The sequence below is a fragment of the Leptodactylus fuscus genome, chromosome 2, assembly GCF_031893055.1.
Source record: "Leptodactylus fuscus isolate aLepFus1 chromosome 2, aLepFus1.hap2, whole genome shotgun sequence".
Lineage (NCBI taxonomy): Eukaryota > Metazoa > Chordata > Amphibia > Anura > Leptodactylidae > Leptodactylus > Leptodactylus fuscus.
Window position 1 is genome coordinate 127,418,985 of NC_134266.1, and position 72,089 is coordinate 127,491,073.

General features: G+C 42.1%; 2 protein-coding genes and 1 long non-coding RNA gene across 3 annotated transcripts in view; all 3 read left to right on the forward strand.

The window, feature by feature from the left end:
* Positions 1-10,794: 10,794 nt before the first annotated feature.
* On the forward strand, positions 10,795-38,379 carry SF3A3 (splicing factor 3a subunit 3). The gene is made up of 17 exons (XM_075264550.1): positions 10,795-10,921; positions 11,843-11,890; positions 12,344-12,396; positions 15,325-15,430; positions 18,323-18,395; positions 19,961-20,052; positions 20,729-20,811; positions 21,764-21,902; positions 23,028-23,096; positions 24,616-24,683; positions 25,243-25,350; positions 32,110-32,179; positions 33,984-34,148; positions 34,686-34,796; positions 35,116-35,206; positions 35,726-35,781; positions 38,156-38,379. Exons 1-17 carry the CDS (start codon positions 10,826-10,828, stop codon positions 38,231-38,233), a joined length of 1,506 nt encoding a protein of 501 aa, XP_075120651.1. The 5' UTR covers positions 10,795-10,825; the 3' UTR covers positions 38,234-38,379.
* Positions 38,380-43,132: 4,753 nt separating this feature from the next.
* Positions 43,133-65,630, forward strand: LOC142195079 (uncharacterized). Its single transcript, XR_012715063.1, has 3 exons — positions 43,133-43,175; positions 58,080-58,128; positions 65,541-65,630. It is a non-coding gene; the product is annotated as an uncharacterized LOC142195079 (long non-coding RNA).
* A 2,735-nt stretch (positions 65,631-68,365) lies between these two features.
* Positions 68,366-72,089, forward strand: part of LOC142195067 (uncharacterized) — a 13,560-nt gene continuing 9,836 nt past the window's right edge. Inside the window, exons 1-2 of the mRNA XM_075264581.1 lie at positions 68,366-68,470; positions 70,122-70,269. Coding sequence (XP_075120682.1) covers positions 68,396-68,470; positions 70,122-70,269 — 223 coding nt within the window. The 5' untranslated portion in view covers positions 68,366-68,395. The remainder of the gene's footprint in view (positions 68,471-70,121; positions 70,270-72,089) is intronic.

The following is a 72,089-nucleotide window of genomic DNA, read 5'->3' on the forward strand; positions in this document are numbered from 1 at the left end:
AGTGCCACACGCCGGGGGATTGGATACATGCATCTGCACACAGTACCACATGCCAAAAGATTGGATACACGCATCTGCACACAGTTCCACACACCAGAGCATAAGATATGCACATCTGCACACAGTACCACATGCCGTAGGATTAGATACGTGCATCTACACACAGTTCCACATGCCGTAGGATTAGATACGCGCCTCTTCACACAATACCACACAAGGGAGGATTAGATACATGTGTCTGCACACAGTACCACACTTTGGAGGATTAGATACATGCCTCTGCACACCGTACCACAAGCCAGAGAATTACATACACGTCTCAGCACACAGTACCACACGGGGGAGGATTAGATACGCGCATCTGCACACAGTACCACATGCCAGAGGATTAGATACGCACATCTGCACACAGTACCACACGCCAGAGGATTAGATACGCGCATCTGCACACAGTTCCACATGCCGTAGGATTAGATACATGCCTCTTCACACAATACTACACAGGGGAGGATTAGATACATGTGTCTGCATACAGTACCACACTTTGGAGGATTAGATACATACCTCTGCACACAGTACCACAAGCCAGAGAATTAGATATGCGTCTCAGCACACAGTACCACACAGGGAGGATTAGATATGCGCGTCTGCACACAGTACCACACGCCGCAGGATTAGATACACCTATCTGCACACAGTACCACATGCCGTAGGATTAGATACGCGCATCTACACACAGTTCCACACACCGTAGGATTAGATACGCACCTCTTCACACAGTACCACACAGGGGAGGATTAGATACGTGTGTCTGCATACAGTACCACACTTTGGAGGATTAGATACATGCCTCTGCACACAGTACCACAAGCCAGATAATTAGATACGCGTCTCAGCACACAGTACCACACGGGGGAGGATTAGATACACGCATCTGCACACACTACCACATGCCAAAGGATTAGATACGCGCATCTACACACAGTTCCACACGCCGTAGGATTAGATACGTGCCTCATCAAACAATACCACACAGGAGAGGATTAGATACGCGCATCTGCACACAGTACCACATGCCGTAGGATTAGATATGCGCGTCTACACACAGTTCTACTCGCCGTAGGATTAGATACGTGCCTCATCACACAATACCACACAGGGGAGGATTAGATACGCGCGTCTGCACACAGTACCACACGCCGCAGGATTAGATACACCTGTCTGCACACAGTACCACATGCCGTAGGATTAGATACGCGCGTCTACACACAGTTCCACACACCGTAGGATTAGATACGCACCTCTTCACACAGTACCACACAGGGGAGGATTAGATACGTGTGTCTGCATACAGTACCACACTTTGGAGGATTAGATACATGCCTCTGCACACAGTACCACACGGGGGAGGATTAGATACACGCATCTGCACACAGTTCCACACGCCGTAGGATTAGATACGTGCCTCATCAAACAATACCACACAGGGGAGGATTAGATACGCGCATCTGCACACAGTACCACATGCCGTAGGATTAGATTTGTGCGTCTGCTTACAGTTCCACATGTCAGGCGATTAGATATGCACATCTTCACACAGTTGTACACGCCATAGGATTAAATACATGCGTCTGCATACAGTACCACATGCTGTAGGATTAGATACGCGCGTCTACACACAGTTCCACACGCCGTAGGATTAGATACGCACCTCTTCACACAATACCACACAGGGGAGGATTAGATACGTGCGTCTGAACACAGTACCACACTTTGGAGGATTAGATACATGCCTCTGCACACAGTACCACATGCCAGAGAATTAGATACACGTCTCAGCAGACAGTACCACACAGGGGAGGATTAGATATGTGCATCTGCACACAGTACCTCACGCCAGAGGATTAGATACACCTGTCTGCACACAGTACCGCACGCCAGAGGATTAGATACGCGCATCTGCAAATAGTACCACATGCCGTAAGATTAGATATGCATGTCTGCACACAGTTTCACTTACCGGAGGATTAGATACGTGCCTCTTCACACAATGCCACACGGGGGAGGATTAGATACACACATCTGCACACAGTACCACACGCCGGAGGATTAGATATGTGCATCTGCACACAGTACCACACCAACAAGGATTAGATACTTGCGTCTAAACACAGTACTACACGGGGAAGGATTAGATACAGCTTTACTCCAGGTATCCATAACAACTGATCACAGGTTTTTCACTGATATCCAAAATGAGATACACATAATCACATGACGCTTATGGACATACACACAAACCACATACAAAATACACCAGTGCAAAATTGGACATTTCTTGTGGGGCCACTACACAAACATAAAATGTAATATACCCGTGCGAAGACGGGTCCTCCCTCTAGTATATATATATATATATATATATATATATATATATATATATATATATATATATATATATATATATATATATATCTAGGGGAGTAACTAGCAATAATAAAGTGGTATGAACTATTCAGAATTCACAATCCCCCGCTGAGTCTTTAGGCTGAAGTCTCTCTCTGCTTTTGGACTCCAGAGCAGGTCCTGCAATGTCATTGCGCCCCGACTTTAATGTCATCTATATCAGAAGAGGGACTTTAAAACTCCGTGCTCTATAGATGCGCACAGTAATTTCACACCAATACATGTGCATACCTTCCAACCGTCCTGGATTCTGCAGGACATTCCCGGATTCAGGGTCGTGTCCCGTAGTCCCTTTCGGCGGGAGGTTTGTCCCGGATTCAACTCATCTGCGTCTAGAGAGGACGCAGATGAGTTGAATACTACAGTGGTGAAGCAGGAGCAGAGCCCCCAGCCTCACCACTGTGTCCCTGCCTGCTTGGCCGTGTCTAGTTGAAGCTGCTCGGGTAGGTGTGATGTCACGGGAAGGGGCGGGGTCTCCTCGAGGAGGGCGGGGTCTCTTCTATTACAACACTGTGCTGTATAGCTGTGGAGGCAGCTTGAGGGGGACATTAAACTGTGGGGGCATTAGGAGAGAGACTTTATACTGTGAGGTCAATTTGAGGAGAACATTATAATGTGGGGGGTATATAATATTAGGGTTATTGTGTGGGGAGCATAAAGAGAAATGGATTGAAATGGGAGGAATCAATTTAGAAGTAGGCAGAGCTAAATTTGCTGTGGCGCACTATGCGTGCCGCATATTTTGTCCCTCTTTCTGTCCTTTGAAAGTTGGGAGGTATGCACAAGTTACTAAGGATCCCCTGATCCGGGTCTGATTTTTTTATCGAAGGTCTCCGTCTGTGCCAATCAAAAACACCAAGTGCACGAAAAAAGTGTGGGTGTCACACTAAAAAAAAACATACCCAGGATGCTTGCCAAAAAACGCACCCTTCCCCTAAAGGGGAGGGAGGTTCCTGACTAACTCTTCCCCACAAGGACCAAAAGGTGACCGAGTGGGGTCGAGTACCAATGGACCAACTGCCGAAGCAGGAGGTCCCCAATGTCCGTTTTCCCCTTGGGCTGCCACCACCGAGGGTACTCAGGACTACCAGTCGTCTAGTTTCTCTCCGGGCTGCCACCACCAGAGATACTCCTTGACTCAGGCAAAGAGGTCTGAGCCTGCCCCGGTTCCCCAGGACAGGTCGACTGACAGAGGAGAGCGGCCCATTACAGGCCTCGTCTCCAGACAACCATCAGGAAGCGTCCCAAAAGGGTACAGCATCCCTTCGTTGACACACAAAAAAGGTGACGAGTGAACAAAAAGAGGTGAAAAACACTTATATAAGTGGTAAAGTGCCCATACGAGCCTGGTTTACCGCCAGATCTATAAAAATTCTCCTATGCTGGAAAACCAGGCATAAAGGAGTGTGTGCTCAGCAAGGTGTGATTCTAGTGCCACGCAATGTGCCTAAATCAGTGGGTTTCCCACACCCAGTGATTTAAGGCACCCCGGGGGCCACTCAAACCCCCAGGGCACGACACCAGAGACCTTCAAGCGCTCCCCGACCTCCAGCCAAGATCCATGACACCGAAGTGCCAAGTGGTCGTGTTGCCAGCGTCAGCAGTCTTCATCGGTCCCCTACAGTGGCCATCCACACACCACTGGCGGAACCGATTACTAGCTGCGTCCCCCAGCAACATGCCCAAAGTGGTTCTCACGTTCCCATCTCCACAGATTTCAATCTACTCCCACCGGTGGGCCCTAGTCCAGCACCTCCGGCGGTTTCACTTACTTTCTGCTTCTGATAAGAACAGATTTATTTATTTTTTTTTTCTTTTTTCCATATCCCTCAGATATGGATTGGACTGTACTTATACTGCGATCAGACCAACCCATTCATCATTCAGATTGGATCTTCCAAATTTAATGATAACAAACTTTACAGAAGAGAAAACAAAACATATACTTAACAAACTTTTCCATTTTGAAAACTTCCAAACACCCTCCGCGTCTAGGTTTTTGCTTAGATCAACCTGGTAATGAAAGTACAATTTCTCCAATATCATGTTACGGCTATCTGTTACGCTCAAAGCTTCTTTCTTAAACACATAAATGTTTCTACTATTCCACAAGATTTCCTTCACACAAGATAAAAAAATCCACAAAACCCGTGCTTTAACGCACCTCAATTTGACCAAACCATACATAACAAATTCACACGACAGACATTCCAACCCAGTCATTTCTTTACATACCTCATTCACACTCTTCCACACTTGCCTCGCATACTGACATCCCCAATAAAGGTGAGGGACGTCCTCCTCCCCAGCACATACGGATCTTGGACAATTTGCAGAAGCTGCCAGGCCCCGCCTATATTGGACGCTCCTAACCGGCAGTACATTCTGCACAGATAACCATATTAGATCTTTCTGAGTGTTGGAAATATCATATTTGTCCACCTTTTCCCATACCTCTTTCACAACCAAGAACTGGGCACTGTACCTGATTGGTACACAACCTTTTAAGACTCTTTTTATCTGTCGCAAATTTTGACATAGGAATATGCTCCAGTTGATATTTTTAAGGAACTCTGCTGCATACAGATACTGCTTAGGGCAATTAAAGGCATACGGACGGCCTTTATACTCAATTGGCCAGTTTAGATGCCTTACGATAGTACCAGCCATGTACCTTACCATACATCCTGCTTTGGTGTTTTTTTGCAAGGATAGTACAAAAAATTTGACATAATTAAGCCCTATATACACAGAGAGGTCTGGGAAGTCTTGTCCCCCCAGCTTCCTGGATTTGCATAACACCTCCCTTTTTGCCTTCTCCACTGCGCTGCCCCAAAAGAAGATAAACAGCAACCTACAGGTCTTTTTTAACCACGTCATTTGGTGGAAATACTGTAGCAACAAACAAAATCATGGGTAATATTATGCTCTTAATAACCAACAGTTTGCCGGTAAATGTCAACTCCCTTAACCGCTAGAAGCTGAATTTATTTTGTATTCTGGTCTGGAGTTCCTCCTAGTTTTTTAAACCTTTCAAGTCTTCACCATATTTTATTCCAAGAATCCTGATGTCACCTGACACCTTTTGCATGTCCGGGTCTGGAATATCAGAGCTGAAAAAGAATGGCTTATATTCGCTCTTTTGCCAATTGATCTTAAACCCTGTGGCCACACAAAACATACTTACGCACAATTTGACTCTCTGCATATCACACAAATTCTCACACAACACACACACATCATCCATGTACGCCAAAACCTTAATTGCACTCCCCCTTGAGCCCGGAATAAATACGCCTTTTATCACTTTATGGGTGCATGCACACTACGTAACGCCGGGCGTGTATGAGAGCCGTACACGCCGGCGTTACAGCAGGGCTGCCGAACACTTCCCATTCACTTCAATGGGAGCGCTCTTAAACGCCGCTGTTACGAGCGCTCCCATTGAAGTGAATGGGAAGTGTTCGGCAGTCTGCTGTAATGCCGGCGTGTACGGCTCTCATACACGCCCGGCGTTACGTAGTGTGCATGCACCCTATCTCTGCGTATCATTGACAATAATGGCTCCATAGCACAAACGAACAGCATAGGGGACAGGGGACAACCCTGCCTTACCCCAGACAAAACTTCAAACTCACCACTCACCATTCCGTTCACCAACACACAACTCCTAGCGCCCTCATACAAACCGTACAACAACCGCACAAACCTCTCTGGCAAACCCATCCGCTCTAATAATTTAAACAAATACTCATGCCCCACTCTATCAAAAGCCTTTTCAAAGTCCAATGCACACACTATCATCCCTTTCCCTCTCTCCTTACAGTCCACCAACACATCTCTCATACATACAATGTTCTCATGCATACTACGTCCAGGTATAGCGCAAGTTTGTTCCTCCTGAATCATATAGTGAATTACTTGTCGCAATCTATTACCCAAAATCTTGGCGAAAATTTTGTAGTCTGCGTTTAGCAGCGAGATGGGATGCCAATTCGCCACGTCCTTCTTATCACCTTTTTTAAATAGGAGTTTCACTGTACCTTTTTTCATAACCTCAGGCATACTCTGTCACTCAAACAACCTCACCATCACATTCACTACTTCCACACCAATCACATCCCAGTACCATATATAAAATTCATTTATCAAACCATCACACCCAGGCGCTTTATTTTTACTCAATTTCTTCACCACGTCCCCAATCTCACTTTCAGTCACCTCCTCTATCAAAACCCCACTCTCCCCCTCAGGCACCTTATTCACCACCACATCCAAAAAGTAATCATCCACCCCCAAATCACACACCTTCCTTTCAAACAACTTTGCATAAAAATCTCGCACCACATCCAGCATCCCTTCTCCATTCACTTCTACCCCATTCACACCATACAGACCTTCCATGACATCCTTTCCACTACACATTTTCTTAAAGAAAAAGGACGTACATTTTTCATTGTACTCCCTGTGTTTTACCCTGGACCTGAATTGTATCTCTTTGCCTTTGTTTATAAACCATTTATTAACCAGTTGTTTTTCACTGTTCAAGGCCGCTTGGACATTATAGCCCAGCTCCTTAATTTTTTGCAAATAGAGCAGCCTCTTACACTGCCAATAGTATTTTAAACGCCGCTGTTTGGCGCACTTACGTCCCTCCCTCCTGAAAAAGAAAGATTTTCCTCTTGACCCACAACCACCATTCAACAATATTGGGAAAGGAACTAATTTTTTGTTTCCAGTAGTTATAACTTGATGTGAACCTTTTTTTGACTGCAGGGTTACGCAATAGCCGGGCGTTTAACCGCCATAACTCTTGCCCATATTGAATTTGGCCCACCTGGAAAGTGGCGACCATACATACGTGGTCTGAGTAGCACACCCGATCTTGTATTAGGCCAGTACACTCTATGGATTTACCGGATATGAAAAAATAGTCAATGCGAGACGCGGTTGTCCCGCTATCAGCGAAGTAAGTGTCGCCCGCACCTTTTTCACCATCTACATCTTTTAAGCTGAATTCACACAGTATAGACTTTAGTTTGTTACCTGTGACGTCCATACCGTGTTGCATAGCACAGCCTCTGCTCACTTTCTCAATTGTGCAGTTGAGATCACCACACATAATAGTTGGGGTTGTACCCTGCAAATAAAAACTTAATTTTTCCAACAGCGACAACCTGTTATTTTTACAGGTAGGAGCATACATGTTTATAAGCCGGAATTCCCAGCCTAGGTACGATAATCCCAGCATTATACACCTGCCGGGTTCAATAACTACAAAATTCTTAACCAAAATATCAGGGTTATGCAACAACACTCCCACCCCATCATTTTTATTACTGCTAGTATATGACCACTTTGCAATACCATCCCATTCATTCCTCCGCGGCATGCGGTTTAAGCCGCACTCCTGAACGCATATGATATCACATTGCTTGGTGGCCAAGTAGTCCAGGATGGCAGTTCTCCTCCCAGCAGCTGTAAAAACTCTCACATTTTGTGAGCAGATCTTTAGTGAGACAGGCATAATGAAAAAGTGTTAGTAGGCATCAGCAGTGTTCACATTATCAGGTACCTGACCGGTATTGCGTAATACGCTTCAAATCAGCGATTTCCCCCTCCTCCAGATAACCAGTCCCCACAGAAGACGCCGGGGACAGAGGGGACGCCGGGGAGGCAGGAGAAGCAGGGGACATAGCCAGAAATACAGGTTTCTCAGGTGGCCTAGGTATTCCAGAAGCAGACCTCCCAGCATGCACTGGGTCAACTTTCTGCTTCTTTGCGACAGATCCATCTGGCAGCTTTGTTTTTAACACTTTCGCTGCTGCAGCTGGCTTTGCAGCCTGGCTAGGTGGAATTACTGCAGACAACTCCATGAATTCCTCAATGTTTTGAGAGGGGGCTACCCCACTGACACTGGGGGACACCACATCCTCTACCATCCCCTCCAAGGCAGAGTCCAGCACATCCATAGGGTCACATTCAGAGGCAGTCATAGGGGTCTCAGGCACTACTGTCTGGCCGGGCGGGGTCACAAGCACCGCTTCAGCTACAGATACAGCAGTAGCTGAACTGCAAGCCTCAGCGGCACCCATTAACCCCTCCAGCACTGCAGCCTGCACCTCTCCCATGATGTCGGTCTCGGCATAATCCGGCAGGTCTGCTGACGCCGCAGCGGCGCCCCCAACCGCGGGAGTGCTCACTACATTGGCGTAGCTTCGCCGCACGAAATTTCTGCCCATTTGACCTTCCATTTCCAGCCTGAATAGTGCATCCTCCGAGGCCTCGGGACACCTCCTGCAAGTATGCCCCTTTGCCCCACAAATGTCACATTTCCGTACCTCCGTACACTTATCAGCTCTGTGTCCACCAGCCCCACAGTTTCTGCATGCTTCACCAAACTCACAGGTTTCTTTAGTATGGCCAAAACAGTGACAGACTCTACAGTACTGGGGTTGGCCAGGATAGCTGAGGAATCCCCTTTCTCCTGCCAGCGTGAAGTTAGCTGGAGGGTGCATGACACCCCCGATTCCACTGGGATCTGGCTTAAATTTTACCCAGTATTTTGAAAAACCGGTGTATACACCTCTGTAGTTCTTTAGGTCCACTGCCCCTCTTACAGAGGAGCAGTAGTGTCCCAGGAAAGCTTTTACCAGCTTCCTTTCCAGATAAGGGTTATACATCTGGACTGTCACTACTTTTTCAAACTGGGAAAATAAAGGAATGACTGTATAATCCTTCAGGTAAGTATGGTTGGAAAATTTCTTGGTATTTTCAAAAGCATTAAGGCAGTGTCCACCCTCATAAAAAGAAACATCAAAAGTTTTGATATGGTTGAATTGCTGTATGCAATATACCTGCTTTATGTCCACTTGTAGTAGCTCCTCCAGAATTTTCTCAATGAGATGCTTCAGTCCAGGTTCCCCAGTGATGCTTTTGCTGCAGACAAACCGTATTGTGTGGCGTTCAGACGTCATGGTTCCTTTTGGAAGATAATGCCCAAGGCACAAGATATGGCTCCGTTCCTCTCCTGGATGGCAAGGGCGGACCCCCGATCACCTCAGCTCCTATACCCAGACCCAGCTATGACACCTGGTCTGAGCCATAAGGCCAAGAAGCGATCTGATGTTGCAGATCCCAGGGCCACTTTGAAGATGGGCCCCAACGCCGGCTCTGGCTGTAACATACTCTCTTCAATTAGCGATAAAACATTGGGGGGAATGAGGCATATGTTTGGTGCAAGGCCCTCACTTTCACTGTTCTGGCTTGAGTTACAGGTTCTGTCACAGGTTCTGGGGATAATATCACTCCTTGAGAGCGCCTTTGCAGCTGTGACGAGACTTACAAAGCCATTTTCGCTCCACTGGGGGATTATGGGAAATATGCAAATCTGTTTTTCAGGATGTCATTAGGAAAACAATGCCTCTGCTTGCTGCCCTCTAGGGACAGCCCCCGTAACCATCATGCATGACTTTTTCAACAAGCCTAATGCTATGATGCAAGGTATAGCCAAACTAGGAAATCTATTCCAAAAGGAACAGAATCCCAGCTGTGGAGTGTGCCATTTCAATCTGGTTGGATCTCATCAGCCCTAGAGGGCAGCAAGCAGAGGCATTGTTTTCCTAATTACATCCTGAAAAACAGATTTGCATATTTCCCATTCTATCAGAGGGACGCTGGACAAATTTATGAAGAGACTATAGCCAGTATTAATAAATTTACCCCTATAAGTCACTGGGACGTTCAGGGCCCTACATAGATCTTCTTCATGGAGTAACATCAGGACTGGGGTGCCTAGGGCCCATCGCTACAATTCATTCTAGGGGGGCCACTTGCTCAATGCAAATATTACCTGCCCCTCATTTATTTCAGTATTAGCCTGCTGAACTCCCAAAGCATTAGACCAATGCCTCCTTTGCTTTGTGATGGGGGCCCCATAGTGACAATAAAGAGATGGGGCCCAGGAGGGAGGAGAGTGCCTCTATCTCTAGATGTAATCTCAGCCACCCAATAAAATCTGTAACTAGTAACTTATTTAGCTTATTATTATATGGACGTAGTACTGTGGGTTATACCACTCTGGGAGGGTTTGGGGTCCTAGGGGCACACTAACCCCAGTGTGTCAGGGGCACATCGAGGAATCACCTGTATCTCTGTGCGCCAGGCAGAGTAACATAAGTACTAATTAGTTTTTGTACATGGCAATGCAGGGCAAGCACCACTAGGGGGAGCAGTTATGTGAGCGTTTACTAGTGCTACACTGCATCGCACAGCGAGACGGAACTTTGATTCCTGTCTGCTGAGGTAAGGGGACTAGTGTAGCAGGGCACTCGTTACTTCCGGTCGGGGCCTTCCGAAGATGGAGACCATATTGGAGCAACAGCGGCGCTACCATGAGGAAAAAGAAAGGCTTATGGACGTAATGACCAAGGAGATGATGGCGAAGAAAGCAACGGTGAGGAAACAAGTGACATGTTCGAGCGACTTTGCTCTGTGTCGTCTATTGAGGCAGCGCCAACAGGGCGCCATCCTGCGGAGTGCGGGCCACCCCCCCCCCCCCCCTTATGTGCCAGTGCAATTACACATGTGTCCCTGGAAAGACTTTGCTTAATCGGATCAGTTGCAATAAGTTCTCTACATTGTGCGACCAGGCTACGTTGTGTATTCTGTGCACTGTATGCGGGCTGTCTGATCGTTGGGTCCCTACTGCTCACAATAATGTGCATACATGGCCATTGCACCATTCAGTTCCTTGGGCACAGCTTTGGATTTTGATCTCTGTCAGGCCCATAGAAGTAAATAGAGCAGTGATCACACAATCATAGAGTAGTACACGGGTGTACTTTCCTCATCTTCAGTGGGGGTCCCTGCTGACCCCAGTGATCATATATATACATTGCCTATGCTGTCTTAGATGAACACTGGCAGAAAGACTAAATATTATTGACTTGTCTTTAGGATAGGAATAGTATCTAGCACAATACAGCAGACTCATGGTTACAAGTCCACTGTAGTTATTACAGAAACATGAAACAGTCTTTCTAGAATCCAGACTCCTGATTAAAAGGGCCATTCTGAGAATATTATACAAAGGTGGAACCTATTGTAGCTCAGCTGTAATAGCACAGCCAGGCCACTATATAGTGTATGGAGCAGATTGCCTGTGTACACTATGCTCATAACAATGGATGGTGTGGTGCCAATCTCATATTAATCTAAGCAGCACAATATGTGTATAATACATAATGCTAGTTTTTAGAAGAACCTGTCACACGGAGAATGCAATGCAATCTGTAGGCAGTATGATATAGTGCGGGACGAGCTGAGTTCTGTTTTATAATAATTTATCATTCTGTTTCTTTCTCTCACCCTACAGTTACGTGAACAGATAAATTCAGATCACAGAGCCAGAACAATGCTTGATGTAAGTACTGGTTAGAAGATGTTAAAGGGGTGCTCCAGTGTTCTGTTTTGGTTTTTTTGAGAAATTTTTGACCATGCCCTCAATAGTAAGGTTGACTTCACACAGAGTTTTTGGTCAGGAATCAGCCTCCAAAAAAAACCTTCCAGTAGAGTTCTATTGAGAGGCTTTTTTGGAGGCTGATTTTGAGGCAGATTCCAGACCAAATTCCTGACCAAAAAACTCCATGTGAACTCAGCCTAATAGTTTTCTACTCACAGTGTGACTGGGTTTTTTTTTCCTTGCCTGCAGATACTATTGAGAAGCTATATCCTATATACTATTGTACACTCAGTAAAGTTCCATGCCCGCTATTCTTCCCTACCTCAGCTGTCAGAATGTGTCCCTGCTCTTCAAATTTTGGGTTCTCTATAGCCTCCCCTTATTTACATTTACAATGTTTTGTGCTATTTACAGAGATACATGGAAGTGAGTGGCAATGTCAGAGATCAATATGAAGATAAAGATGGGTAAGAATGGATTTTTAATTGTGTATATATGTATGCTAATGTTTAGCTTCAATTTGCAACAAAAATTGTGTTTTATGGCCAGAATCGCATATTTGCCTTAAAAATCTGCAACAAAGTTCAGCATATGTGATTAATGTTTTTAACATTCAATTTTTATGTAGATTTACCCACTTCACTTTGAGGGTTTTTTCAAATTTGATTATGCTCAATGGGGTTATCCATCCCCAAATCAAACGTTCATACTGCTGAGCTATCCACTGGTTAGGTCTTCATCATCATCAGTAAGTCATCTGTTGGGGTATGACATTCAGACCCCGCACAAATTGTCTGTTCTAGCCGCACCGCTGCTATTCAAGCAATATGCAGTGGATGGTGCTGCTTAGAAACTGTATGAGAATATCACAGGGAATTAACAGCAGTTTATTTTTCTTTATAGCCAACCTCTTCAGAGCTCAACCACACTCTAATTCAGAAAGTCAATGAACAATTTGCAGGCTTCTAAGAATTGGTTTCCCAACATTTTGGGGCACATTATGGATTTCAGGAGTAACATGCCACCTCAGCCCTGTATGGAACAATTCTTTATTTATTTCCAGCTTCACATTAACCATTTCAAAATCAAAATATTGTTCAGGTGAATAGTCCCCTTTTGATACCACCTAGAAAAATTGTTCTGATATCATAAGAAACCTGAGATTCCAGGATTTAAAGGAGTTCTCCAGATAAAAATTTTATTTTAAAATTAGGCCTGGGGAGCTGAAAAAAAATAAAACACACTCTCCTCTCCCTGGTTCCTTCCAGCAGGGTCTGGTCCTACTACTGTGATGTTTTCTTCCAGTGGACATTCCAGCCTCGCGTGACTGCTATGGCCAATCTGCAGCCTCAGCAAAGGACACGTGACTTCACTACCTATGAGGTCCCCAGGTCCTTTCCTGAGGCTGCTGATTGTCCTCTGTAGTGACGTAACAAGGGAACTGTCACAGGCTGTGAGGACTTCCACTTCAAGAAGACATCAAAGCAGTAGGATCAGACTGCCCTAAGGCCTGGTTAACATCTGCGTTTGGTATTCCGTTCGGGAAGTCCGCTTGAGGGCTCCCCAAACGGAATACCGAACGCATTAAAAAGCGGTGAGTAATGAAATCTCACAGATCCCATAGACTTTAATGGGGTCCGTGTGCTTACCGTGAGGTGTCTGCACGAGTCATGTGGAGAGAAAAGTGCTTCAAGAACTACTTTCCTCTCCACATGATTTGTGCGGAAAACACACGGCCCCCATTATAGTCTATGGGGTCCGTGTGCTTTCATTGCTCATTGCTTTTTAATGCGTTCAGTATTCCTTTCAGGGGTCCCAAGCGGACTCCCTGAATGGAATACCGAACGCAGATGTGAACCAGGCCTATGAGGGGAGTATTTTTTTTTTTTTTTTTTTTTACTTCCTCTGGCCTAATTTAAAAAAATATATATCCTTAACAACCTCTTTAATATTTAAGAACTAGCTATAGCACAATATAAGCCATCAATCAGTTTCTTTATGCTGCATATAAAATCACATCCCCGACTGAGCATTTAACTAATGGTATCTCAGATTATATTATAGCTAGTTCTTAAATATTATCATTATATGAAAGCTGAAAATCATATTTCTTATTACACCAGAACCATTTTTCTAGGTAGTATTAAACCAAAGATTCAGCCATTTTAGGGCACCATCCCCTTTGGTAAATACTTTAGCTCTATGTAATACATTGAGTACATATGTATGGACAGAGACTCTGGCATTGCTTAGTTAGATACCGTATTTTTCGGAAAATAAGATGCACTGGACTATAAGACGCACCTAGGTTTTAGAGGAGGAAAATAGGGAAAAAAAATTTTGAAGCAAAAACTGGTAAAATATTTAATATATGGGAGTTGTAGTTTTGCAACAGCTGCAAGGCCACATTGACAGGTGACCCTGCAGCTGTACGGGGACGCATAGAGTGTTTTTTTTTTTGCGGGGCCAGAAGTACTTTTTAGTTTACCATTTTGGGGAATGTCTATTGCTTAGATCACCTTTTATTGAAAAAAAACCGGTGGTTTATGACATATGATCTTCTACTTTTATTTATATATATATATATATATATATATATATATATATATATATATATCTAGGGACAGGAGGTGATTTAGAACTTTTATTTATTTCATATTTTTATTATATATTTTTAAAGCTTTTTTTTTTTTTTTTTTTACTATTGTATTGCCGTCTATGGGACATTCTGCCTATTAGTATTACGGCTGGTCATAGAGACCAGCCGCAATACTAATACAGCAGTGACAGGCCTGGGAGCCTCATTAGGCTCCCGGCTGTCACCCGAACAGGTCGGCTCCTGCGATATCGCCGCGCAGGAGCCGGCCTGCATCTTTACAGGTACGGGGGAGGCACAGGTTCGGGGGAGAAGGGGCCGCTGATACTGACCCGGCATCCGCTGTACTAGAGAGGCGGATGCCGGTGAGGGATAGACGCCGGGGCCTGAGACATCGCTGCCCTGCCCTGCATGAAGCCAGCTCCCGCTGCTGGCTTCATGTAGGGCAGAGGAGCGCAGCGATGTCTCAGGCCCCGGCACCTGTAATGGCGTCTATCACTTGCCGGCTTCCGCCTCTCTATTACAGCGGATGCCAGGCGCCACATTCGGCCTATAAGACGCACCCTTCTTTTCCCCCCAAATTTGGGGGAAAAAAAGTGTGTCTTATAGTCCGAAAAATACGGTAATTGCAAATAGGCACTTTACAGCCTGTTTTCTATTCAAAGGAAGTTTGTTAGATTAATAAAGCATATTACAAAAATGTTCACCACACCCCTAACACAATAGCGGGAAAAAAGTCAATGAAATGGGAGTTACACTTTAAAATTTTTTCTTAAATAACATGGTTTGTATCTTTTAGATTAAGAAAAGAAGAACTGAATGCAATTTCTGGGCCAAACGAATTTGGTGAATTTTATAACCGGCTCAAATTAATAAAAGAATTTCATCGGAAGCATCCAAATGAGGTGTGTTGTGTGTACAGTTCAGAATTTTCTTGGTTAAAAGGCCTTTGAGTGGTGTTGGCTTGACAGTACATTATGACCTACTACTAAAAAGTTCAAGTAATTGGGTATTTTTCATCAGTTACAATTAATGATTTTTTTGGCCATTCCCCTTTTAAAGGCCATACCACGCTGGGGTAGATTATAATAAGGGCGAAATGGGTTGCCCCCTTATAATCTGACCTTGCAATCAACTGTATCAGCATCCACTGATACAAGTGATTGCTGTTTTGGAGCATGGGTGAGTATGTGTTGGGTGATCTTCTATATAATACCCATTATTGCATTAATCATATGGGGAAAAATATTTTTATAAGTTTGTAGACTGGGTATTTTTGGACACAAGGATATTTAATATGTATGTATTTCTTTTTTTTTTTTTTTTTTTTTCTTTTTTTTTTTACTTTTACAAGTGTTCTAGGGAAAGGGGTTAGGGTGATTAGAATTATTAATTAAAGGGGTTGGCCAATATCAGACCAATATTGACAAACAAATGTACAATAGAAAGATATACAATTTTCTAATATACTTTCTGTATCAATTCCTCACAGTTTTCTAGTTTTCAGCTTGTTGTCATTCATTCTGTTACTTCTAGAGGATAAAACTCTGACCATGGTCATGTGATTTACCGTCCATGGTCATGTGATTTACGGTCCATGGTCATGTGACTAGCACACAGGTGCACAGCTGATTACCAGGCAGATGTCTGATTATTGTACAGTGACTATAACGAGCGGCACCTGTGTGCTCATCACATGACCATGGACTGTAAATCACATGACCATGGTCAGAGTTTTATCCTCTAGAAGTAACAGAATGAATGACAGCAAGCAGAGAATTAGAAGGAATTGATACAGAAAGTATATTGGGAAATTGTATAACTTTTTATTGTACGTTTGTTTGTCAATATTGGTCTGAAAGTGGCCAACCCCTTTAATTTATTTTTTTATAGATGTACCATATATACTCGAGTATAAGCCGAATTTTTCAGCACAAAAATATGCTTGAAAAAAATAAAAAAAATAAAAGTTCTAAATCCTTTCCCTAGAATACATACAAAAGTAGAAAATGACTGTGAAACACATACACATTAGGTATCCATGGGTCTGAAAGTGCCCTGTCTATTGAATATAGGGTATCTGTAGTGCTCCTGTTCCGTTGGGAAGGGGTTAATAGGAGCACTGCAGATACCCTATATTCAGCCAGGCTGAATTCCAAGTGGGGGGGGGGGGGGAATCCCAGTTCACAAGCTCAGGGAAGGGGCAGATAGACAACCAAAACACCCCCTCCCCTTTCCCAGCAACTACTGCACCCAAAACCTCCGAGTTTAAGTTTTCCCAGTTTTTTGTGGTAAAATTAGGGGCCTCGGCTTATATTCGGGTCGGCTTATACTCGAGTATATACGGTAATATGTATGTTAAAAAAAAAATCCTTTTTTAATCTTTATCACATTTTTCTTATCATTAATGTAATACTGTGGCACTTATTTTACAGGCTGTATAGAGCAGCCTGTAATAGAAGTATTTTCCAAATAAAAGTGTTGTTTTTCAGCACATGTCCCTGCCTCACATGAGCGCTGAGGTCCCTCACTGGCTTCAGTGAAATGCACATGACGTCTCTATCTGTGACATCCAGGATTCTCTTCCTGAGGCTGCTGATAATAATAATAATAATAATACATTTTATTTATATAGCGCCAACATATTCCGCAGCGCTGTACAATTTGTAGGGTTCAAATACAGACAGATACATTACAAAGAGAATCATTTCACACAATGGAACTTAGGGCCCTGCTCGCAAGAGCTTACAATCTATGAGGTAGAGGGGGTGACACAAGAGGTAGCAGGGGCGGCATTACTTATACAGAGGTTAGACACTTTTGTAATAGAGGTGACTGTCATTACACAAACATAAGACTTTATGAGCCGTCACCAGCCGTGTCCTGTAACATGTGGATGGAGCTTGGACCTATAAAGTTAGCATGAGATGACATATCATGTGGGGTAATGTGGGAGCGGGGACAGAGGAGGGTTAAGGGTTTACGTTAGACATTGTGATAGGCTTGTCTGAAAAGATGCGTCTTTAGTTTGCGTTTGAAACTGTAGAAATTGGGAGTTAATCTGATTGTCCGGGGATTGGTCTCAGCAATCGTGACTGCTGAGGCCAATCAGCAGCTTCAGCAGGAGGGATTCGGGACGTCACAGCAAGCGAGCAGTTTCCCTTTGAGAAGACGTCGGATAAGCTGGACTGGCCCGTTCTGGGAGGACACTGGGGACAGATGTTTGTATTTAATTTATGTATTTAGTTTATTATTTATATCCCCCTCCCCCACCTCCCTGGCCTATTTTAGAAATAATTGGTTTTCCTGGACAACCTTTTTATGGCCTTGAAACCTTCAATAGGCAGCTGTCTGTTATGGCAATAGATTGGCCCAGGATCTCTGTTTCAGGGCTGGTGATCCATACCATTATAGCAGCACCTATTCTCTGCAAGGAAAATTATGCCTCAGTCAGCTTTGACTGAGGAGTTAGGGACCCACTATCGGTGTGAGCGCTGATTGCAGCCTTTGCTGTGAAATCCCCACTACATGATGCAGCGGAGACTTGGCGACTATGGTGGCTGCTCAGTTCCTGAGCAGGTGCCATATTGAAATACCCAATATCTGCCATACTATTATGGCGGATGTTTGGAAGTGGTTAAAAGTCAGAAGTATGTCTTCCTTGGGTAAAGTGGGCCTAATTGTATTATGTAAAGTAAAAAAAATACATATGTTTATAATATATGTTGTATGATACCTTTTTTTTAAAAAGAAAATAATTGTAGTAACTATTTATTTTTTTTTTGTTAATTTGACAGATCTGTGTTCCTATGTCAGTTGAGTTTGATGAGTTGCTGAAATCTAGGGAGAACCCAAGTGAAGAAGCTCAGAGTAAGTATTTGAGCCATATCTCTAATATGAGATTAACTTGACTTGTCTTTTAAAGAAAACATTCACAGCCAGAAACACATCAGTGGTACCCCAAGTGTAGCATGAACTGTATAATTCTAGATTGATGTATTGATGGACTGAATATTAGCAGAACGTGACCTAATATCCAGCCGTTTTCCCTTGATACCTATCAAAATGTTGTAGATATGACAGGGTTAGGTTTTGTTCATGTGTTTGAACTTCATTGCGTTGTGACTGCATCCCAGGTATGTGAATGGGGTTTTCTCAACTCTGTTCACATGCATAGGCAAATAATCAAACATTTTTTCTGCTGTTTAATTCCATACACAATAAAACACAAATATCAGTGTCCATGAGACTCCACATAACCCACCACCACCAATATGCATAGGTGTCAAAAATACAGTAGGGGGGCAACGTGGTAGCAACAATTCCGCAAGGGACACCAACAGATATAATAGCCCTCATACTGTGACCACACCACAATTCCTAGAAAAGGGACCAAATATAGTTCACATGCAGAAAAAGGATCCCAACATGTTTCCCTAATAAAGTTGGTTCATCGGGAACTATAAGGCCATAAACAATAACATTTCCAAATAAAGTCTCAAGATCTCTCAAAATGCCCTGGCTCTAATCATGATAACACTTGTGGTCAATGTAATGTATTGGTCCATATTTCAAAATCCGATACCGCTCACAGTTCAGGAGCACAACAGATGGGCAAAGTAGAGGAGGTAAATTTGAAATCACTGGTCACTTCAATGTAGGGAGATGAATCTGTGAATAGGGAACATATCCTGCTCATGGCGACATGTTGTCTTCCTTGGGAGGTGTGGAGCTTTGAACTAGGTTCTCTTTACCCCTGTGCTCTAAGCACACCCATATTATCAGCCTGGACCTTCATCACAACCTGCTTCTTGATTGAAGTTCACACCACCTCTTCCTCCTCTTGTTTGCTTTCTTCTTACTTGAGCTCCTGCTTGTGGAAGAAGAAATCCAAGATGGCTCATGGGCAAAAGGTATGCCTACAGCAGCCTTTCTAAAGGCTACATGAAGATAGGGATAGTTAAAATTCATAAATCTCAATGATAGACTACCTTTAAATAGCACATCAGGCATCAAAGCTACTTGCACTTGTTGCTCAGGAATAGTGGAGGCTAAAGAGAAAATTGAGACTGTGTTGGACTCAGTCGAGTGGCGGCTATTAATAGGTGCTAAGATCTTGAATTGGTGGAGTTGGTGAAAGGTCCTCATTAAGAGGTACTTGAATCAGTGATATTTATTTATTATATCTCATGGAAGTAAGTGACACGTCACTTTATTTCAGTCACAAAACGCCAGGATTAGCCCTATTGAATGATAATGGGGCAAATTGCAAATCTACAGCAATGCATGGTAAACATTTGATAATATTGAGGTTTATGCTGTGTGGTATCTTTTAAATGTAGTTATACTAGGAAACAAGTTAATGCAATTACACTAGTTATAATCGTCAACTTTATTTTTTTTCCTTTTAATAACCTATCCAATGCATTCTACAGATCTAGTTGAATTTACAGATGAAGAAGGTTATGGTCGCTATTTGGATCTTCATGACTGTTACTTAAAATACATAAACCTAAAATCATCAGAGGTAAGATAACATTCAAGTAGTATTTAAGCTAAAGTACGTTTACTAGAAAGAATTGTGGAATGTAACTAGGTACATGAATGGAAGAGAGAATAAAAGGGCACCAGTTGTATGGAAAATACAGGCTAATCTGCTGGTAGTATGCTGTCAAGCAGGAACATCTCAGCAGATTGACGTATAGTTTTGTGGGGGAATGTTTAGAGAACTTATTTAGTGATTTATATATTTGCCCTTTTTATTTTTAGGACCACCTGCAATCTATCAGTGATTGACAGGCTCCCCTCTATGACTGCATACAGAAATAACTGTCCTCAATCACTGTTTCTTTGCATAGAAAAAGTAGATATTAATGACAAGTTCTACTAAATATTTTCCCACAAAACTTAAATGTGCTTAGGTTTTTACATTCTGGCTGAAGATTGGACTTCATTTTCAATGTAAACTGGTTCCCTTTAACTGTCAAGCCATCCCTACACACATGTATTGTGTATCATAGAAACTATCACTGTACAAACAGGGACTTTGTGACTCATACTATTGACTAAACATCTATTTTAATGTGCTCCTGTACTGCAAGGGTGTAAAATCTGCCATTTACAAGGGCTTTATGATAATGTCAAAGCATACTTAAATACATGCTTAAGTAACATGAATATTTGAGTGTTTCTGCTATTTTTAGAAACTGGATTACATTACATATTTAGCAACGTTTGACCAACTCTTCGACATTCCCAAAGAGCGGAAAAATGCTGAATATAAAAGGTGAGTATAGTGTATTTTAGGGTACTTGTTTAGAATTGTCGTTCCCTTTTGTAGTGAGTTGTCATTGTCCCTTTTTTGGTAATAGATAAGCTGTTTTTAGTCACTTGTGATGCTAAAAGAATATATTCTCAGTAGTTATTTAAAGGGGTTGTCTGTAATCTAAAAAACCTTTCTACTTTCTAAATACATAATAAAAAAAAGTGTAGTTACCCATATCCCTGGGGTGGTCATGTGACCACTCCAGGAACATTTTCAGTTTATCTGGTGATCATCCGTTTCCCCATTCCGGAAACGGATCGTCACTACTACCCCCTTCCCCATCCACCCCACGATACTTACCTTCCAGGCTTCTTCCTGCTGGACAGCTCCTCCTTCTTTTCTGACTGCCGGAGTTTGGCCCAGTGCTGCTCTGTGCACTGCTGCCAATAATCCACCTCGACTGTACAGCTTTCACTTGCGCAGTAGAGGTGGAACATCGCTGCAGAGAATAGAGCAGCGATGAAGAAGAGCGCACACCGTTTCATGGGAAGATAAGTATACTGTATAATGGGGTTGGATTGAGTAGCTATGGAATAGCAAGATGGTTAGACAGGAAGGGGTGTATGGGAGGGGGAGTGAGGAAGGAGAGGGGAGTGGGGTGAGAGGTAACTAACGTCGAAGTTACATAGCAGTAAGCTGAAATACAGTATATAAGCAAATGCAGGAGATACCAGGAGTTCCCAGAGACACCCAGAAATCACTCAAAACACAGCTAAAGGTATATGGGTGCATTTATTAACCCATTATTAGCTCTAACAGACATTAAAAAAAACAACAAAAAAACACATTTTTTGCCCAGAAAACCCCTTTTAACTTTCTGCATGTTGTTCATATACTTATTTGTGCTTTTAGATCTGTTCTGTGAAGTTTATTATATAATCTATTCTATGTAACTTTCTTTGTCTTCTCACAGATATTTGGAAGTGCTTTTAGAATACCTCCAAGACTACACAGATAGGGTAAAGCCTTTGTTGGATCAGAATGAACTATTTGGAAAGATTCAGAATGATTTTGAAAAGAAATGGGAGTCTGGGAGCTTTCCAGGATGGCCGGTATGTAAAGAACATCTCTGTCATTGCAGAAAGTTCTTAAAGAAAACGTTTCACTACCTCCACCAACTCCAATACTTTTCATCCTTCAGTAGGCGCAGCTGCACTCATTCCATTGCAATCCTTGCATGTCAACCAACAGGATCTGACTTGTGAATGACACTGCTATGTGGTGTCTTATGGTCTAGGGACAGTGACTATAGTAACTGCCATTTATTACACACAAATTCCTGTTAGAAAATGACTTCCTGTACATGGAAATATAAAAAAAATTACGTGTGTCAGAATATGTTGACTCTATTTTTCTTTTTTTTTTTTGTAAAGATTTGGTTTTGTTTTAAGTGGCTATTACTTAAATAAAACTATATATATTTGGTATCCCCGGAATTGTACCAACTTATGGAAAACCGGTAACATGTCAATCTTGCTGCACAGTGAGTGCTGTAAAAATAAAGTCCATAAGAAAGTAACAAACAGAAATTTTTCCCGCTAACATTAAGCCCTTGTATGGCTCTTTGATTGGAAAAATAACAATGTAATATGGTTTGAAAGACAGAGAGTCATAAACAGAAATTGAAAATCAAAAACCGCCTACAGTGTGAAGGGAATAATACTGTCCATAAAATATGTATGTTTTATGGCTATGTGAATTCAGTTTAAACAAATCTTTGATAGTTGAAAGGATTTACTTTTGAAAGTAGTGATGGCGAACCTACAGGTGTCACACCAAGACATTTTGGGTGACACACACCAGCAGCTACTTTTGTTATTGCAATAAATAGCTGACGATAATTTTTATTTACCTGACCACTCTGGAGGCAGCAAGTCATACTTGCTCAGCCACAGTGCCATTTTTTTTTTTCCTGCCCGACAAATCCAAAACTAAATTTTCTATGGTTACTTGACTATACACGTGAAGAGCCTGAAGCTGGACTATTGAAAGAGTCTCACATTTCCAGTTTTGATTTGTCACCTGCACAGTAATCATTGGAATAAATCACCCTGTAATTCATTATCTCTGCATATGTGTCACTAGTTATGACAAAACATGCACATTGTTTATTTTTTTGACTGTTTGTACAACTCTGGTTTTGGAAGTTATACTAATGAAAAACTTTTTTCTTGCAGAAAGAAACCAGCAGTGCACTCACACATGCAGGAGCTCACCTGGACCTTTCAGCCTTTTCTTCTTGGGAGGTATGATGATTTGAGGTGCAATACTGTTCGAGGCATTAATTATATAACATGTTGTGTTTATTTAAAAAAAAAAAAAAAAGAAAAAAAAAAGACTTGTCCATCAACCAGGAGATAGAGAAGGGCATAGCTGAAAGGAAGGAATGTGGGAAATCTTAGCTAAGCATAATTAATTTACAGAGGACCTTTCATCAGATTGGGCACAGGCAGTTCTATATACTGCTGGAAAGCTAGCGGTACTGACTGTAAAGCGCTACGGTTCCGGGACTGATAGCACTTTACTCGGGGCACAGATCGGGAAAGACGATAGTGTACTGAATTCAGCGCCCTGTCGGCTTTCCAGCAGTATATGGAACTGCCTGTGCCCAATCTGATGAAAGGTCCTCTTTATAGTGAAAATCTAGAGCGAGTATATGGAGATATAAGCATCTGCAAGTGACCATAATTTTAGGGGGAGTTTTATTGAATTCCATTAAAAAACAATATGCAGTTAGCTCCTCAGCTTTCTGTGACTATATTCATAGTTTCAGATTATTTAGGAGAATATGAAGAGTTAAGGAAAATGAGGGGTACAGGGATGAAATAAGTGTTTTTCATAGTGTTCCTCTGATTTCGTTAAATGGATATTGTGATGGATATCTGTGATATTCACTATACATTGAGAAACTCCACAAGCCATGGCTAACATGTTTGCATGTGATATTCACTATTTTCACAGGTATTCACCTCTTGTAAGCAACGCTTATTTAAGCATCAACCATGCTTTTGAAAGGCTATAGCTGCTGTATTACACGGCGGAGACCTGGCGATAATGCCCCACAGTCATTCTGCTTTAATATGAGCAAATCATCTTATCACCAGCAGCGCAAGGATTCCACCATGCTATCTTCAACTGCTGCCCCCTGGAGCAAAATCCAGGGGTTTCAGTCCATTACCATGATGGCCTAGAGCCTACTAAAGACTTTCAGGCCTGTGATTAGTATACTACTATTACATCCTGCTGTAGGCAGGAAAAAAAAGTTAATTTCAATTTGATGCCCTTTCCTTAGACATCCGACAGACAGACATCCTGCTGGAATCCAAAAAATATAAAAAATGACTGAATTGCCTTTTATTTGCCATTTTTACCTCTTCCATCCCCAAATTAAAGTGCTCAAAACATCTGGCAATCTCCTAATAGTATCAATAAAAAGTACACCACAAAGAAAACGCTTTACAAAGCTGCATACAATGTATATGACAGATATACAGGCCAATAGCATAAATCTATTTAAAAAAAGGAACAACCAAACAGAATATAACTAAATAATTCCACACATATAATTAAAAAAAAAAAATTATTTATTGAAAAACATAAAACAAATAATGACAATCACATAATCAGGGGACACAAAAATATATGGATATATCTTTCTAATATATTAGATGCTGAACATTACATATATTTTCATCCATATGTGTAAATTTGTCATCCCTGATATTTATGCTATTCAGTACCTTAACATTCTTATTATCTTGTTAGGAATTGGCTTCTCTTGGATTGGACAGATTGAAGTCTGCACTGCTTGCTTTGGGTTTAAAGTGTGGAGGGTAAGTGATTTTACCGTAGTTTTTGTCTTTAGGTCTGTTGAATTTATTGTAAGTGCCATGAAAGTTGCAGAAAATCCACATTGGAATGATCTCACAGCAGTAAAATTACAAAGTACAATACAGATGTAAACCTGTAGCATGCTGTAAAAAATATAGGGAAGGTTACTTAAGAAAAATGCATGAGTGCTTTATTCCAGAAAGTAGTGTACATGGCGTGCATTTTTTTTCAGTGCGTTATAGGCGTTTTGCTCTAATCTCTGTTAATTATTTATGATTGTTATTGGAATTAAAGGGATTTTGAAGGTATTTTCTTGCCCAGTCCAACATCAAGCATGCAGACAGGCTACTATATACCGGGCAGTTTATGGGTACTGAAGCGCGTTTTAATTAAAATTATAATTTTTGGTCCTATGCTTTGTTGGCTGACAAAATTTACATTGGAGGCTCCTAAAGGGTTTCAACATTGAAAATGTCATTTGTATGTAATTCCATGTTAAAGCACTTGTTTTTTTGTATAGAATATGATTAAAACTTTTTTCTTTTTTTTTCTTTTGTTTAGAACATTAGAAGAAAGAGCACAGAGACTTTTTGGTACAAAAGGAAAATCTCTGGAATCACTTGATTCTTCATTGTTTGCCAAAAATCCAAAGGCAAAAGGTGTCAGAAGGTAAATTTAGATTTTGTGCTGCAAGTGTATGCATGTTTGTTAATGGTTTTTTAGTGAAACTTGTCTGATTCATTTTGCCTAAGGAGAACCTTTTATGTCCTCACGCCTAAGCGGTTTTATATACCGATAGAAAGCCAACAGTGCACTGAATGCCTTTCCCGTTATGTGCCCGGGGCTTGAGATATCAGTGCCTTTAATTTTGGCACCGATCTCTCCCTACTGTCAGAAGGGCATTCCTGACAGTCTAGCGCAGACCTGGGCAAAGTCCGGCCCGCGGGCCATATCCGGCCCTCTGACTGATTCAGTCCGGCCCGCACAGCTTTGACTAGGGAGGCGTGTCTAGGGGGGCGTGTCTAGGGGGCGTGTCTTAGTGCCAGCCGAAGATGGAGATGTGGAGCATGTCATAAAATACTGAGAGATGTAAGGTGAGCTGCAGGGTGGAGAGAGAGAGAGAGTGTGTGTGTGTGTGTGTGTGTCTATATGTGTCTGTATGTGTGCCTGTCTATATGTGTGTCTGTCTATATGTGTCTATATGTGTGCCTGTCTGTATGTGTGTGTGTCTATATGTGTGCCTGTCTATATGTGTGCCTGTATGTGTCTGTATGTGTGTGTGTCTATATGTGTGCCTGTCTATATGTGTCTGTATGTGTGTGTCTATATGTGTGCCTGTCTATATGTGTCTGTATGTGTGCCTGTCTATATGTGTGCCTGTCTATATGTGTCTGTATGTGTGCCTGTCTATATGTGTCTGTATGTGTGTGTGTGTCTATATGTGTGCCTGTCTATATGTGTGCCTGTCTATATGTGTCTGTATGTGTGCCTGTCTATATGTGTCTGTATGTGTGCCTGTCTATATGTGTGCCTGTCTATATGTGTGCCTGTCTATATGTGTCTGTATGTGTGTGTCTATATGTGTGCCTGTCTATATGTGTCTGTATGTGTGCCTGTCTATATGTGTCTATATGTGTGCCTGTCTATATGTGTGCCTGTCTATATGTGTGCCTGTCTATATGTGTGCCTGTCTATATGTGTCTGTATGTGTGTGTGTCTATATGTGTGCCTGTCTATATGTGTGCCTGCCTATATGTGTGCCTGCCTATATGTGTGCCTGCCTATATGTGTGCCTGTCTATATGTGTCTATATGTGTGCCTGTCTATATGTGTCTGTATGTGTGTGTGTGTCTATATGTGTGCCTGTCTATATGTGTGCCTGTCTATATGTGTCTGTATGTGTGTGTGTCTATATGTGTGCCTGGCTATATGTTTTTGACTGTCTATATGTGTGCCTGTATGTGTCTGTATGTGTGCCTGTCTATATGTGTGCCTGTCTATATGTGTCTGTATGTGTGCCTGTCTATATGTGTCTGTATGTGTGTGTGTGTCTATATGTGTGCCTGTCTATATGTGTGCCTGTCTATATGTGTCTGTATGTGTGTGTGCCTGTCTATATGTGTGCCTGTCTATATGTGTGCCTGTCTATATGTGTCTGTATGTGTGCCTGTCTATATGTGTCTGTATGTGTGCCTGTCTATATGTGTGCCTGTCTATATGTGTGCCTGTCTATATGTGTGCCTGTCTATATGTGTCTGTATGTGTGTGTCTATATGTGTGCCTGTCTATATGTGTCTGTATGTGTGCCTGTCTATATGTGTCTATATGTGTGCCTGTCTATATGTGTGCCTGTCTATATGTGTGCCTGTCTATATGTGTGCCTGTATGTGTGTGCCTGTCTATATGTGTGCCTGTCTATATGTGTGCCTGCCTATATGTGTGCCTGTCTATATGTGTGCCTGTCTATATGTGTGCCTGTCTATATGTGTGCCTGCCTATATGTGTGCCTGTCTATATGTGTGCCTGTCTATATGTGTCTATATGTGTGCCTGTCTATATGTGTGCCTGTCTATATGTGTGCCTGTCTATATGTGTCTATATGTGTGCCTGTCTATATGTGTGCCTGTCTATATGTGTGCCTGTCTATATGTGTGTCTGTATGTGTGTGTGTGTCTATATGTGTGCCTGTCTATATGTGTGCCTGCCTATATGTGTGCCTGCCTATATGTGTGCCTGTCTATATGTGTGCCTGTCTATATGTGTCTGTATGTGTGTGTGTGTCTATATGTGTGCCTGTCTATATGTGTGCCTGCCTATATGTGTGCCTGTCTATATGTGTGCCTGTCTATATGTGTCTGTATGTGTGTGCCTGTCTATATGTGTGCCTGTCTATATGTGTGCCTGTCTATATGTGTGCCTGTCTATATGTGTGCCTGTCTATATGTGTGCCTGTCTATATGTGTGCCTGTCTATATGTGTGCCTGTCTATATGTGTCTATATGTGTGCCTGTCTATATGTGTGCCTGTCTATATGTGTGCCTGTCTATATGTGTGCCTGTATGTGTGTGTGTGTCTGTATGTGTGCCTGTCTATATGTGTGCCTGCCTATATGTGTGCCTGTCTATATGTGTGCCTGTCTATATGTGTGCCTGTCTATATGTGTGCCTGTCTATATGTGTGCCTGTCTATATGTGTGCCTGTCTATATGTGTCTATATGTGTGCCTGTCTATATGTGTGCCTGTCTATATGTGTGCCTGTCTATATGTGTGCCTGTATGTGTGTGTGTGTCTATATGTGTGCCTGTCTATATGTGTGCCTGCCTATATGTGTGCCTGTCTATATGTGTGCCTGTCTATATGTGTCTATATGTGTGCCTGTCTATATGTGTGCCTGTCTATATGTGTCTGTATGTGTGTGTGTGTCTATATGTGTGCCTGTCTATATGTGTGCCTGCCTATATGTGTGCCTGTCTATATGTGTGCCTGTCTATATGTGTCTGTATGTGTGTGTGTGTCTATATGTGTGCCTGTCTATATGTGTGCCTGCCTATATGTGTGCCTGTCTATATGTGTGCCTGTCTATATGTGTCTGTATGTGTGTGCCTGTCTATATGTGTGCCTGTCTATATGTGTGCCTGTCTATATGTGTGCCTGTCTATATGTGTGCCTGTCTATATGTGTCTGTATTTGTGTGTCTATATGTGTGCCTGTCTATATGTGTCTGTATGTGTGCCTGTCTATATGTGTCTGTATGTGTGTGTGTCTATATGTGTGCCTGTCTATATGTGTGCCTGTCTATATGTGTGCCTGTCTATATGTGTGCCTGTCTATGTGTGCCTGTATGTGTGTGTGTCTATATGTGTGCCTGTCTATATGTGTGCCTGTCTATATGTGTCTATATGTGTGCCTGTCTATATGTGTGCCTGTCTATATGTGTGCCTGTCTATATGTGTGCCTGTCTATATGTGTCTGTATGTGTGTGTGTGTCTATATGTGTGCCTGTCTATATGTGTGCCTGCCTATATGTGTGCCTGTCTATATGTGTGCCTGTCTATATGTGTCTGTATGTGTGTGTGTGTCTATATGTGTGCCTGTCTATATGTGTGCCTGTCTATATGTGTGCCTGTCTATATGTGTGCCTGTCTATATGTGTCTGTATGTGTGTGTCTATATGTGTGCCTGTCTATATGTGTCTGTATGTGTGCCTGTCTATATGTGTCTGTATGTGTGCGTGTCTATATGTGTGCCTGTCTATATGTGTGCCTGTCTATATGTGTGCCTGTCTATATGTGTGCCTGTCTATATGTGTGCCTGTATGTGTCTATATGTGTGCCTGTCTATATGTGTGCCTGTCTATATGTGTCTGTATGTGTGTCTGTCTATATGTGTGCCTGTCTATATGTGTCTGTATGTGTGTCTGTCTATATGTGTGCCTGTCTATATGTGTGCCTGTCTATATGTGTGCCTGTCTATATGTGTGCCTGTATGTGTGTGTGTGTCTATATGTGTGCCTGTCTATATGTGTGCCTGTCTATATGTGTCTATATGTGTGCCTGTCTATATGTGTGCCTGTCTATATGTGTCTGTATGTGTGTGTGTGTCTATATGTGTGCCTGTCTATATGTGTGCCTGTCTATATGTGTGCCTGTCTATATGTGTGCCTGTCTATATGTGTGCCTGTCTATATGTGTCTGTATGTGTGCCTGTCTATATGTGTGCCTGTCTATATGTGTGCCTGTCTATATGTGTGCCTGTCTATATGTGTCTGTATGTGTGCCTGTCTATATGTGTGCCTGTCTATATGTGTGCCTGTCTATATGTGTGCCTGTCTATATGTGTGCCTGTCTATATGTGTGCCTGTCTATATGTGTCTGTATGTGTGCCTGTCTATATGTGTCTGTATGTGTGCCTGTCTATATGTGTCTGTATGTGTGCGTGTCTGTATGTGTGCCTGTCTGTATGTGTGCCTGTCTATATGTGTGCCTGTCTATATGTGTGCCTGTCTATATGTGTGCCTGTATGTGTCTATATGTGTGCCTGTCTATATGTGTGCCTGTCTATATGTGTGCCTGTCTATATGTGTCTGTATGTGTGTCTGTCTATATGTGTGCCTGTCTATATGTGTGCCTGTCTATATGTGTGCCTGTCTATATGTGTGCCTGTCTATATGTGTGCCTGTCTATATGTGTGCCTGTCTATATGTGTGCCTGTCTATATGTGTGCCTGTCTATATGTGTGCCTGTCTATATGTGTGCCTGTCTATATGTGTCTATATGTGTGCCTGTCTATATGTGTCTATATGTGTGCCTGTCTATATGTGTCTGTATATGTGTCTGTATGTGTGTGTGTCTGTATGTGTGTGTGTCTGTATGTGTGCCTGTCTATATGTGTGCCTGTCTATATGTGTGCCTGTCTATATGTGTGCCTGTCTATATGTGTGCCTGTCTATATGTGTGCCTGTCTATATGTGTGCCTGTCTATATGTGTGCCTGTCTATATGTGTGCCTGTATGTGTCTATATGTGTGCCTGTCTATATGTGTGCCTGTCTATATGTGTCTGTATGTGTGTGTGTCTATATGTGTGCCTGTCTATATGTGTGCCTGTCTATATGTGTGCCTGTCTATATGTGTGCCTGCCTATATGTGTGCCTGTCTATATGTGTGCCTGTCTATATGTGTCTATATGTGTGCCTGTCTATATGTGTGCCTGTCTATATGTGTGCCTGTCTATATGTGTCTGTATGTGTGCCTGTCTATATGTGTGCCTGTCTATATGTGTGCCTGTCTATATGTGTCTGTATGTGTGCCTGTCTATATGTGTGCCTGTCTATATGTGTGCCTGTCTATATGTGTGCCTGTCTATATGTGTGCCTGTCTATATGTGTGCCTGTCTATATGTGTGCCTGCCTATATGTGTGCCTGTCTATATGTGTGCCTGTCTATATGTGTCTATATGTGTGCCTGTCTATATGTGTGCCTGTCTATATGTGTGCCTGTCTATATGTGTCTGTATGTGTGTCTGTCTATATGTGTGCCTGTCTATATGTGTGCCTGTCTATATGTGTGCCTGTCTATATGTGTCTGTATGTGTGCCTGTCTATATGTGTGCCTGTCTATATGTGTGCCTGTCTATATGTGTGCCTGTCTATATGTGTCTGTATGTGTGCCTGTCTATATGTGTGCCTGTCTATATGTGTCTATATGTGTGCCTGTCTATATGTGTCTGTATGTGTGTGTGTCTGTATGTGTGTGTGTCTATATGTGTGCCTGTCTATATGTGTGCCTGTCTATATGTGTCTGTATGTGTGTGTGTATGTGTGTGTGTCTATATGTGTGCCTGTCTATATGTGTGCCTGTCTATATGTGTGCCTGTCTATATGTGTGCCTGTCTATATGTGTGCCTGTCTATATGTGTGCCTGTCTATATGTGTGCCTGTCTATATGTGTGCCTGTCTATATGTGTGCCTGTCTATATGTGTGCCTGTCTATATGTGTCTGTCTATGTCTGTCTGTCTATACATGTGTGTGTGTGTGTCTCAGTAACCTAGGGGCAGAGATGGAAGGGGAATGTTATACTAGGGCAGAGATGGCGGAGGGGGGGACATGAATCTGGGGGAGAGATGGAGGGGGGGACATGAAATGGGGAAAATAAAGGGGGATATGAAACTGAGGGAGAAATGGAGGGGGGGGGACATGAAACTGGGGGTAGATGAAGAGGGCACAGACTGGGGGGACATTAAACCGTGGAGGAAGCTGTAGGGGGACCTGTCCCCCTCTAGTTGCCCCCAGTTTCATGTCCCGCTCCAGCTGTCAATTTATTGCCGCCCTCCAACTACCCCCACTGTTTAATGTCCCCCTCCAGCTGCTCCAGTTTCATGTCCCCTCTAGTTTCCACCAGTGTAAACTGGGGCAGCAGTAGAGGGGCTTAATACTGTGGGGCAGTTGAAAGGGAACATTACAATGTGGGGGCATATAATGTACGGGTGACTGTAGGAGGATTATACTGTGTGGGGGCACATGGAAAGATGATTGGGAATGGGCGGAGTCAACGTAGAAGTGGGTGGAGCTAAATTTGTCGTGGCACGGCCCTCTAGCATAGTTTCAATTTCTTATACGGCCCCATGGGAAAATTAATTGCCCACCCCTGGTCTAGCGTCATGGCTGGGCTGTGAGGAACGTCCTCTTCCCTGCTGTTGTAGGGGCAGCGGAGGGACCGTATGCAAATGACCAGTTTTTTGCACCCATAATGTGGCCTTGCATATTTGGAAACCGTTTTTTGCCTCCAGGAGGAAAATCTGACTTTCTGTTTAGTGGGTGGTGGCTACAGAAGAAACCAGGTCCTTTGGCAGTTGTGGTCAAAGCCCAGGTGCATTAAACTCCCCTTTAATAACTTTGTCATAAGATCTAATTTTATGTTTTTGTTCACAGGGACACGGAAAAGAATAAGGACATTGCTTTTTTAGAGGCACAAATTTATGAATATGTTGAAATCCTCGGGGTAAGTTGTGTTTTTATTTTATTAAAAAATAACTATACTTTTATAAATAAGTTAGGAAGTGTGTCAAATTTTCAAATCAAATTTTATATAATAAAAAAGTCTTCTTTTAATAAACATTAACCCTTTCTCACTCTGCACCATACTGTTCCGTCACGGCTGAGCATATAGTTAACGTTCACAACGCTGTAAAGCCATGGGCACAGAAGCTGTGTAGCATGTCATCCAGGGGCTAAGCGGCAAGATCGCAATACCTTCCAAAGGGAATGTGAGTTCACAGCTTCATGTACCCTTTTAGGACATGTGGGGGAAAAAAAAATACAGAATTAGAAACAGAAATAAACTAATAACAAAGTGTTATAAAAACACCTTTTATATTCAAAAAAATATATAATGTAAACTAACAACATACATGTTAGGTAAAAAAATGCCATTATTTACCCTGTACAGTGAATGCCAGAAAAAAAAATATACTGCACTCCAGACATTAACATATTTTGGTCACGTTGCTTTCCCCAGAAAAGTGATCAAAAAGTCATACATACCAAACATTGGTACCAATGGAAAGTACAACTTGTCCTGCAAATAAAAAGCCCTAACATATCTCAGTCAACCGTACAGTAAAAAAAAAGTTATAGGAGTCAGAATAGGGTGACCCCATGAAAAGCGTTAATTTTTAAAAAGTGAAATTTTATTTGTAAAAGTAGTAAAATATAATAAAAGCTGCCATGTAATTTTTATTACAGAGTGAGTGCGGTAGAAGAAAATGCTAAAAAATTATGATAAAATTGTGTTATTTCACACGGACCCCAAAAAATGTAAATAAAGGCTCATCAAAATATATGCAGCTCAAAATGGTGGCACACGATAGTACATCTTGTCACACAAAGAATAGGCCCTCACATATATATGTCGACAAAAATAAAAAAAATTATGATTTTTGGAAGATGGGGAGGGAAAATATGAAAAAAGTTGCCAAGTATTAACGTACAAACTACCCTGCGTACTTAAAGGGTTGAGCTGTAGGCAATAGCAGTCTAGGTAGAAGGGAGTTAGTAAGAGGTTGAACAGCACTATGTGTATAGACTTGGCCACTAAGAGGTGGACACAAATGTCATCTCCGCCTCTGGGCTATACCATTTCTACAGACACTGCTAGCCAGTTTTATCCTAGTGCCCGTAGGAGGCAGAAACGACCTGACTCAGGTCTTAGTGTCTTTTTTTTTTTTTTTTTTGCTGGGCCATCGTTTTAGATAAGAAGTCCCCCTTTTCATGTGCGCTTTCAGCCTTTCCTTGCGGCTCCTACCAAGTGGCTACTGTCGGGCCTAAGGTGAAGACTTACCTGCAAGGAGTGCCCATCCTCCACCGTCCTCCCTTGGAACTGTGGGACCTTAATTTCATTCTTGAGGTGCTTCAGGCTCCCCCTTTTGAGTCTTTGCATGAGATCTCTCTTTGCTTTCTGCCCCAAAAGTTTGCCTTTCTGGTGGTCATTACTTGTATCTGCAGGGTCTCCGATCTGGCTGTCCTGTCCCAGAAGCCTCCTTTTCTTGTTCTCCACAAGGACAAGGTTGTCATTTGTCTGCCACCTTCTTTTTGCCTACAGTGGCTTCTTATTTCCATATCAATTAGGACATTTAGGGGGGAGCAGGGATTTAGACTGGAGCATAAAATAGCAACCATATAGAGGTTTTCCAGGATTAGAAAACAAGTCTGCTTTTTTTTTTTCTGAAAAGAAAGGGCTCCATTTCCATGAGTCCTGATTGCACTAAATACAATGTGGCTAGAATTAATATTTCTTTCAATTGTAGGAACAGAGACATCTTACACATGAAAATGTACAGCGCAAGCAGGCCCGGACTGGTGAAGAACGTGAAGAGGAGGAAGAAGAACAGATCAGTGAGAGTGAGAGTGATGATGAAGAAAATGAAATTATTTATAACCCCAAAAACCTTCCTCTTGGGTGGGACGGCAAGGTAAATCTTCTATCAGCTGGTATTAAAGGGAATGTGTTACATTGAACATTATGTTATAGAGAACAAGCAGACGGATATATAGTAAATGGTATGTTTAGGAAAACACTCAGTGTAAACTGTTCTGCTTCTTGGTCTGCATAGAAATCAAATGGGTGACCATCACTGTATGCACATGTTTTTCACGGCTAGCACACTGACCTTACTGTTGCACGTTAATTTCTGTGGCTCCATACAAATGGCTGTGTATTTTCATGGGCCCATGCATGGTGCTGCGAGCCTGAGGCAAAGCTCAGCGTCGATCTTATTCTTGTCTGTTTTCTGGACAGGGCTCACTAAGATCAGCAAATGCAATAGGCTTAGATATATATTTTATGTATAAAGTTGTTTGGATCTAAACATAGATATTTTGGCTTTAGTCAAGCTTATGTAACAGTTGCAGTACCAGTAGTAAATGGCTTTTGCTGCACTTGCACACCCAAGTCGTGTGACTTTGTTTGTACGGGTTCTTTATTTCATTCCTCAACTTCTCTTTTACAGCCCATACCTTATTGGCTATATAAACTGCATGGACTGAACATAAACTACAACTGTGAGATATGTGGAAATTACACCTACCGAGGGCCTAAGGCTTTTCAGCGCCACTTTGCGGTGAGACTCTCTTAATTCTGAAGGTTTTTCATTTTGTAGCCCATCAGCACAGTAAATGTGAAATTGTTATGTTAATAATATGACCTCATATTTTATTGCACTTGTTTGAGTTATGGTGGATTATCTATGGTTAAAAAACATGTCTACTTTTTTACTAAAACAAACCACCTTTGTCCACAGATTGTGATATTATTTATCAGTTGTGTTTATGTTAATAAGCTGAGCTGACACTACACCATCCATAATCTGGTTATGCTTGGCCGGCTTGATACGGAAGTGCTTTTTGTTTGGCTTATTCCATCTTTTCAATCATTTTCAGGAATGGAGACATGCACATGGCATGAGGTGTCTAGGAATTCCCAATACGGCACATTTTGCCAATGTCACACAGATTGAGGATGCAGTTTCATGTAAGTTGTCTTGTTTTTGTTGTTTTTTTGGGGGGGGAGTTGTTTTTTTACATTTTCCAATATATCCATTTTACTAAGACTATTTGAGGTTTTACATATCGATGAAATTTCTATTACAAAGCAAGGGTACAGCTCACATAAATATATCAAGGTAGAGATGTTGAATATGACCTTATGGTGAGACAGTTATTTTCTTTGTAGCTAAACTAACAGGTCAATAAAGTGAGGGAATGATAGCGAGAGTGATAAGGAAATATATGTACACACGCTTTTTTTTTTTTTTTTTAATTGAAGTAAAGCACTTTATATCTAGATCCGTTTCTAGTAAGTTCCAATTCTTATCAGATCATTCCTGTAGGGGGCTATATTGCCAGTACTTCACTTATAAGGCCCTTTTTAATCATTCCATAGGAAATCTGTCATTCATCACAGTTATGATTGTTTCCTCAAGAATATAAATTGTGGTAAAAATTGCATAATGTATATAATTTCTCTTTTTTTTTTTTTTTTTTTTTAAAGTGTGGTCAAAACTCAAGCTCCAGAAGGCGTCAGAGAGGTGGCAGCCTGACACTGAGGTAAGCAGCTAACGAGACAGAGATAAACAACCATTGTAACCTTACATGTAATGACAGGACACAAGTTATTCTTGTATCCAGCTACTTTCACTTCAGTAGTTTAATCATCATTTGTAGGAAATCAATTCTGCTGGGACTTGGCAGAAGCCTCCTAGGTGCATAGTCTGCTGGTCTCTGACTCAGGTCCTGATGTGCACATGTGCTTGTTCTCTCAGCTCTGACTTAGTAACCCAACAACTGATGTCAAAACAGTGCATTGCCGGGGAACAAAATACATGTACACAACAAGTAAATGAGAAAGGTAAATGGATGCACATTTTGGGGCAGATTTATGGCAACTGTTAGAAAACAAATATCTAAGTTACCCATAGGAACCAGTCACAGCGCAGCTTTCTTTTTGTATTCTGCACCTGAAACATGAAAGCTGGGTTATGATTTGCCGCTATTGATAGTTAAGACCAGTTTTTCTTTTAGACAGTTTAATAAATCTGTCCCTTGTGTCTAATGAATCAGATGTATATACAACAGCTACAGATAGCTTTTATGGGGAAATTAGGAAGAAAATTGTGCTGTGAAATGTTACAAAAAAGGATTAAAATAGAATCCGGATTGTAAAGCTACTAGTGCGTGTCTATATGACCAACTCTGCATGGTGTCTACTGTATTAAATGGCCAAACAGTATTAGGCAAAAACATAAATGATTTAGAGTTGTGGTGTTAATGGTTCTAAAATGCTTCCACTGCTACCCTATAAAATGGCTCTGAGGCTACTTTTGTTTTTTTGTACCCATTGACTGCTTGTTGGCTGCTAGACAGCAGTTACTTGAGATCACAAACACAGTGATCAGGCTCCGGATGGGCCAGGATAGACCACCCATAGAGAGAATTGTTTGACCTGCCAACAAGCACAGGTATCTCCGAGTTTCCTTGACCAATGTACAGACGCAGGAAGCACCTTCATTATAAACCCTGTCTCTGCCTGGACCATTTCCAGACACTTAGCAGTAGGATACTTGGTATCGCTACATCCACTACATGTCTTTGGCAGGACAGCCAGCTTTCATCCGCTTGGTTTGTAGTGCTACAAGAAAACCTGGACTGCTACAGAGTGGAACTTTATTGTCGGTAGCAATGAATCCAGGTTCTGTTTGGGATCAGACAACTATCTATTTCAAGTATGAAAGCCTTGTGGTGAGCACTTTAATCCTGCTTTTGCTGTGGAGTGACATACTACCTTATAAGGGTTTTCTACACAAAAACAGTTTTTTCTTTGGGGGGGGGGGGGTGTTGTTTTTTTGTTTTGTTTTTTTTAAAAGGCCTGTTAGTGCTATTAATGGGTTAATAAATACGCCCATATACCTTTAGCAGGTGTTTTGAGTGATTTATGGGTGTCCCTGGGAGCTCTTGGTATCTTATGTATTAGTTTACCTCGTTCAGCTTCATGCTATGGAACTTCCACACTACCTCCCTTTCACTTCACCCTCCCCCCCTTTTCTCTCACTCACTTCTCTTTCCTTCCATATACCCCCTCCCTGTCTCTCTAGCTCTATCCCGCCCACTACTAGCCCTTCCCTACCTACTCAGCCCGACCCTATTATATACTTAACTCTCTTTCCTCCAGTCTTCCTCTTTCGTGAAGACCCCAACTTCTTTTCTGATTCTGCCATCGCATGCTATTGTCCCAGTACTGCTCTGCAGGGAATGATCCACCTCTACTGCACAGACGTAAGAGCTGCGCAGTAGAGATCGATTATTGGCTACAGAACAGCGCTGGATCTATAGCGCGCATTGGCAGGCAGGAATCAGGGAGGAGCCATCCCACAGGAAGTAGTTTGGAAGGAAGAGAGGTAAGTATGATGGGTGGGGGGGAGTAGTAGTGACGTTCCGTTTCCAGAAATGAATACTCACTGGATAACTAGCAAATGTCCCTGGAGCGGTCACATGACCGCTCCAGGCATATGGGTAAATATACATATTTGATAAATTGTTATTTATAAAGTAGGCGGGGGGGAGAGTGTTTAGATTAGTTTAGGGAATTAATTTTATCCCGGACAACCCCTTTAACTGCTGGTGTAATGAGGTGGGGAGACACAGCATCAGTCACCCCTAATAGTGCTACAAGAGACATTAATAGCTTAGCATTATGTGTATACTTGCTTTGCCACATGTTGCATGTTATGGCAGACCAACTGCACCCACACACAAGGTTTCTCAGGTAAGTCTCTCCCCAAATGTAGCACTTCCTTGGCCTGACTGTTCACCAGACTTATTACCAATCACAAATTTACTTTTGTATTGTTTATGCTTAGGCCGCATATTTTACATGAATGTTTTGAGTGAGTTGTAACTAATCTCCTTTCATCTTCACTTACAGGAGGAGTATGAAGATTCAAGCGGGAATGTTGTCAATAAGAAAACCTATGAAGATTTGAAACGCCAAGGACTTCTTTAATACAAATGACTTTTCCAGACATTTCTTTATTTTTCGTAACAATCTTTTGTTCCATTGCCTGCTAGTTTGGTAGAAGCCACTATCTATGTGGTTTGTACTTGTAAAATTGTCTTTTTTAATTAAAATTTAAGCAACATTTTCATTAAGTCCTACTTTTTAGACTTGTTCATGTTCACACATAACTTATCATTTAAGAATGCAGTCTTACTATTCACATATTTGAAAACATACATTCCTTTCTAGAAGATTTTAAGGTTCGTTTAATCTTTTCACTTATGTCTTTTACCAAATTAGTTCAGACTAAAGCACAGATAAAGCATGTATCTTGGTATGAACTTTGGAGTTTTGCTGTTTGAATATTCTAAGGCAGCATGGTGGCTCAGTGGTTAACACTGCAGTCAGCGTTGGAGTCTTGGGTTCGAATCCTGCCAAGGACAATATCTGCAAGGAGTTTGTATGTTCTCCCCGTGTTGGCGTGGGTTACAATTCTAAAACCATATGAGGCAGAGTTCTTTTCGTTTGATCCACAGTTAAGCTAGGAAATGACATTTTGCTGAGCTTAGGAGTGTGGGGAAAGTGTCAGTATTCAGGTTTTTTTTTTATTTTTTATTTTTTTTGATACTCCAGCTGTGCAAGAGAGGAGGATAATAAAGATGTCCTATTCAAACAGAGGGACAACCCCATAAAAACCAGGAAACTAGCACAGAGGGATGACATTAAAGGGATCCTATCACTCAGACACAATTTTTTCTAGGTACCATGTCGGAATAGCCTTAAGTCTATTCTTCTCCTACCTTTCGTTGTCTTCTCCGCGCCGCCGTTCGCCTACAATCACTGTTTTTCTTGGTGTGCAAATTAGCTCTCTCGCAGCACTGGGGGCGGGTCCCAGTGCTCAAACAGGACTGGGGACGTCCCCAGTGCTGCAAGAGAACTCTCTCCAGCGCCGCCTCCATATTCTTCAGCAGCGTCCTCTTCAGCCTCTTCTTCTGGCGGTGGCTTGTAAAATTATAGGCCTCGGGCCTTGAGCAGAGCAGACTGCGCATGCCCACAGGCCACGAGAAAATGGCCGCTTGCACAGTATTGTAAGCGGCCATTTTCTTGTGGCCTGTGGGCATGCGCAGTCTGCTGTGCCCGAGGCCTAGAAGTTTTAAAGCCACCGCCGGAAGAAGAGGCTGAAGAGGACGCTGCTAACGAAGTTGGAGGCGGCGCTGGAGAGTTCTCTCGCAGGATTGGGGACATCCCCAGTGCTGCGAGAGAGGCAATTTGCATACCGAGAAAAAACGGGATTGTAGGCGAATGGCGGTGCGGAGAAGACGACAAAAGGTAGGAGACGAATAGCCTTTCTTAAGGCTATTCTGACATGGTACCTAGAAAAAATTGTGTCTGAGTGATAGGATCCCTTTAAGACACACGTTTCGTGCATGGCACTGTCATGTGCAAAATATGCGCAATACGCTTGGGCCAACAGATTTATAATCTCACATCAGTTTTCTGGCGGTGGGACTGCAGACAGATTTGTCTCGGTCCCTGCACCAGTCAAGCCATTGATTAACATTAGTGTTCGATAAGCCTATCTTAATAAAATGCATCAGTGTGTTGTAAGCTGTTTACAGAGGTGACAGTCTCTTTATAGGAAAAGTATTATTTTCTTACTATAGTCTATACAGATGAGCATGCCCTTTAAATGTAGCCACACAAAGCATACAGTGACAAAATTGAAGCAATTTTGGATCATTCCCAAAAGTAAACTGCATGAAAGTAACTTTCATAAAACTTCCTTATGTTTGTGTTTTTTGGGGGGGTTTTTTGGTTTGTTTGTTGTTTTTTTTTAGTCCTTTACAATGACTTTTGTCTTTTGAATAAGATTTGCCGAAACATCCTTTTCCTTTTGAACAACAGCAGGTACGTCATTAGAAATGAATTGCTAGACTTGCTGGCTTCAAGTAGGAATTTTAGTGTGGAATCAGAATTGATGGGGACAGAAGTATGTGCAATTGTCATATGTGAAGACATACAAAAAGTCTCAATTGCAGGCATAATACCTAGGCAAGACAGGCTTATACATGGAAATAAAGTACTGTCTTATAACATGTTGTTATTCTTACATAAAAGTATCTACTATGTTGCTTACGTTGAGTGCATAATGCAATTCTATATATTGTGGTTTGCTGTACTGAGGAAATGAAAATCTTAGTTCTGCTGATCACTTAGCAAAGCTATATTCTGACTATTGTACCATAAAGCATACATGAACGCAGGTCCCCTGGGCTCCCCTTACAGAGGCGTACTTGCCTCATTATATGTGTGACAATTACCTGATAATCACCTCCTTGTCACTGGTGATTTACGTGTCTATATAGTCATTCTATCTTTCAGTAATGGAAATGAACTCTCTGTGGACTGATTGCCTGAGCATATATTCTGTACAGCAGCCAATCTAGATGGGTGAAGCTGCAGGGTAAAGTATGAGGTAGGAAGACAAAAGGAGTCAGCTTTAGGTGCAACAAATTCATTATATATTTTCAAAAGGATATTGCACCAAAACTCCTCAACAAATTAGATTCAGATTTTTTTAAGTGTTGAATGCTGTTTGTTAATCTCACGCACCTTTAGACTGCCTGGTCTTACTTTGCACCACTTATTAGTTGGCCTAGTTTGTGACTAGATTTTGGTGCAATAGTCAAAATGTTGGTGTACTTCCTGGTTCACAGTTTAGCATATTTAATCACACCCATATAGAGGTGCACAAACTGTTAGAAAGTGTATAAAACACATAGAAAAAGAGAGGTAAAGCAAGTACACCAGTTTTTTTGGCAAAAATTGTAAGCAGAATTCTTATGTATATTATTTCTAAACTGTGGCAAAATTCGGTCATAAACTAAGCCAACTAATAAGTAGTATAAAGTTAGACCTCATTGTCTAAGAATGCACCAGATTATCAAACCGCATCAGATACTTTGGAAAATCTGGAGAAAATTTAATTTAAGACTGTTGTATAACTTTGTACTGTCTAAAAGTTTGACAGTTCTAGTTCATCTGCCCACAATATTTAGTTTTATAGTTTAGTATATGTGACTTGTAGTATATACAGAATCACAAATTACAGCAGAATTCTTTTTTTTCTTTTTTTTTGTAAATAATTTTTGATTGAATTAAAATGACAACAATGAACATATCGTTAATAAAAACATATACATATGTTACATATATATCATTAATAAAAAGTGTGGCATTACAGACACAGATAAACCATTCAAAAGTGTTTGTAGATAACTGCAGATTGAGCAATGAAAGACACAACAGGAAATGGAATGTAATTATTACAGAATTCTGATGCGTAATTATTAGTTTATCTGCCACAGTATAACTATCACAGTTTTTACTATATACTGCTAGAATGTAATTGATATCCTTCCCTAGTAGATGGATCCTAAGGTAAATTGACTTGTTGCTGGCAAATTCGCATACTGGACACCACCTGGGCATGAGATGGCTAACTGCAATGATGACTTGGACCAATGTTTTTTCTAAACTGTGATGGGTACCATTAGATATGAAGCTGATCATGGATAATCCACTGGTCTCAGTGGAAAATCTAACATGGATGTTGTCAGCCTAAGAATATGATAATGGATGCTCTAATAATGTAGAAATAAGGGATGCCATCAGAGCGGTATTCTTTTTATATAGTCTTTAAAGGGGTATTCCCATGACGCCTGTTCACTGACCTGCAGGCTGTTGTGCTCTCTTCACTTCCTGGTTCTCTCGGCACATAGGTGGGCGGGGTTTCACTTGCACTGGATTGGTTGTAAATGAATTACCACAGTGTAAAGCTGATGTAGCAGAGCTGGATTTGAGTCACACAGAGGTAATGGACTCCCTATCTCAGCCCTTATCAGCCAAATTCAATTAAACCTACTGATAAGAGCTCAGAAATAAAGGAGCTCTCACCACCCCTATCTGTGTTATTTAAGTAGCGGAGCTTCTCAAACAGCTCAGAGCTGCTCCCAGCCCCTCCCTCCCCCTCTGAGAGAAGGCAGTTACATCACTTGACAAATGAGAAGATAATCCCAAGGGCCATAGAAACGGAGTGTAAACAATGAAGTGAATAAATTAAGATAGCGGCCAAACAAAGCAGTTTTGATAAAGCAATGCATTTTAGGAAAAATCTTAAATCCACATAAACTGGCGGTATAGATAGAATCCTTGTGATGGGACAACCCCTTTGATGTCCACCACTGTCCACATCTTGAGGCAGAAACAAAAGTGTGGTAGATTACTCTGGCTACCCTTACTTTTGCATCCATTTGTATATGGTTTTAGTGTATCTATTTACCAGATCCTCTGAGCAGATAATAGAAATGTGATGTGACATTAGCCAAACTAATGTTGGGTGACAAAATGCCTAACTATTTCTTACCCAAAGGGATCAGCAATGCCAGATTCCTCTCTTACTGAAGCGCAGCCAATCTGTTGCTGATATACGCTTATGATCTAGCATGTTACTTGCTAGTTGTGAATAACCTAATGGATATGGCTCATTGTTGACTGTAACACGCAACATTAACACTCATTTACTGAAATATAAAACAGCATTCATACATTGCCCTGATGAAAAAATACACAATTTACAACATATATTTTCAGTATTTTTCATATATTTGACATAATATATGCTTTGAGTCTGTGTATACATACTCTATCCAATAAATAGTTGCAGGACCATACAAACTGGTCATATGTTAGCCCACGATACAGTCACCTGCATTGTCACAGTCTGCAAGTGGTGGTGGAGACTGTTACTCTGAGTGCAGAGAATCTCTGGAGGGTGGGGCCTTAAGGAAGTCTTTGAAAGGAGAGGATGGATATGATCAGTGATTATTACAGCACATTGTGGCTCCAGACGTGGTGCAGCTGGTTCTCCATACGCAGCGTCTCTTACGTGAGTGTAACTGTTCACATACCTAGTACATTATAGGAACACACATTTATGTATCTATCTATTATAAAAAGTCTAATGTATTGTAAGGTACAATAGATTTCTCACTTAGTAGTAGGGATCTTTTTTCTTTTCATCATTATATTCCTCTGTAGTCGCCTAGATGATTTATAGTCACATCTATACAGTCAGTATTGTGCATCCATATATATGGGTCCAGAACACAGAAGAATCTGTTCCATTAGAGTTTCTTTCTATAGGTTTCACTCCTGATTTTAGCTTATAATTATTGACCTGACTGTGTCAAAAATGTTTTTAAATGAATTTTCTTGCATAGTTTTTAATATGTGGCCAACTAGCATGATTTTCTATAGTAAGAGGGTATTTGGATCATATAGATTATAGGAACATGTTAATGGTCTACAAATAGAAATATGGTGATGTGCGTGTAAAAACCCCATTAAGTCAGTGTGGTGCTTTTCTTAATGTATCACACAGGGTGTGCCTAATTCGTGTTGAGACTACGCCTCAATAAGTCGTATCTTGTTGTAAATTATGTTAAAAGCAGTAAAGGTTCTGATTCGGCTATACCCATGTTCGAAAAGGTTGCAAGTTGCGTTATATAGTTGCAAATCGCCAATTTGTGCCAATTTTATGCCAGAAAGGTTGGGATTTCACCCAATGTTTATTGTTTTACAGTGCAAAAGCACCAAGGACATAGACCTATTTTAGTTTTTCACTTATGTGCTTCCCTTCTTGATGCGGCTTCTGTATAAGGATGCTGATTTATTTAATAAATCAGATATGGTCTGGATAAAACAAACAAAACTTGGTGGTCAGAAACACTTTCGTATGTATAGGTAATGTACATTCTGAGTAAAATGAACATATTAATGCCCATTAGACACCCAATGTCAAGCAGGATGTCTAATGGGTTCAAAGACTTGCATTCTAATGCTATTAACTTATAATGATAAAATAATTCTTATTAATATATAGATCAGGGGTACGCAACTACTTTTAGCAAATGTCCAGCAGTATTTACCATATTTTTCGGACAGTAAGATCTGTCTGTCTAGAAGACGTATCCTGAGTTAAGCAAAATTTAGGAAATAAATATCACATTACTTTAACATTCCCTGGTAGACGGGTTAATGTCACTAACATGTTTCTGTGGGGAGAGCACTAAAGTTGCATTATACTGTGTGGGTGGGCACTAAGGAGAATCATACTATGTGGGGGGTGCTAATATGACATACTGTATGGGGGGGCAGCATTTAGGAGAATTATAGGGTATGGTGACAGTAAAGCACATTATTATTTGTGGTGTTACTGTGTGTGGGGCATTAAGAAGCATTATGCTTTGTTGTGGTACTAATGAGCATTATGCATTGTGGGGGCAATAGCATTGCATTATACTGTGGAGGGATACTAAGGAGCTTTATACTATGGGGGCACTGATATGGCGTTATGCTGTGGGGGGGCACTAAGGAGCTTTATACTGTGTGAGGGCATAAGCATTATACTGTGGGTGTGACTGCACTAATGGGATATTAGTGTCCTCCCCAATGTATAATGCTTCATTAGTGGTTTCTATATGTTATAATGAAACATTGGTGCCTCCTTAGTGGCCACAGGATCAACTGATCTCACACTGAAAAAGTTACTTTGCTTTCCAAGGAACTAATGTCAATTTTGTTGTATGCTTTTGTTGTGACTGTGACTTTTGTGACCTTTGTGACAAACAATTACTGGTGTACCTCAGTAAAACATTGGTGATAAACTACAGATCCATGGAGAGATGGGTGTGCCTCTCAAAGGACTCTCTGCCCTCCAGCTTTTTGGCGTAGATCAACAGCATTGACACAAACCACTAGATTGCATGACAGAGTCACCAGTACAAATGTGAACCTGTCTGTACTCAACTGTATGGTAACTGTGAGCTATTCTCTTTTCGGCCACAAAAACTGAGATTCCAACATATGGGGAGCGGATCATTCAGTCTGATTAAGACCTCAAGGCCTAATATAATAGCTGTTAGGTGTTACAGACAGGCATAGGCTCTAGGAGTAGAGGCTTTGAAAAACTAGGAGTGACTGCAGAGTGGTGGAGTTTTATGACTTAAAACAAGAAAATGACTTTTATGACTTTCTTCAAGAAAATGGCACTGGAGCTTCTTAATGCCATAGCAATGCTATGTTCTAGGTTTTATACAATTTCACTGAAGGGGAACTTCTGATGTACTCCTGTGTGAGGGTCACTGGGTTTGTGGACCAGGATGGAGAGGCTCTCCAGCTGTTCAGCATCAAAACCCTCTTTATTATCACTATTTCAGAGGAACTCAGCATCAACAACTAGAAAGCTGAAGCCAGCAGTGGCGGATCAAGGCTTTGCGGGGCCCTACTTACTGGGTGGTCTGGGGGGTATGGAATACCCCCCAGGGGAACTGGGAGTCCCCCCCCCCCAGGATTTTTTAAAAAAAATTAGCCCTAAAAATGCGTTTTTGAGGCTTTTTTTAAACTAGTTCCTGTGTCTGCACCACACATGTGACCTAGCTTCCTGCTCTCAGATAGAGGAGGGGGAAATGAGTGAGGTCTGTGAAGGCTGGGGAGCTGGTCTCACCATCTATTTATAGAGTTGTATGTCCAATGCCTAGCTGCATTGGGAGCGCGCACGCAAGGCCAGTGGAATAGAAGCGGCTTCATTTGACGCAGCAAAAACCGGGAAGAAAGAAGAGTTTACAGCAGTGAAGACTGGTGAGTAAGGGACATGGGAATACCCCTTTAAGGGCCTTGCGCTTCTAACCGACTGACCCGACCTGCGTTTTGTTAGGTCTGGGCTGCGCCACAGATCTGGAAAAGGAGCCCTGGTAGTTCATGGCATATCCAGTCCTCAGAAGTCACCTTGGAGACTGAACATAACATAGAAGCAGAGGCCCCATGGGCAAAGTTAACCTGGGTCAAGATGTTGCTACCCAATGTGAGCTGCTAGTGGAAAAGCCTATACCAGCAGTCAAGATCCTAGCAGTGCAGTGTGACTTTTTGGCCGAGACTCAAAAGCCTAGAGAGAGCTAATGAAGTAACATGTTCTGTAGGACCCATAGAGTGAGGGACATGGCTCACGGTGGAGTTCAGCCAAGAAATGTGTTCCGAAATGATACAGCCCTTTACAAATGTGCAGCAGTCAACCAGGGTATTGAAAAGAAGAGTAGGCATGCGGCTGGTATCGTGTGAAAGACAAAAAGGGTGAAGAGATGGCACAAGATATCTGAAGAAGGATAAGTAACAGAGGACTAGTAACTCTACCCTAGGAGGACTCCCCCTGTGTCCAGTTGTTCTGTTAGATTGTTTGCTATGGGAAGAATATGCAAATCTGTCTCCCAAGATGTAAACAGGGAGACAGTGCCTCTGTTATGCTGCCCTCTATAGCAAGCACCCTGAACACCATGCCCGACTTCCCAGAAGCCTTTGCTGCATCATGCGAGGTTATAACCAAATCAATTTCTCAGCTACGGACGGCACCATTTCTGTCTCTTTGGACTTCATCAGCGCAGCATAGAGAGAACTGATTTGGTTTAAGTGAGAGGCTGAAAGACCAGATTGTGGGGATAATGTCTTTCCTTAGGGAGAGACCACCTTCTCAGGTGTGTGGAGACTTATACAAGCCATAGTTGCTCCACTGCAAAGGAACATGGTAAGAATATGCAAATCTGTCTCCCAAGATGTAAACAGGGAGACAGTGCCTCTGTTATGCTGCCCTCTATAGCAAGCATCTGTCTCCCTGTTTACATCTTGGGAGACAGATTTGCATATTCTTCCCATGTTCCTTTGCAGTGGAGCAACTATGGCTGTATAAGGCTCCACACACCTGAGAAGGTGGTCTCTCCCTAAGGAAAGACGTTATCCCCACAATCTATTGTTTGCTATGTTATACTTGGCATATTTGTTCTTATAATGTGTTTTATTTACAGGAAGAAGCTGAGTAGATTATTAGTGTCTGGTAAGTCAAGATCGGACAACATAAATGGACAGCTGGATGTTAGGTGAATGTAGTAAGGGACAAATCAGAAATAGCTAGAAGCAGCTGAAGAATGAAGTGCCAGCACCAAGGTAGTGTTGCTCCTTAGGCTTACTGTAGATGGTGTAAGAACTGGTCAACACCTGTAGCTTGGTTTTACCTGGGTTTAGGTAACCATTTTGTTCAGTGTACTGTAGGTGATCATATTGTTGGGTCTAGATAGCCATAGTGTTAGTCGGGTGTAAATCCTAGTCACCCATTTGACTCATTTAATGCTTCTGAGTGGAGTTGTTGCCAGTGGAGTAGGGGTACCAGAATGGTTTAAGTTGGGGGCTATACATTTCTTTAACTTTGATGAGTCATTATCGCTACTGCCACTTTAAGTAATTACACCTTCAATATGGGGTTTTCTGGAAAGAAGGTTATACAGTGATTCTTCTAAAAAGTCATAACCCGGTTGTATCTATTGGTTGTGCAGTAGCAAGTGTCCTTTTCATACCACTTGCAGTACAGTCTTCACATGCTGCAGCTTGACACTGACTCCTGTGAGTACTTGGCAATTGTTGTTTGTTTCCATAGGACCACTGATCTAATGCTGAAAAGGTTACTATTAGAGATGAGTGAGTACTGTTCGGATCAGCCAATCCGAACAGCACGCTCGCATAGAAATGAATGGACGTAGACGGCACGCGGGGGGTTAAGCGCGCCGGCTACGTCCAAGCGGAAGTACCAGGTGCATCCATTCATTTCTATGCGAGCGTGCTGTTCGGATCGGCTGATCCAAACAGTACTCGCTCATCTCTAGTTACTATGCAATTCATAGAATTTACTGTCAAGCCACCTCACCAATTTTTGCCAAACAAATGATACCTCAGTAAAGCACAGAGAGTGGGGATGCAGCTTGTCCATGGGTAGATTGTGTAAGTTGGGTTTTATTGGCCAGATGCATGTGCCCCTTAGGCGTCTCTACCTTACAAAAGCCTCAGGCGACACCACCTACCATAGTCTGGGGGTGATATTATGAATGAACTTGTAAAAGATTTCCTCCATAAACCAGCCCAGGATGTGTCGCTCCAAAAAGAACTGAGTGCAACTTGTCCTGGGGTCGGCTAGAGGTGAATTATATGGGTGCTAGCCAGGGGGCCCATGCATTTACTTTCTGTACTTCCTTAGTTTGCAGTTGTGGGCAGCTCCGCCTCCTAAATAATGCAATTGTTTCCTATATCAAGCCATGACTCTCATCAGCCAGGGGACACAGGTCACTTGAACTAGGTTGCAGCAGGAGCGCAACTTATGTAACCTGACTATCTGTGAACTGGAACCAACCATGCACAGTTAGTGCACCAAGTTTTTTTTTCCCATTAGTTCTTGCAGCCTGGTACCACTTTTTTCCACATGTCTTCACCCTCCTGTCCTGCGCTCCTCCATCCATTGCCATTTTATTTCTAGTCTATCAAAATCAGAGGATATCCCGCCAGTCCTATGGCCTCCCAAGGCTGAGATCATACAACAGAAGTAAGCATGAATTTGTGCAAGTTTGTGAAACCATATAATATATGTGTGATTTAAGAGTATATGTGTGCTGTGAGTGTGTGCACAGGACCCGCCCAGGACAGAGGTCTTGACAACCTTTCATAGGCCTTTTAATGAGGTCCAGCTCCCACCTGTGCTTGAAGGCTCTTTCCTGCTGTAGGACAGGAAATGGTTGACAGAAAGGCCTTCCCACAGCTGAGGTTTTGTTACAGATCTGTGTTGTACCCTCACTTACAATAAGTGAGGAATCTGGGGGAGATATAGTCACCTTCCAGAACTTTACCTGTCACCTTCTCACAATATATACTGCGCAGTCCTCTTGTCCAGTATCCTGGATATAAGTCTTAGTATCTGCCCTTGTCCTGTATTTCTGTATGTGTGTGATAGGTAAGTATATATAATTATATAACATATATATATATATATATATATATATATACACAGATGTCAACCCTAACTGCTGCAGCATGATATATTATTGCAGAAGACTCTTATTCGGGGAGGGGGCAGGGAGTCAAGGACACCTTTTCACTTTTTCGACTCCGACAGCAGAAAGGATAGGTGCAGCCCTGAGATTGAGAATAATTTAACAATGAATGGTATGTGTTTTCTAGTATGTTCAGGCAGAGAAGAAGTTAATTCTTAAATGCTAGGTCATACTCCTGTGCATATCAGGTGTGCTCTGTCCCTATGAACTTAACTAATAACATAGTGATCCCCATGGAACTATTTACCTGAACATCATGAAGGCACATAATGCACGAAGCAACAAAGAAACATAGAAGTCAGGGGATAATAAGATGATACTACAATAAGTTCAGGCTGAAGGCAAGGAAACAAATATAATTTGTAGCTATAGCAGAATTCTACCTTGTATATGCTGGATAATAATCAATAAATAAAAAGATACTTGCAATCCTGGAAAAAGTCAAAGCAATGTTTCTATGTTCAAAGGGGAGCTGTGACCTGGGCCGCCATCAGCATCAGGGCAGTACTGGTATTATTGCTGTCAGGGGCTCAGTCACAGCTCTAATGGAAAGGGGCCTGAGTGTCGGCGCCAGAAAGTGCACAACTCTCTGATGTAAACATGCCAGTACCAGACCCCCCCACATTTCGCCTGCCCTTGACTCACTTCATGTGAGGGGCCAGTGAGGAGCATTATTATATCAGTGGCTAAGAAGGACCATTATAATGTGGGGGCCACCGAGGACCTTTATACTGTATGGAGGCCACGGAGGATTATTATATCGTGTGGAAGCCACTGAAAAGCATTAAACTGTATGGGCATACCTCACAACTTTTGAACAACAAAAAGGACACACATACACAGACAGACACACACACACACTCTCTCTCTCTCTGGCAAATTTAGCTCCACCCACTCTTATGTTGACTCCACCCACTCTCATTCATTTTTCATGTCCCCCCACACAGTATAATCCTCCTACAGTCATCCGTACACTATATGCCCCCATATTGTAATGTTCCCTTCCAACTACCCCACAGTATTAAGTCCCTCTCCTGGTGCCCCAGTTTAAACATGAAACTGGAGCAGCTGGAGGGGGACATTAGCAATGGGGGTAGTTGGAGGGGGCAATAAATAAATCTCTCTCTCTCTCTCATCAAACTGTGTAGGGTCAGTGGGGAGCATTGCACTTTCTAGGGACCCCTGGGGAGCATTATACCGCAGGCCAATGGAAACCACTGCACTGTGTGGTGGCTATTATACTGTATGGGCCACTAAGGACTGGTATACTGAGTGTAAGACATTGGTGACCATTATACTTTGTCAGGGCCCCTGAGGAATATAGTATATAGGAGCCACTGGTGTGCTTTGTACTTTGTGAGCACTACCACTACTGATGGTTCAGACTTCTTTATATCTATTGTGGATGTATTGCATTTTGAGCATTACCTGTGGAGTAATAAAGCAGTGCTATCCCATTTTCTGGATTTTGTGAATATTTCTATATTATAATAGACATGTTTGATTTATGGAGTCAAAATGATCAAAATTGTGAAAAATGATCTGTCATGTGCTGTTTTGTCCAAGTTCCAGTTAAATTTTCAATGATTACTTCTTAAATACATGCAGAATATTTACTATATACGCAATATAAATATTAAATATGACAGACAAGGGTCTCTATTTGAAATTTTACATCATTCCAAATAGCATCAAACTTCACAATATATGGTTGCATATGAGCAAAGTAGATTCCACATCCTTAAAGGGGCTCTATCATTGGGAAAAGTAATTTTTAACTAAGCACATACTTGCATAGTCTTTAGAAAGGCTATTTCGCACATACCTTTTGTATGTAAATCGCCTCAGTAGTTTTTGAATGCATATTGCATATGCTAATTAAGCTCCAGCGAGCACAGGAAGTTTCAGCGAGTACTCCTCTCTCTGCTGTGTGTGAGAGCAGGGAAATGAGTCAGCAGCAGCCTGTACTGTACACACAGCAGAGATTGCACTCGCTGAGACTTCCGGTGCACGCTGGAGGCTAATTAGCATATGAATAAAAATTGTCTCATTCAAAAACTACTGAGGCGATTTACATACAAAAGGTAGGTGTGGAATAGCCTTTCTAAAGGATATGCAAGCATGTGCTTAGCCAAAAATGACTTTTCCCAATGATAGAGCCCCTTTAAGTGTTTGTAGATATAAGTTCCCACCTTGGTAGATTTTATTGTAAAAAAAAAACAAAACAACAATATATATATAATTGATATATAACCTTTTACAGAATTGAGGATTGTTGATTAATTAATTTCAATCTTTTTATGTTTTGGGCAAACATTGACAGTTTTCCTTAGATGAAAAATAGGGTTACCCCACAAAGACTACTCTTGTTCATGAGCCCTATTAGGTCGTATAGAGTTCATAAAAAATCTAGGTATGTCAGCCACTATAGGTGCTAGTGAGATACGTTCATTACTTGAGTGTGCTATTTATATTAGTACAATATAATAAAAGCTTGTCATATCACTTTACACTAAATAACTATACAATAATAATAGGTTTCAGGGAAGAAAAAAACACAAAACATCTGCTGTTCCTTAGTTGTCAACTTATCAATAAGTAATAAGCATGTTAACACTTCTATCCAGACAAAACATCCTGTAATTCACCTCTAGGCTACAATTTAATCTTTGCACAGAGGTAGAGAATACCTGAAGGCATGTTGTATTGCATAATGGGTTGAGCTCTTTGCATTCACATGTGCAGAATGAATCTTGTGAGCAATCTTTATACTGCTGTATGTTCTGGGTGTTACACACTTTACAGAATTTGGATAGTTAAATATTAGCAACAATATGTCTGCTTTATCATCCACTTAACTCATATGTAGTAAATTGTGTGTATCATTTCTTACCAACTATGGGTCAGTGTCCGACAGGTAGTGTCCGCTCCTAGTGTCCATTCAAAATCTTGCACGGACATTAGGAGCGGACACTAGCTGTGTCCGTGACACTTTTCATTCATTTAAATGGCGATCGGGTGCGTTCTTTTGCACTCCGTGCCTGTCCTTCACTGTTCCCTTGTAAAGATGTCCGACTTTTCAAGCGGACAGAAAAACCCGACATGTAGGTTTTTTCTGTCCACTTGAAAAGTCGAACATCTTTACAAGCGGACAGTGAAGGAAGGGTACGGAGTGCAAAAGAACGCACCCGATCGCCATTTAAATGAATGAAAAGTGTCACGGACACAGCTAGTGTCCGCTCCTAATGTCCGTGCAAGATTTTGAATGGACACTAGGAGCGGACACTACCTGTCGGACACTGATGGTAGTGTGAACGCTCCCTATCTCACCATGGAAAATACATGCATGCTTAGCCAAACTAAGTGCATGTGTTTGAGGGAGTTATTAGGAATAGCTATTGTAATTTGTTAAATGCCAAATTCCCATCAAGGGGGGTCACAAAAAGTTCCTTAGCGGCAGAGAGGATCCCATTTACACAACCTTAATTCTTGACATATAGTCATGAGAAAAACACACTTTGTTTTTTTCTTGTGACTGTAAAAATGTAAAGCATATGTCCTAGTAAAAAATGCTTAATAAATTATGTGTTGGGGGGATTTTTACGTAGATTGTGAACCCCATATAGGGATCACAATGCACATTTTTTGCCTATCAGTAATTCTTTGTAGAATGGGAGGAAACCCACACAAACACAGGGAGAACATACAAACTCCTTGCAGATGTTGTTCCTGGTGGGAATTGAACCCAGGACTCCAGCGCTGCAAGGCTACAGTGCTAACCACTGAGTTACTGTGTTGCCCCTAATAAATTATGTTTTTAATGATAATATAATTCAGCTGAAATACATATATGATATATTTTGAAGAACTGATGCCAGGCTCCCTGGGTTGGCAGCATTAGATTTCAATAACTGTACATTAAAAATATAGCAGACCTGGAGGGAAAATCCTCACCCTGTGTCAATGTGATGTGTTTTTAATTTACAAACAAGGTAAGTATGCCTTGCTCCAACTGAGCATCCTTTTCTGTCCCTCAGGTGCCATTATTACTGTGTGCTTTGCCAACCTGCTGTCACCATGGCAGTGTCACTAGGATCATAGGCTGCTTCTGGAAAAACAAGGGATGGCATCTACTGGGAGATATCCCCATAGTAACCGCAAAGATTAGTTTGTGTTTGAGCAACTGGAAATTCTGAAATAGTTATCCCAAACAAACCTGTTTACATGCTGTATTATTATGTATGTGATGTGAATGATCAGTAAAATGTTACTTTCAATAGTAAATATTGATTAAAATAACATCACCAAGATGCCAGCTAGGTATCCCAAATACAAGTTATGTACTCCCCTTTACTTGTTAAAATGGAAACATACGTGAATATTTCAACAAATCCAAAAATATACTACAACACTAGGGTTGAGCCGATCTTGAGATTTCTGGATGGATTTTAAAATCCGATTTCTGATCATTTTACAGCCAATCACGATCGTGAAATTTGCTCGATTGCTGATCAGAATCCGATCTTTTCCGATCCTGATCACGCAACCCTAGTCAATGCTTCTCTATGGGAAAAGTCACTTTTAGGGTTGAGTAGATATTAAAATTTCAAAATCCGATTTCCGATAATTTTACAGCCGATCCCGATCGTGAAATTGGCTCGATCGCTGATCGGAATCCAATCTTTTCCGATCCTAATCGCTCAACCCTATACAACACATCAGAGATACATAGACATCCAGAAACATGCAAGTTACTAGTAACTCTTCTTACTGATTTACTGCAAATCACATATGGTGAACTTGGTTCTTTAGACAGTTCTAATGTAAGAACAGCCACCTGATCATACTGCAGTGTAATGTAAAGCATAGATGATATCAAAGATAGGCCCAATATGTTTCCCCAATAGCACTAGATCATCCGGGGGCTAATAGCTAATACCTTGATATATAGAAATTAACTTGGGGTACACCATACAAAACTACAATCAAAAACCTATGTAACTGGACTGAGTCAAAGGTGTAATAACCACGCAAAACTCTTGGAATATGTCGCTGGTCAAGGCAGCAACAGTGCTAAGATTTTGGTTGTTTGTCAATCCAAAGAGGGGAAATGTGATGACAGACCACATGTCCAGCCAGGCATGATAATGGTATTCATAGGCATACTATCCATGCTGTTCTATGCTGTATATGTATGCTAAAAAAGCCAACTGACAAGTGTAAAGTAAATGACAGCACACCTCAATCTTGATCCAAAATCAGGGAAAATTAATAGTCTGTATAGTAAATAGATCAGTTTTACTAATCCAAATGGGGAATAGAAGCAATAATCATCAATGTTTGTATTGTTAGAAGAAATGGTGTCAAGTGACACAAAGGAATGACACTCTGGTCCTCCCAAAGCCCAGCGACAGTCATTATGGCATCATTATCATATTTGCCAACTATCCTGAATTTTCAGGGATTGATCCAAATGGCAAATTTGACTTGTGCCAAACCCTGCATGTGTTTCTTCCCAGTTTGGGGGTTAGTCCTGGGCGAGAAACTGAAATGACCGGATTTTATCAAGTGAAAATATTATTCATGAGGTCTCTGTCGGTCAGAGTCAGCAAGGGGTGAACTGTCAAACTGTCCCCTTGTATACTGCCTCAGGTCTGACTGCCAGGACCCCTACATGAATAGCACTGTATTGTAGTTCACTGCCCTGTGGATGGCAGCAAGAGGCTCTGTCCAGGTTATAACCAAAAATTATTAGTTTAAAGAGGACCTTTCACCATATCCGGGCACATGCAGTTCTATATACTGCCAGAAAGCTGACAGTGCGCTGAATTCAGCGCACTGTCGGCTTTCCCGATCTGTGCCCGGTGTGAAGAGCTTACGGTCCGGTACCGTAGCTCTTCTATGGTCAGAAGGGCGTTTCTGACCATTAGCCAGAGACGTCCTTCTGCCTCGCGGCGCCAATCGCGCTGTGCTGTGGAGCCGGGAGGAACACCCCCTCCCTCTGCTCACACAGCTTGTCCGTAGACGAGCATTATCAGGAGCGGGAGGGGGGAGTTCCTCCCCGCTCCACAGCACAGCGCGATTGGCGCCGCGAGGCAGAAGGACGTCTCTGGCTAATGGTCAGAAACGCCCTTCTGACTGTAAAGCGCTACGGTACCGGGACCGATAGCGCTTTACACCGGGCACGGATCGGGAAAGCCGACAGTGCGCTGAATTCAGCGCACTGTCAGCTTTCTGGCAGTATATAACACTGCCTGTGCCCAGATATGGTGAAAGGTCCTCTTTAAGCTGTGTTCACACTGCATTTTTTTATTTAATTGAAATAATAAGGATGAATTTCAGCTGAATAGTACATATTTACTATGTCAGTAAACCAGAGATTTTGAATTCAATGGCCTTTAGCTCAAAGGTAATGAACCATAGTACATAGTACCATGTGCTACTGCTAAAAAAAAGCATTGTATGAGTCCAGCCTTACGATAACACAATGTACAAGGTGGCTGCATTGTACTTGTAACCACATGTTTTCATTACCCTCTGTAACTTCCTGAAGTCTAGAGCAAAGAACCATGAATTCTCTATCTCCTTGTATACCTTATAGGTTTCCTATGAATACTCCAAGTATCCTATAAAGCTTCCTGAGGAAATGGATAGAAATTCAGTATACCGTATATACTCGAGTATAAGCCGACCTGAATATAAGCCGAGGCACCTAATTTTACCACAAAAAAACTGGGACAACTTATTGACTCGAGTATAAGCCGGGGGGGGGGGGGGGGGAATGCAGCAGCTACTGGAAAATTTCAAAAATTAAAATGGTCGGAGTTTTTGGGTGCAGTAGTTGCTTGCTGCTGGGGAAGGGGGGAGAGTGTTTTGGTTGTCTGTCTGCCCCTTCCCTGAGCTTGAGGACTGAGGTTTTTTTTCCCCCACTTGGAATTCAGCCTGGCTGAGTATAGGGTATCTGCAGTGCTCCTATTAACCCCTTCCCGACAGAACAGGAGCACTGCAGATCCCCTATATTCAGACCTGGCACTTTCAGACACAGGGATACCTAATGTGTATGTGTCTCACATTTTCTACTTTTATATGTATTCTAGCGAAAGGAGTGATTTAGAACATTTATTTACTTTATTTTTTTATTATATTTTTTTAAAGCTTCTTTTTTTTCACTATTGTATGGGAGATTCTATTTCTACATTACTATTGAGGCTGGTCATAGACCCCCCTCCCAAAAAAAATAAAAAATTTAAGTATAAGCTGAGGGGGCTTTTTCAGCACAAGAACTGTGCTGAAAAATTCAGCTTATACTCGAGTATATACGGTAATATATATAACCAAAATCAGTCGGTCCCCAGCAACAATGAATGATATAAAAATAGCTGATGGATATTGGGTTATAAGCCAAAGTTATTTGTACACAGGCTTTTTAAGTTGCAAAATGCTATTATCGCAACCTATATTTTTTGTATATATGTATGTCTCCTCCTGCTTCAGGCTAAGGTCCCACGAGACGTCCTGCAACAATAAAGCGCTGCGGGAAAAACTGATCACAGTTCTTCCTGCAGCTCTTTAAACAGAAAGTTTGTGGAGTTTTCCTCTGCAAACTTTCTGTTACAATTATATCTACGGGGAATCTGCTGGCATTTCTGTAGGTATAATTGACATGCTGCGATTTCCAAAGCCATGCGGTTTTGGAAATTGCGACGTGTTCGCACGGTGGTTTTTACTGCAAAGTGGGCATGGGATTTGCTAGAATCCCATCTTGTTTGCCCGTACTGTAAAACGCTGTGCTTTTTCCCACGGCGTTTTTGCCACGGGCAAATTGCCGCATTTATGTCCTGTGGGGCCCCAACCTACAGGCAACATTTTCAACATGACAGATTCTTTTTACCATGTAGGCCCTCTGTGTGGTGTGCTTATCACAGTTTTACATACATGTACAGTGTGATCACACAGTAGATGGAGTTGTTCCTGTTCAGCTATTGTGGGATAGATCATTTTAAATAGTAAAACCAACCCCATAGTACAGGTAGATACCTGTAAACACAGGAGAGGAGGGAGGAGGAGGATTGATTCGGGTGTTGGGTGCTGGTTGGAATTATGTGACCAACAGGTGGCACCACCCTCTCCCTTTTGGGGTATTAAATGAGTGATCCAGTAAAAATAAAGACAGTCCCAGAACTGCTGTTTTGGTTCACTCAGTAGTAGACGTCCCTCACAGCTGAGTATTTGGTGCAGTGTAGCAGGAAGTGGGTCTCGTCTTCTAGGGCCCCCTGGTCACAGTGCTGGCACAGACTGTTCTCCCGTGGCTTGTACGTCTGCCTGTGTCGCCCCGTCTCCATCTCCAGGTTGTGGGCGCTCAGTCTGTACCAGCTCAGGGTCTGTCTGTTTTTGGGGTGGCATATTCTCTCCAGGTAGGTGGCCATGATGTAGTCTCTTTGCAATGACTGGTACACGGTGAGTTTCTTGGAGTTATTTATTGCACTTCTCTATTCCTCGATGTACCGCTCTTTGTCTCTCTCAATTACTCCTTTTATTTGAGCCTTGTTCAGGGCATGTTGGGGGTTTTGGCTGGAGTGGTGATAGGTAAGTTCACTGCAGTGGGTGTATGTTTAAAGACTGAAGTGTTAGTCTCTACTTAGGTGTTTGAAAAGTTGTGAGTGATTCTTAGCTAGCTGGTTATTGTGTTCCTCTTTGATCAGCACTCCTGCAGACAAATATCTCGCTGTGTAATACTGATCACAATGTGTTCAATAAACACTTATGTACATTAACACAAACACACATAAATGTATATACTTAATGAATGGTCGGTGATATATAAAGCTTAGTTAAAATATATCAATTTATTATGTTTTTTTTTTCTACAGTTTCCAACAACAATGGAACATAACAGAAACCTGTTCTATCTTCTGCCAGGTGAGCCTCCAAACTACATTAAAGGGATTGGCCATTCACATGTCCGCATATCGTGTACATATGGCATCTGGATTTATTTCAATGTGTTTATTTACATGTGTAAGCTTTTTTGCAGGCCGTAGATCCACAGAAATCAACAGAAGCACAAACTATTATTTCTTTGATGCTGATGCATCTGTTTTTCACAGACCCAGAGACATACAAAATATAGAAAATGACAAGCAAAGTACCGGGCCCAGATGGCCTGCCAGTCTTCTATTACAAAGTATACGCTGGAGTCTTAACTAACCATATAGTGGTTGTTTTCAACTTGCTGAATGGGCACGTCCCCCTTCCTCTGGATATGTCCAAAGTCCTAATTTCGGTGACACCCAAAGAGAGAAAGGATCCCACATTGTGCCCGAACTTCTGACCTATCTCGTTCAGCTATGCAGCCATGGATAACCTCCCCCTACACCTCCTACTAAGCCTCAGTAAAGGTCAATGGGGTTACCTTGCCTCCCTTCCTGATCAGTAACGGGACACATCAAGGCTGCCCTCTATCTCTTCTGATCTTTGTGCTGACGCTTGAGCCCCTGTTGTGTAAGATTAGGGTAAATTCGGCAATCAGTGGACTCTTTCCTGTTTAGTTGGGAGTCGGAACACATCCAATACTTAGGCCTGAGAATCGTTGCCAATGTACAACAACTCTTCCTGCAACGGCAGATCAGATCTGACCTACAGCGTTGGTCAAAGGACCTTAATACCCAGTTTGGGTGCTGTGCTATCTATAAAGTGAAGGTCCTAACCTACATGCATTCCCAAAATGTTTTTACAGCATTATCTCAAGACCTGACTAGATTTATTTTGGTCAACAAACCCACTAGGCTATTGCTGTTATTTCTTCCTAAGGCATTCTCTTACCTGGCTGGACTTCCCTCTCCCCACAGACCTACGGACATATCCGACTATAGGACCCACACTAGCCATTTGCACTTTCCTTTACCAGACAGACTCAATCTCGCCCACTCTGTCAACCATGTTCCCAATTCTGGGTAACCCTAAATTCACCCCAGGATTAGGCCGCATTCATTCTGGGTTCATTCTGCTCCTTGTGCAAGGCAGGTATGTTGTGAGCTAGGGATATCCAATTGGAGCAGTCCTCTTGAGGTCTTGTGACCTGGCTTCCCTGGAATGTCCTAGAATTGACATAATTTTTTATCCTTTTTTGCCTACCCAGAGGGATATGACAGATCAATGACTCACTTTGCAAATGTTTGCATTGGGAAGGGATCAGCATGCTCTGTTGGAATTCTATGTGCTACTGATCTTACCAAACTGCAAAAAATATTCCCAAATACCTCCCCTTTCTGCTGGAGGTGTGGGTCCGTAGAGGGGACTCTCCTCCATATCTTCTGGCCATGTCTCCTATTGCAAAATCCTACTGGGATGGATTTGTATACTCACCAGAGTCTTTCCGAACTCCGAAAACTTCAAAAACTAGAATCTGCGAGCAACACGGTGGCTCAGTGGTTAGCACTGCAGCCTTGCAGCGCTGGAGTCCGTGGTTTGAAACCTGCCAGGAACAACATCTGCAAGGAGTTTCTATGTTCTCCCCATGTTTGCGTGGATTTCCTCCCATTCTACAAAGACATACAGTACAGACCAAAGTGGAAGGCATGCAAAAAATTGGAAGACTTCACGGCTTCCCTCTGGAATACACTTGACTTCGACAGAACAGATAAGTGATTCTACAATCCTCAGACATCCCCTTTAGACTGGGGCCTCACATAGCGTAAATGCCATGATCTGGCCCCTGTGGCTGTAACGTCCCTGCTCTGACATAGGTGACTGCATAAAAGACCAGGCCAGTGCCAGGCGCTGCTCAATAGCAGGGAGATACTTCAACATGAGGACTCGGTTACTTACTTTGGTGGAGCGTGGTAAGGTGAGTAAAAGTTTTTATTATTTTCTGAAAAATATAAAGGCACAGTTACTGATAAGGAAGGCACATATTTATGAGAAGGGGCTAGTTTTAATAACTCCCGGGTAAATATCCTATCCTACTAATATTATAAAAGTGAAACTTTGTGTGTTTGGATGTTTGTTCCACTATCACAGCCAAACAGCTAAAGGGATTGGGCTCAAATTTTACACACACCGACATAATTGTCAGGAAGGAAAGATAAGCTATTTTGCTAACCTCCTACACTGCCGACAAGCCCACTGCAACCAGCGAAACCGAACCCCTGCTCCGCGGCAGGACCCAAGATGATGTCATTCTGGCTCTGGCAGCGGAGCTACCATTGGGGCGCGCCAGGTGGACGGCGGGCCTGTGGAGCAGCGGCGCGTTCCGATAGGCCCGCGCCAGGTGAAGGGTGGGGCCATGTCAGTTTTGCCAGCCAACATAGCGGATGCTCGCTACACCGCCATGCCGCAGCCAAGCCGCCTGGCTCTGTGGGGCCCACCGACACCATCAACAGGAGTAAGGGGTTTTTTGTTGTTAAAACATACACTTTAAATCAAAATTACATGAAGGTGCCTGTTCACATACAGTACCAAGTGGCATTTTGACAATGTTGCAGGTGTTTACTTTCAGAAAATATATAGGTAGAGGGGTTAATATGATTGCTTCATGTTGCAATTTAGGTTTTATTTGTCCATTGAGACCCCTGTCAGCGAAAGGGTTAAAGCATCAAGTTCTCAGTTACAAATGGTTAGGAGTATGGTTTGGAGAATTTTAGATAGTAAAGTATTTTATCAAATCTGTGCACTTAAATCAGCTTGGCAGGAAAATAAGGGTCAGTTCACACGTGAACTGCCCGCGCGGGTTTTGACACGGAGAGAGACGTGGTGAGCCGCGTCTCTCTCTTGTTAAAACCCGCCCGCCGCAACCATCGCTGTCGTGGCTTAACCCTCTGCTGTCGGCTCAAATGAATGAGCCGACATAGGAGGGAGCTGCCGGGGGCGGAAGCCGCGCGGCTGAGCCCGCGCGGCTTCCGCCTGAAGAAAGGACATGTCCTTTCTTTTCTCCGCTAGCGGCAGCCCGCTGCTAGCAGAAAAAAAAAGCCCGGTGGTCTACATAGACCACCATTGTAAAGGGGCGGATTTTGAAGCAAAATCCGCTGTCAAAACCCGCCCCTTTGTTCACGTGTGAACTAGCCCTAAGTCCAGTCAGCTGTATAAAAAACTGTGTGCAGAGATTTACATTTCTCTGAAGGATCTAATAATATTATTATTGGATCTGCTAGGTATTTACTACAATATAAAGCTGAACTTTAGTTCAATTATTATGTTTTCTGTAAACAATGAAAATTATATAGGAAAAAGTGACCTCTGGCAGTTTCAGTTCTATCCCCGATAGACCGAGATGTGTGTGAACACTAAGTCAAGGTACATAATTGAAATATCTCCTGGGAGATATTGATGCATGCTATAGAATATTCCAGTGAGAGATATTACGTAAACTTTAGTTTCATCATTATATATACATCAGTTGAGAAGAAGAATTGAGACTTCTAGTGGCCAAAGCATGGAATTCTAGAATTAAACGATATCCTGGGTTCTGTTGTTTAAAGAGGACCATTCACGTCCTCAGGCACATGCGGTCGGTGCCATTACTGAAGCTCTTCAGTGTCAGAAGGGCATTTCTGACAGTCTGTACTGTGAAAGGGAGCGTTCCTTACAACCCAGCCATGACATTTAGCTGTCAGAAATGCCCCCCAGTATACATCTATAGACGAGTACTGTCAGGAGTATGGGAGGCATTCCTCACCGCTCAGCGTCCTCGCTGGGTGGTAAGGAACACCCTCTCTCACAGTAGCATCTATTGCGCTGTACTGTGAGAGGGAGCGTTCCTTACCGCCCAGCCATGACACTGAGCTGTCAGGAATACCCCCCAGTATACATCTATAGACGAGTACTGTCAGGAGTAGGGGAGGCATTCCTCACCGCTCAGCGTCCTCGCTGGGTGGTAAGGAACACCCTCTCTCACAGAACAGCGCAATAGATGCTACCGTGAGGAGAGGCGTTCCTAACTGACTCTTAGGCTGTATTCACACAGAGTAACGCCAGGCATTTTTTGTGTGCTTTTTGTTAACGCTGCGCTATTTTGCGGTGGCGTTGACCGGCGTTAACGCGGTGTATACGCGGCGCTACGCGGCGTTAACGCGGCGCTATGTGCAAAAAACACAAAAAAAAACGCCTGGCGTTACTCTGTGTGAATACAGCCTTAGAAACACCCTTCTGACACTGAAGAGCTATGGTAATGGCACTGATACCTCTTCACCGGGGCACAGAATGGGAAAGCCGATAGTGCGCTGAATTTAGCGCACTGTCAGCTTTCTAGCGGTGTATTACATCGCATGTGCCCCAGGAGGTGAAAGGAACTCTTTAAATTTATTGAATTTGTTCTTCTGGAATAAACAAATTTGCATAGGGTTGTCCACTATACCAGTTTCCCCAAAGTATCACCACATGACAGAGGCATTGCACATTCAAATCGAAGAATCAAATATTTGGGATTCAAATTTTTAACAAGTTTTGTGAAGGAGCTGGAGGTAGGGGTCATCGTGGTCTCCATTCAATATAATAGACCCTATCAGAATTGCCATAGAGTGGTGTGTATTAATTTATCACTCACCATTCACTGCTTCCCAGCCCTGCTCTTTCTCTTGTACAGGTGCATTGCTCTGACATGTCATATGCACCTGGAGCAGAAAGTGGGCAGAGGTGAGGACCAGAGAGGTGAGTAATGAACTGACACTTACCTCTGGCACCCCACAGCTTGTAGACAACTTGTGGCCTACAGGTCAGAAAATGGTAGAGAAGGAAGCCTATTGCTTGAGGTCAGAACTGGTCTGGGCATGTCTTCTCTCTGATTTGGTGATTTGGTTGTATATTTAATAACCGAGTTGGCAGTTGCACCCCATTCCTGTTTTTGAGTATATGATAAGGGGTTTTCTGAAATGAGCAACCTCTTAATACAAGGTAGAAATTTCTAGTTCAGCGCTAAATACATACCCTGCCATAGTCCTCTGGTTAAAGGGATATTCTCAAAATCACACCTTATAAAGTGTTTACAACTGATCGCAGAGGTCTCACCGCTGGGACCCCACTAATCAATCCATATAAAATAAAGAATAGGAGAAGTTACTGTATTAAATTATGTAGTTTCTGCAAAATGGCTTTTGTACTTATCAGAAGAAAGTTTTACTTTTCCCAATCTGTATACAGTATATAAAACTCAAAATCTGTAGTAGTCTGCTCTATACAAATCCACAGTTCTCGCCCGATTTGGGTGAAATTTGGCACGCCCCCTCTCCACCCACAGGAGCAGAATACTGCGCATGTTACATCTTGCTAGTGTCCCCCCCCCCCCCCCCGTCAAGAGATTGGGGCCCCTAAACTTAGGTCCTATACATATAATGGGGAAAACTTAAAATGAAAGTGCTGAGGGGAAAACAACAGTTGTGACTGACAGGGATCAATTATAGCGACGGCGCCAAAGAGTCGCTGCTAAAGGGGCCGCACCACCACACACAAAACACACACATTTCACAAACACCATATGAACATCACACAGACAGCACACATACACCAACCCACAAGCACAACACCACACAAATACCACAACACACCACACAAAGACCAGATCACTCTAGACACACACAACACAAATACCACACACACACACGCATGGACCACACACGCACGCAAAGACACTCAGATGGATGCTCTGTGCACACAGAAACACATGGATCACATGTGCACATACATGCATACATATACACGGACCACACACGTGCATGCACACACGCATACATACACATGGATCACACGCGCATACATATACACAGACCATACACACGTGCATGCACACAGATGCATGCACGCATACATATACACGGACCTCACACGTGCATGCACACACTCATATATACACATGGATTACACACATGTACACGCACGCACTGACAAAACATGTCTGGTGTCCTTAATGGCTGCTTGCACGCTGCAGTATTTTTCACGGGCCTACAGGCCATAGACCTTTTTGTACACTAAGCTGTGAATTTTGCAGACTCCATAGAAGTCTATGGAGATGTAGAATCCATGTCCGGAGACTGTAGTGTTACTGTAGTGTACAAGCAGCCTTACTAAGCAGCAATATTGGTCAGGCGAAAACTGCCTGATAGTAAGATTGTCATTATTGCTTACTGTGCCCCTGCACACAGTATTATGCCCCATAGTGGCCCCTGCACACAGTATTATGACCCATAGTGGCCCCTGCACACAGTATTATACCCGATAGTGACCCCTGCACACAGTATTATACCCCATAGTGGCCCCTGCACACAGTATAATGCCCCATAGTGGCCCCTGCATACAGTATTATACCACATAGTGGCCCCTGTGCACGGTATTATACCCCATAGTGGCCCCTGCGCACAACATTATACCTCATAGTGGCCCCTGCATACAGTATTATGCCCCATTGTGGCCCCTTCACCCAGCATTATGCTCCATTGTGGACACCCATTAACAATTATTATACTCTGGGGGCTTTTCAGAACCCAGAGCATAATAATCGGAGACCGAGAGGGGGATACAAACATAAACACTGTTACTTACCTATCCCTGGCTTTGCTGTACTTCCTGCTGATTGTGGCCATCTTCAATGATGTCCGGGATGTCACGTGACCCGGGGGGCCTGCGTCGCAACCCAAAGGACCTGGCCCTGGTCATGTGAAGTCAGGGACATCACACAAGTAGGCCCGAAGCCTGCCCGGAGAGGTAAGTATGTTCCCTTACCTCTCCTGGGCCTTAGGTCATTATATTCGGGGGTCTTTTCAGATCCTGGAGTATAATAATACTGCTTATGGGGCCTGCGATCCTGACCGCTGCCAAGATCGGTAAGTAAATAGGGCCTGCTACCAAATGGAGTAACTCCAGCCAGTAACGGCCTATTAAAAAAAAGAAAGAAAAAAGCAGCAGTAGCGGATGTCGCCGAGCTCCCTAATGTTTTGAACCCTGTGGCAGCCGCTACCGATGCTACCCCAGTAGTTACACCCCTGGTGCAAATGTTTTATAGGTTTGTGTAATGTGCACAAAAAATAGTTAAAAAAAAAATTGTAATAGTTTATACTACATTATATGTATTGAATATATAAAGTCAATAAAAATTTTGAAATGCAAAAAAAAGTTCACATCAATGTTACGACAAATTAGTAAAATGACAAAATAATAAAAATTTAAAGTGGAAAAAAAGATTTACTGCAGTGCTCTGAAAATGTCAATTTCATTGTGACACTGAAAATTTTATTTTAGCATAACCAACAATTAAACATGTTTTCCGTGAGCGAAGCTGCGGTAATCTACTAGTCTATATATGTATGTCACTTAATGTACTGTAAGTTCTCATCTTTCTATTTCAGTATGTCTTCTTCTGTGGATAGGGATTTCAGTATCTGTAGCTCAAGATGTGACTGAAGCAACAGTTTCTGCTACAGCCGACCAAACAGGTACAATTACGAGGTTGAAGTAAAGTAAAGTGGACATCAGTTAATGCCAGTACTGTAGATCACTGTGAATTGTAATAGAACAGTTCAGATGTATTTAACATATATGTATACTGTTTTATAGGTAGTCCAACGATGGAAAGAAATGATGGGCTTGAAAATACAGCCCCTACTGCAACGCCACTGGAATCTGTGAGTGTCTTGATCAATATGTTGTATGGAAACGAAATAAAACGCAGAACTCCTTTAAATTTGTTATTCCTGTATTGCATCAAGTGTTGTACCTCTAAGGGTATGTTCACACAGTTTTTTGGCAGCGGATTTTGACGTGGAATCCGCCTCAAAATCTACTGCCAAAAACGTCTCCCATTGACTTCAATGGGAGCCGCTCACTTCTTTTTTCCACTAGCTAGTAGCAGACAACAGAAGCGACATGCCCCTTCTTCCCGCGACAACACTGTGAGCATTATCTGTACTGTAAAACCACTCTGTGTATTATCCCTGTGTGTAAAGAGGAAAAAAATAATCGTACGCATTTCAGGTTTTCAGCTTGCGGCCTAAAGTGGTGATGGGAGAGTTTTGGTATGGGCCAAATGGTTATTTGCTATGCCCCTAGATCCAATATTTCCTAATTATACCCCATCCCTCTCTTATCCTAAAATTTTAAATAATGTAGTAAAGCACACTGTGGTAGTTTCCGTTCCAGTGTGTTAACCAGTTTGGACCTGGTCAAGTATGGGCCAGGACATAAAATCTGTGTATCTTCTAAGTTTACCAGCCCAATGCAGATCAGCTGTACTAAACTCAGTATGTCCATACAATTCAGCTAAAGCGTTTGCGTTGGTAAAACCAATTAATACATTGACCATCTTTCCTCGATTAATGTAGGCCTTGTGAGATGGCCTAAGCCTATACACAGTCACACATTGATCTCATTGATCCCCTGCAACAAGTGACTTGACAACACTATTATGGATAGAATTTAGTGATAGCATTTACTAACATTTCTATCTCACTTGTAACAATGGTACCAGTGATGGATGTTAGGATCCAAAGCAGTGTACAGATCAAAGAGGTCCTGACACTGATTCTAATTGATAGATGACTGCACATGTAGTTTTATTAGATATAATATTAAATCTCATAGATCCCATAGTATATAGTTGCAATAATGTTGTCTTCTTTTCACTTTTTGTCTTTGTCTTCTTCTCAGGGATCTACGGATGCCACTATAACAGTAAGTACACCATACTGTAGCAGTATCTAGGCTTTGTCACCTGGCACAAATGTTCATTTTACTGCCCCATCTTTGTATCTAAATACATAAAAGTAGATTCTTGGCACCTCCTCAACCACCAGCACTTGGGACGCATGTCCTACTTGCTGCCAACCCCCCTCCCCCACAACTACACACCACTGAGTACAATATATAATTATTAGAGCTCCAGCCATGGCTAGAAGAATACTTCTGTTCATACAGCTTCATAAAGTATCTGCTTTAATTAAAAAAAACCAAAAAAAAAAACATTTAGCAGCTGTAAAAGTGGCAATTTTACTGAGACGAATGTTCATTTTCAAACTCTCCCAATATTCACTTGGGGATATGGCCCTGGCATCTGACTAATCCCCCATGACCACTTTCCCATATAACGCTAGCTATCCTGCAGGCCTGACAATATGTCCAGGACTTGGAGGTGTTTTCAGATTTGTTGACATTCCGGACCATAGGATGAGACAAATGTTGCCCCTTCAGGAGGCGCTACAGTCTACATTTAGTATCCCTCATATAGATACTTCTATTATATGAACTTCTATTACTTGTGGTCCCTGGGTCAAGCAAAGTTTCCATGGCCACTGATTTAGAAATGTAAGGTAGACATGTCCACAAAGAGACTTATTTCAGGCATCTTAAAAATCATTATAGACCCCAAACCAGAATCCTATACCGATGACTCATGGCAGCTACTCAGCTTGGCTTTGACATATTTATGCATTACTTACAAAGTAAACCAATAGAAACTTTTAACATTTTGGTACCATACCCCTTCCCTTCTATACGGGATATTTTCTAGATATTTGTTGACAATGTCAGGTAGGAGGGGGCTTGCTTCCACAACTGTTTTAGACTTGTCCTCAAATTATCTTTTTATTGCGGGAGATACTAACTATATTTATATGGTTAAAGAGGAATACAATAAGATGGATGCAGAGACATAGCTTAATACAAATAATAATCACATATGCATAATAGCAATGCAATTCATAAACCTATAAGCAGGAGCAATATACAGTAGAATACTATGAAGTGGATGGAGTAAATAACACTCTTATGAAAAGTGGTCATTATTAGGGCCCCTTCACATGGAGGATACTCTGGCTGATTCGGAACGTGTAAACGTTCCGAATCAGCAGCGTTTAAAGCAGGTCCCATTGCTTTCTATGGGAGCCGGCATACGCGCGCTCCCCATAGAAATGAATGGGAAAAAGCAGCCCATTCATTTCTATGGGGAGCGCACGTATGCCGGCTCCCATAGAAAGCAATGGGACCTGCTTTAAACGCTGCTGATTCGGAACGTTTACACGTTCCGAATCAGCCAGAGTATCCTCCATGTGAAGGGGCCCTTATAGTGTAGGGGAATACTCAATTTCAGGATTATTTCTTATTACTGCAGAGCTACTGATACATGTCATATTTGTTCTGTCATATAACTTGCTAATAAAAGTCTTTATCAAACTTGCCACAGGGAATAAATTGTCACCTTTTTAACTGCATGGGAGATCACTGTTATAGAAATGAAACGCTACCTGAAAATTATGTCAACACTACATGCCCTACTTACTGCGCGGTAAGCGATCTTTTTATTTACAGAAACCGAAGCAAAAAAATGGATATACTTATCTTTAAGGCCATCCTCCACTAAGGGTATGTAAATACGGAGTTTTTTGGCAGCGGAATTTGACACAGAATCCGCCTTAAAATCCCCTGCCAAAAACAGCTCCCATTGACTTCAATGGGAGCCACTCGCTTCTTTTTTCCTCTAGCTAGTAGCGGGAAAAAGAAGCATCATGCCCTGTCTTGCCGTGGATTCCGTGGCTGACTCAGCTGCAACATCTGCGGCATGAGACTCCCTCCCGATTAGGCCCATTCATTCAGGCCTAATCCAGAGCGGAATGCCGAAACGGGATGCCAGTGCACTGCATTGGTATTCCGTCACGGTTAGCTGCACGATATGTTCACAGGCGGAATACCCTTACCTTATCCTGAAGAGATCAAAGTTGTGCATTGTGCACAATAGCCAGTAAGCCAGAAGTATCAAGAAGGCTTGTAATGTCAGTAAAAGAACACATTCTATACCCACTAGCTGGGAGGACTCATTGACTGCCAGGGTAAATTACACACTTATATCATCTTATTTCTTATCCTAGCTATAGTGTTGGACAAAAGTATTGGCACCCCTGCAATTCTGTCAGATGATACTCATTTTCTTCCAGAAAATGATTGCAAGCACAAACTCTTTGGTATTAATATCTTCATTTATTTTGCTTGCAATGAAAAAACACAAAAGAGAATGAAAAAAAAGTCAAATCATTGATCATTTTACACAAAACTCCAAAATTGGGCTAATACTTGGTAGCACAGCCTTTAGACAAAATAACTGCGCACAACCGCTTACGGTAACCATCAATGAGTTTCTTACAATGCTCTGCTGGAATTTTAGACCATTCTTCTTTGGCAAACTGCTCCAGGTCCCTGAGATTTGATGGGTGCCTTCTCCAAACTGCCATTTTGAGATCTCTCCACAGGTGTTCTATGGGATTCAGGTCTGGACTCTTTGCTGGCCACTTTAGAAGTCTCCAGTGCTTTCTCTCAAACCATTTTCTAGTGCTTTTTGAAGTGTGTTTTGTGTCATTGTCCTGCTGGAAGACCCATGACCTCTGAGGGAGACCCAGCTTTCTCACACTGGGCCCTACATTATGCTGCAAAATTTGTTGGTAGTCTTCAGACTTCATAATGCCATGTACACGGTCAAGCAGTCCAGTGCCAGAGGCAGCAAAGCAACCCCAAAACATCAGGGAATCCATTATATACAATTTGGCTTTTTGACAATTCTTTTTGTGGTTTTCCATTGAAGACAAATTAAATGAAGATAACAATACCAAAGAATTTGTGCTTGCAATAATTTTCTGGAAGAAAATAAGTATTATCTGACAGAATTGCAGGGGTGCCAATACTTTTGGCCAACACTGTATCTCAGTTAGGCTCTTTTTTTTCTTGCATATACATACTGTTTTGTTTGAGGAAAAATAGGATACAGACAATTCTCATTTTCAGTATTAATTCTATGTTTACAGTGTTTCAAAAAGATCTGGAACATACCGTAATATTTGAACATTTCATATGTATTATCTCTACCTGTTATCCATTGACTGATAACTGTTGGGTTTAGTTATGTCTGTCATTAGATAAAAACTGTATCTTTCTTTTTTTTACTCCAGTTGTATCGTCACAACAGTTCATATTATGAGACTATGTGCGATAAACATTGCATCCATCACCTGTGTAATGACTCAGCACAAGACAGATGTACTATAAACTGCTGCAATTCTTCAGAATGCTTCATGTTATCTGACAATGGCAATAATGGTACGTAACTCCAGGACATAGATTATAATAAATATACTGTATACTAAATATAAATAAATAGATAGATAGATAGATAGATAGATAGATAGATAGATAGATAGATAGATAATGTATCACAGGATGGTAGATTGGGTAAAATAAGGTGCTGCCTGGTATGCGGTGGATCCAGTGAGTGGTACTGACTCCTGTGACTGTTAGTATGAGGCACCACCTGTTGTGTCCATGTCTAACCAAGCAGGTTAGGGTTAGGATTGCATTTAGGAGCTGCAGAGTTATAGTCCCTACTTACAACATGTTGCATAGGTGTGACGGGATGATGGGCAGAGCCTGCCAAACCTTACAGTTACCAGTCCAGGAGCCAAAGCAGCGCCACCTACTGGATCTACACCACACCTTTTTTTAATCACTCACTCTAGATTCATCTATCACAGCATTGCAACCATTGTTCCCAATAACGTGCGCGCGTGGGCGGCCGCTCACCTATTGCAGCCGCCCCGTTCAGCCAGAATTAATGGCCATGCACTCAACTCAGATCTGCGTCCAGAGGACACAGATCTGAGTTGAATACTGACGCGACTAAAGCAAGGAGCTGTCACAGGTCAGCTCCTTGCTTTGCCGCTAGTCGCTGTGTAGACGTGATGTGATGATGTCACATTGCGTCTACAACTGTGTGCGAGAGCGAGGCGCAGAGAGAGCGTCGGGGGAGCGAGGAGAAGGTAAGTGTAATGTGTACACTGAGGTGGAACGTGAAACTGGGGGCAGATGAAGGAGAGGACGACATGATACTGGGGGCAGAGATGGAGGGGACATGAATCTGGGGGCAGAGATGGAGGGACATGAATCTGGGGGCAGAGATGGAGGGGGGACATGAATCTGGGGGCAGAGATGGAGGGACATGAATCTGGGGGCAGAGATGGGGGGACATGAAACTGGGGGCAGATGAAGGGTGTATATGAAACTGGGGGAGAAATAGAGGGGGAACATATAATTCATGGGTGACTGTAGGAGGATTATACTGTGTGGGAGCACATGAAAAATGAATGAGAATGGGCGGAGTCAACATAAAAGTAGGCGGTACTAGGTCGCCCATCATTGACGGAGCCTTGCCCAGCTCACTAGCTGTTCCGCTCAGCAGCTTCCAGGGCTTAGAGGGAACATTGATTGCAACCCTAACTCGCTGTTATTCTTTGTTATCAGTCATTATCAAATGAATGTATATATACTTTATACAACACTCGGTCACTGTTCTCTGTTATCAGCAACTATCAGGGGATTGTAAATATAAATATATATATATCCCTTATGTATTTGATATGATGACATGAAGTAACTGTATACATGTATATATTATATGCATACAGTTGTTATGAGCAGCTGCTTCATTTTTCTTTTCCACCACTTAGATAAATCATCTCTGATTATATCTTACTCTTTTTGACTACATTAAAGTTTCCAGTCATTGGAAGGGGTGGCAGCTGCCAGGTGATCTTCCTGACTTAAGTGGGATCCTTTGGACCTACAATTTGCACCCAAACAAAGCCAGATACATTGACTAGTATATTGTACAAAGTCGAGTCACATTATTATGACCACCAGCTATTATCCACAGTAACCACCATGTGCGGCACAGACAGCATCTAGACCAGCTGGGAGTGAATAAGGTGCTGGTAGGTTGTCTTGGGTATTTGGAGCCATGATGTCTGCAATATATCCCACATTTGCTGGAGGGTGCATGGCATAGAAATCACAGAACAATCATAATGATATGGGAGGTCCCACAGTTGTTCAATTTGGTTTAAGACTGGGGAATTAGGGGGCCA

Bases quoted from the DNA above. Each gene is read 5' to 3' on its own strand.
- SF3A3 (XM_075264550.1), top strand. From the start codon at position 10,826: ATGGAGACCATATTGGAGCAACAGCGGCGCTACCATGAGGAAAAAGAA. The intron at 11,891-12,343 runs GTAAGTACTGGT...TGCTATTTACAG, and splicing joins GAGCCAGAACAATGCTTGAT to AGATACATGGAAGTGAGTGG. The intron at 21,903-23,027 runs GTATGTAAAGAA...TTTTTCTTGCAG, and splicing joins GGAGCTTTCCAGGATGGCCG to AAAGAAACCAGCAGTGCACT.